Genomic DNA, 58,399 nt, shown 5'->3' with positions numbered 1-58,399 from the left:
CTGATACCCGGCCAGGCCCCGGGCGGCCCCGCGGACACTCGACCCGGGTGGTCTGGCCCCTCAGGCACTGGACTCGGACGGCCTGGCCCCGCGCCCCGAGCCCCGCAGCCTCGCCGCCCGACCCCCGCGCCCCCGACCTGCGCGCGCAGCTCGGGAGGGGGCGCCGCGGCGGAGGCGGGGCGGGCGGTTGGTGCGGCCGGGCCGCGGGGCGGGGCCGCGGGCAGGGGCGGGGCCACGCCGGGGAGGGGCTGCCGTTGTGGGCGGGCGGCGCAGGCGCGCTGCGGCCGGCGGTTTCCGCGCTCCCGCCCGCCCGGCCGGCCTGGCCCTGCCGGCCCGCCCACGCGCCCCACGCCGTTGGCGCCGGCATGTCGGGCCCCGGGCAGCGGGAGCCGCCGCAGGCGGGCGGGCCGGCGGGCCCCGAGGGCGCGGACGCGGCGCCGGGCGAGGCGGGGCTGAGCGTCGCGACCACCGACCTGAGCCTCGTGGAGATGACCGAGGTCGAGTACACGCAGCTGCAGCAAATCCTCTACTCGCACATGGAGGCGGTGACGGCCGACGGCGAGCTCGAGACGCGCCTCAACTCGGCCTTCCTGGCGGCGGCGGCGCCGGGCGCGGCGGCGGGCGGCTTCGCGGCGGCGGGGGGCGCGGCGGCGGCGGGCGCGCAGCCCGTGTACCCGGTGCTGTGCCCGCCTGCGCTGGCCGATGGCGGCTTCGCGGGCGCCAACCAGTGCCTGGGCCACATCGACTTCCAGGAGCTGCGCATGATGCTGCTGAGCGAGGCGGGCGCGCCCCCCGCCGCCGAGAAGACGCCGGGCGCAGACGGCCCGGGCTCCGGCGCACCCCGGCCCAAGGCGCCCGACGGCGCCGGCAAGGAGAACGTGGAGGGCGCTCCCGAGGCGCGGGCCAAATCGGCAGTGCGCGTCCGCCTGGAGGACCGCTTCAACAGCATCCCCGCCGAGCCCCCGCCAGCCCCGCGCGGCGCGGATCCCCCCGAGACCGGCATGGCGCTCAACAAGTGGGTGCATCCCCCAGGGAGCGGGCCCGGCTGGGTCAGGGTGTAGCCCAGGGTCCTCTGCAGAGACCACCAGCCTGGGTTCGGGTGTAACTAGGGTCCTCTGCAGAGAGGCACCAGCCTGGGTCCGGGTGTAAACCAGGGTCCTGTGCAGAGGCCAGCGGCCTCACTGCAGCTTGCATCTTAACAGGGAGCAGACCTCAGTGGGTCTGGAGACTGAGCTGAAAGTTTGTGTGCTCTGCGCAAGCATAGCAAGCAGATGTTAAGTACACACCCTGCAGCATTACCTTTGTGGTGTGCACTCTGCGTCTGCATGTGGAAGAGAGATGAGATAAGTGCACACGTGTTCTTGAGGAACAAAGGTTTTGCCCCCAAATCACCCACCTAAATGTCAGGAGAGACCTCTGCTTCTCCCTCTGTTGACTCAGGTTGAGGCTGACCTCTCCTTGCACAGATGCATCCCCTGGGAGGAAAGACGTCATGTTGTGAGGCTTTGAGTGTAAAATGCAGCTTCATCCTTCAGCCAGACTGCCAGCCCATAAGTGATCTCGCAGCAACAACTCTCGGAGAGGAGTAGCCTGTCTGCTAGGGTGTCTCCTCAGCTTTCTGTCTGTCCCCACCCTGTAGTTTTCCCCATTTTGCCCATAGTCGTCAGATTTTGGAGGATGGCCAAAAAAACAGAGATTGGTGTCAGAAGTGTGATGGGAAGGGAGGTGTAACTAAAAGATGACACACAGCCACACCTTCCAGTGTGAGGAAGAAAGTTTGAACTTGTCCCCTACAACACTAGCTGATAATTGTTTTGTAGAGATTTCCATGATGGGGGGCATTCATGGTAACAGATTCGAGTTCCTATCTAGAAAATCAAATGTTAACCATTAGAGTGTGATAGTTAGTGATTGTGGTGTTTCAGGAAACTTACCTGCCACATACTCTTCATGTGTTTCTGGGTTTCTTTTGTCTTGGCAGTTTGGTAACTCTTATTCGCCATCCATCTGAATTAATGAATGTTCCTCTTCATCAGCAACAAAACAAATGTACAACATTAGTGAAAAATAAAACTGCTGCAGCAACTACTGCTCTGCAATTTACATACCCTCTGTTTACTGCAAATAGTTGCTCTACTAGTGGAAATTCTAATCTTTCACAAACACAGGTAGGGAAAATGATTTGCGAAGCTTTGCTCTTTTGTATTAAATGGATAAATTGTATTTTAGTTAGGTCCCAAGGATTTTTTTTTTCTTTCATTGAGCTCAATAACTTTTTAAAATCGAGAGTATTTATGTGGTTCGGGGATATTTAAAAATCCTTAGTGCACCTAAACTTCTTCAAGTTCATGTGAATAGCTTTGACGTTACTTCTATTAAAGTGCATTTTATTTGTGCGTAGAAAGGAGATTGTCACCTGTTGATAAAGTTCCTGTTGCTTCATATTTTTCCAGAGTTCTAGTAACTCGTGTTCTGTACTTGAAGCTACCAAGCATCAGGATATTGGATTGCCGAGAGCATTTTCTTTCTGTTATCAGCAAGAAATTGAATCCACTAAACAGACTTTGGGTAGTAGAAACAAAGCTTTGCCTGAGCAAGTTTGGATTAAAGTAGGAGGTAAGCGATAAAACAGAAGCTGGCAGGTGCTTTCTCCTCCTGCCTGATGTCTTTGCCCCTTTTTTTTTTTGGCCATGGGTTGGGGAGGGGAGAGAGGTGGTTTATAAACAAATGAAACGATCTGGGAAGTCTGCTTGCATCTTAGGAATCCTTCCGTCCCTCTGCCCAGTCACCTCACTTTGAACATCCTTGCGAATTTTGAACATCACATTTATACTTGGCCTGGAGACGTTGAGTTTAGGGGCTGCTTTTTCTTAACAGTAACCTCCTTAAACAGAAAAATGATAGACTTAGGTACATTTTCGTTACCTTCAAGTTACTGACAGCACTTTTAGGGGTTTTTTTTTTTCTCTTATTTCATACTTCATGAGTGAGGCAGGAGTCTGAAATCCGCTCAGAGCTTTAGGGGACGATCTGCAGATGGGCAAAGGATTGAATTGGGAGCAAGAGGCCATAAGGTGATACAGAAAGTTTTAGAAATAAAGAAACTTCTGAAGGCAAACTTTGCTTACCCCTGACGTTAACCTTCAATCCGTTTTTCCTGGAAAACATTCTTTTTCGAGTTATCCAACAATAACACAGCTTACACTCAGCTTTTCAAGAGCTGATAAAGACAGGGTAGGGATGGAGCTCTCCTTCTTTCTCCCACGCCAGTGATTAATTTTCCCTTGTTCTTATGACATTGCTCGTGAAAGTATACGTTAACATTTATAAGGTATAAAGGTTAATATTAAAATAGTCCCTGTACTGACTACTCAGCTGAAGAACCAAAATATTACCAATACTTGTGAATTCCTCTCTATGTCTTTTGAAAAGTTATCACCATTCTGAAATTTGTGTTAGGTGATTCTTCCGCTGTAGAGGGTTTGGCTTTGTACGGTACCTCGGGAATGCACATCACCACAGGTACTAATTAGACGCCTGCTGTACTTTAATAGAAATTGGACATATTTCTGTAGCACAGGTCAAAGCTGTGATGTGATTACTCCTTTTGTTGGGGGAATCTCACTTGTAAGGTGAGGGCATGTCTAATCCTAAACCACTTAGGTTTTGTCCTCTTCTTAGCATTGCAGTTAGAATATCAATTGTCATATTAGAATAATTGCATATCAAGAAAATCTTTTGGAAAAAATGTTTCTAGGTTGTTTTTTTTTTCCCCATTCTGAATATCAGAAAAATCAAACAACTTCTTGGTTTTTTTATTCATAGATGACAGTTAAAAGGTCTGTTGATTTAAAAGGGGGACTTTTGACAAGCTGTATTGATTACATAATACCTGGGGTGTTTTAATTTAGTTTATGTTCAGCTTTATAGTTTGAAACCTAGGGCCTTGTGCCAACCGTTCCTATGGAATTTTGGAGTGCTTCCTGTTCAGTTCTGTGTGCTCCTTACCCATTCATGTTTATATCTTGGATCGAAAATACCAAAAAATATATTCAGCATTCACGAGGGTAAGTTTAGAAGAACAAAAAAATTAAAATACCACTTTTTCCTTCTTTTGCAAAGAAGAAGCGCTATGTAAACAAGCAATAAATAAGAAGAGTCGGAGTAGGATGCGTCAGTTGGACACAAGCATGGAACGAAGAGCCCTTGGAGAGCTCCAGAATGTGGGTGAAGCCCCCACGGCAGCGCAGGGCGCTTGGCAGTCGGTGGAGGCGTCCCAGGTCGCCCTCAGGGAGCAGACCCAGAGCGGGCCCCAGGGGGGCAGGTCCCAGCGCAGGGAGAGGCACAACCGCATGGAAAGAGATAGAAGGTAATGCGTGGAGTCGGTGGTATACAGTTGTCTTAGACGCCAAGCTGATGACAGTCAGTGGTGGTAACAGGCACCTTTTTGTAGAAAGCAGTGGTGTAGCCATTTCTGTGTTCAAGGGAGGGAAAGCTGGCAAGAGTCAATGGTCACCTTGATTTGCTAGGTGGATGGGGGTACCCAAGACCACCCCCAGGTTTGATGATTCATTAGGAGGACTCATGGCTTTGACCTATTTTGGACAAAGAACCCAGCAAAGTCAGCAGAGGCGCGTGGGGAGAGGTCTAGGGGCCCCAGGCGGCAGCTCCCCAGAACACTTCCCAGTGGAACCACTCAGGATGCCTGTCACCCCCCAGCACTGATGACATGTTCCCGGACGGCAAAGCTCCTTAGAGACTCGGGGCCCTGAATCCTACTGGGGGCAGGTCGTGGGGGGGGGGGGCATTCCTTACCTGGCATGCGGCCAAATCCCAGACGCCCAGAAGGAAAGCTGGTGTTTAGCATAAGCCAGTGACCAATGGTGGGGGGAACCCCCTCGAAATCTAAGTTCCCAGGTGCTGGCCAGGGCAGCCTTCCTGGGAGGGAGTCCGCCTGCACGCTGGGTTACTCAGTTTTGCTTGGTCCTTTTAAGGATATTGAAGAAGGAGGAAGTTACAGCTTATGTAAGCTGTTCTATCTGTGGATTTTATTTGTGCTGTTCTGTGTAGAAGCAAAAGATGGTTAATTTTTCTGTTGCAGCTGGGTACGGGATGATTCCCTAACATATAATTAATTAACTTAGTCATTTATTGAGTACTTTGTACCAGTTTCTGTTTTAGGCTCAGGAAATAGAGCATTGAGCAAGACAAATATTCATCTCTGAACCTACAGTGTTGAGCAGTGGAAATTTATTTATTTAAAGGGATATATTAAAGCTAGGCAGCTAGATACCTTTCCTAAGGATGTGTCTGCACACACACGCCAAGTGAAGGGCATCACTGAGCTCACCGTGAATTATAACGGGCATTGTTTATATTTATTTAATAAACATTTACTGAATACCTACCATCTGAAAAAAAGCCTTATACGTACTATGTGTTGACGGTAAAAGTTTTCATTCTTACTCTGCCATTTCCTAGTTTAACAACCTCCTACACATTCTTTACCTCTCCATCTGAGTCTCTCGTCTATAAAATGGGGATATTACCTACTGTGTAGATGGGACGCAAGAATTAAACAAGCTGAAATGCAGCGTCTGGCCCGGTGCCTGCACTTACAGAGCATCTAGTGAATTCCTGCTCTTGTTACCTTACAAAGTTTGCTCTAAAGTTCTGAGTGTACAGGTGGGGAAATAGAAACAAGGACTGTATTATCTGAATGTAATACGTAAAAGTTAAAAATGGTCTAAGGCTCCAGTTGTGATGTAAGTCATCCCTAAAAAGACCGGGTTTGGGGATATTAACAGGCTGGTAGTCTGTGGTCCTTTATGAACTGGGGCCCCTTGGAGAATCAAAGCTGTGAATCCTAGCTTCTGTGACTTCCTTGGCACCTGGAGGGCAGGTGAGTGAAAGAATGTCCTGCCCAGAAGAAACACACACACAATTTTGCTTCCAATTTCAGGGGGTTTGGGTCCATCCTTGGTCTAGAGACTTGGACCTGGTCCTTGCTCCTGGCCCAGGAGAAGTAAACGGGAAAGTTTCCAGGGAGCGCAACTGGGCTTAGTGGGCCGCTGAGGGGGGGCTGGCCGCTGTAGAGGGGAGCCCCGAGGTGGGGGGCTGCCCTTCGTACGCTCTCAGTGGCCAGGCCGCGAGCTGATTCTTCAAGACACACAGACACCTGCTTTATTCCTATGTTCTGCTTCAGCTTCTCTATGTGATTACTTTGGGTTTTGACTGTAGGCGCAGAATCCGCATTTGTTGTGATGAGTTGAATCTTTTAGTCCCGTTCTGCAACGCCGAGACCGATAAGGCAACGACTCTGCAGTGGACCACAGCGTTCCTGAAATATATTCAGGAAAGACATGGAGATTCTCTTAAAAAGGTTAGTATCTAGGCCAGGAGATTTCCAGAATCCTGTAAAGGTATCAGTGTTGTTTTTTATCCTTTTTCCTCTAAGGTGTCCCAAACTGTCCTTTGTTTCGTGGAACCAAATGTCAGATGCTGAGTCTGGTGTGAATAATGCCCCGCTCCTCACTTAGCAAGGTGCTAACTGCAGCCTGGATGTGTGGTCAGCCAGCAATTAGGCACCCGCCTGTGCAGTGGATTGTTTGGGGGCTTAAAGGGGTTTCAGAGACCTGCCTGTAGGATATGATTTTTTTTTTCCCCCCTCAGAAGATGTTGTGAAAGGGATAAAGCACAAATAGAAAAAAAAAGAGGCAATTAAATGTCAAATAAACAGTCTGGACTTCAAACACGTTCAGAAGGCAGAGAAGAGAAACGCTGCGGCCTGGGGGATCAGGGGCGACTTGGGGGCTCGGGCATCTCAGTTCCTTAGTACAGCCAGCTCGACCTTGACCCTGTCTGTTTGGGCCGAGGGGCCATTGATTCCCTGCAGGCCAGCTGGGCTCCCGGTGGGAGCGGATGCTGGTTGAGTGAGGGTCCCACCTGCCCCCTTCTTGGGGGTTCAGATGAGAGAACATCCCCTGCATTGGCTTCTGTGCTCTGCCTTGGGGGGACCTTGGGTCCAGGTACCGGCCTCAGAACTCGGGGGATCAGGGCGCGTGGGATGAGGCCTTAGCGAAGAGCACCCTGGCTTTGCTGCTGGCCCCGGCTGTCGTGTGGTCGCTGCCGTTGACAGCAGCACGAGCCTGATTAGAGAACCGAGCTGAGGTTGGCACTATAAACGTGGAACCTTTTTAAAAAGAACCTTCCGTATCTAGATCCTGAGGGAGCGGCTGGCCGAGCGCCCCACGCTGCCTGGAATGAGGCCCCTTGGGCTGAGTGTAAGAGTTTGTCTTCTCCGTTTCCCTTTTCTGTGCCCATGTGCATTTCCACCTTGTGTGTTTCGTAATTTCATCAAGTTCCTTATTTTCATTGTATATTTAATTGCCTTTTAAAGCAATACCTGTGTCAAGTTTGTGCTGCTTGGATCATTTATGGTTATTTATAATGTGGTTACTCTTTAACATTAGTTTTTAGTGATAGACTTGGTCTATTGTAATAAAATAAAGCTTTTATATTTTAAAAAATGATTTAGTGGTTGGCTCTGTGTACCTAATAGTGGTGAATTATTATTTATATGATTCATTCAAATATGATGAAGGTGTTTACAATAAAAAAACTTAACTGTCACTATCTATACTCAAAGATTAAATAGGTTTAAAAGCTTATGGACATTAATTTTTATGTGTATTAGGCTTTCTGAATATTTCTGAAATTTAGTTACATTGAATTTGTAGATCGTTTCTGGGTCGGATTACAAGACCCATCAAGAAACAGGCTGAAGTGATGTCAGTAGCAATTTGGGGGGGAATTAGAATGTAGGTAGCTTAAACCCTTGTGTCCTTCCTGTTTCCGTAGTGACTTTCCCCCTCTTACTTGCATGAACATTTTTGTTCTTAAAGATGTGATACACAAAAGTCTTCAGTGATTTTCCTAAATTATTTCAGTACACATCTCATCCCACAGGTCTGTTCCGACTGTAACCAGGCTTCTGTCCCAGACACTGGGGGCACCTTGAATAAGACAGAGACCCCGTGGGCTGGAGGGAAGCGGCTAACAGGTCGAGGGTGAATGGACCACCTCCATCCCGGTGTGGGGTCTGGTTGACATACTGCAAAGAGACTCCAGGAGGAGAGGTTGGGGGTGGGCAGGAGTGGAGACACAGACCCTGGTCAGAGGCCGCAGCCCCTGCTGAGACTGGCCAGGGCCCGCGGTGCTGGATGTAGGGCTGCTGGGCAGAGGAATTGGGGACCACGGTGGGGCGTCTGGCTGGAGCAGCTGGGCGGGCGGCGCTGTTTGCTGAGACGGGAAGACGTGTGGAGAAGCAGGATGGGGTGGGGCGGAATCCACGTTCTGTGTCCGACGGGCTAGGTTTTCAGTGCCCAGGAGGCATCAGGTGGAGAAGTTGAGAAGGTAAACGAGTCTGCAAGCAGGTGGTTCCCTTTGTTTTATTTTTCTAATGAGCACGGAGTTCACTGAACACCTGTCCTCCCCTCACCTAGTCTGAGCCATCAACATTTACCGTGTTTAACAACGCACATGCACAGCACAATTTCAGACAATGACAGATGTCATGACCCTTCACCTCTAAATATTTACGCCTGCGTCTCCCACGTAACGCCAGTGCCGTTTTCACACCTCACAAGGTCGATAGTCATTCTCTTATACCATCTACTACCCAGTCCGTATTCCCATGTCCCCCAGATGTTCTAAAGGTGACTTTTATGGCTGCGTTCTTTTCCAAACCAGCACCCAGCCATGCTTCTGCGTTGCATTCAGTGACGTTTTTCTGTCTCTAAGCTATAGCAGTCCTCCCTACCCCACAGTTTCTATTACGGCACTGAGATTTTGAAGAGATCGGGCCAGACAGGTGCTTGTAGAACGCTGGATTTAGATGATTCGTTGTATTTATTTATGGTAATTAAAAATTTTTATATAATTTTAAACTTGCAGAAAAATTCCAAGACGAGTGCTAAGAGCTCCTTGTGTGCCCACCCAGAACCCTCAGTTGTTCACATTTTGCCCCATTTGTTCTGTCTCACACAGTCTAAACCATTTGATGGTAAACTGTGGGCACCATACCCCTTGATACCCAAACACTTCACCCAAACACTTCAGTCTGTGATTTTAAAGAATATTACATTATCTTACATAACCAGAATACAATGGCCAAAATCAGGACACTTAACCTTGGTGTAATACTCTTATCTAATTCAAATTTTGCCTCTTGTCCCAATAACATCCTCTACACCATTTTCCCCGGTCCAGCACCAATCCAGGATCACTGGTGACACAGTTGTTGTGAGGTGACATTTTGGGGTCGTGACCTTGAACCCTAGCCAGGCTCTGGGGCTGTGGGGCAGTCTCTCTGTGCTTCCCTCTCCTCTGTCCTGTCACCATCACAGTCATTGGGCAGGACGGTGGCGCTGCCCCCCTGCTTTGTCTTCCCTCCTCCACCTGAAGTTGGGCTGGGGGCCGCCCCGCACCCACTTTTCCTTGCACACCAGCCCCAGTTATTAGGTGCAGCTGTACTGTTACTTCTCCCTTTCCTGTGCAGTAGGAACTCTGTCCTTTTAATTTTAAATTTATTTTATTGACGTATAGTTGATTTACAATGTTGTGTTAATTTCTGCTGTAGAGCCAAGTGACTCAGTTGTACATAAATATATATATATATATATATATATATATATATATATATATATATACACACACAGGTATATATCTACATACATTCTTTTTCATATTCTTTTCCATTATGGTTTATCACAGGATATTGAATATAGTTCCCCGTGCTATACAGGGAACTGTAACCTTGTATAGGGTTAGGACCTTGTTGTCTATCCATCCTATATATGGTAGTTTGCATCTGCTAATCCCAAGCTACCACTCCATCAATCCCCCACCCCCTTGGCAACCACCAGTCTGTTCTCTATGTCTGTGAGTCTGTTTCTGTTTTGTAGATAAGACTGTTCTTTTTAAGAACAGCATTTTATCTATTTCTCACATTTATTTATCACATTCTGATCAGTGAAGATGGCAGTTTTTAAAAACTTGTTGAGACTTCCATTGTGACTTCTTTTGTGATCAATTTTTAAAAATTCTGTGTTTATTTGGAAAGGACGTGCGTTCTCTGGCGAATTCTGTATGTTTATTAGGTTGAGGTTATGAATTGTGGTTCAGGCCTTTCCTGTCCTCTCGTGTCTGTCAGACCTGTTGTTCTGAGAGCCCCCGTGGCATCTCCCACCGCGACTGGCCTTGTCCCGTCTCTGTGGGGCTCAGCGTGGCTGAGTGTCGGGGGCACACCCTCCCACCTGGGCCCCGAGGTTTGTCACCCCTCTTGGTTTCATTAACCCTTTGCCTTTAATTCTCTCGTCTCTCTGTACAGATGACACCAGTTTTCTTCCTCTTCCTTACTTCCTGGTATAATTTATTGACATGTAATTGGAACGATCTTTCTTTTTCCTACTAAAAATAGTTTTTATTATTGGCCTTCTTCTATTTACAAATCTAATGTGAATATCCAACTTTGACTAGATGTCATCTCAAGGTGTCTGATGAGTTGTAAAAATCCCTTAAAACTCAGCTATTTCACTTAAGTTTCATTGAAATAGACGCTAATTGAGAGAGCAGAGTAACAATTACTAGCTTACCTTTGACGCAGTCAAGGGTGGGAGATGTTCACTTGTCTCCCTCTTTCACGGTCACCCCAAGTGCCCATGAACTGAGTCCCAGGGACCTTGTGAGAGTCTAGATTGAGCTACACCTTAACCCCACTGCTGGCAGAACTATTCAAAATAAAGACGGGTGCCCAGGGCTATCCTCCTCATTTTATGATGATTGTTTAGAAAATCTCTTGAAGTACTTTCTTACATCTGAGAGATGATTATTTTCTTCCTTCTGACTTCTATTTAGTTATTCTCAAAGGTAAATTCTACCTTCTCAAATATAGGCAAATATTTTGTAGTTGGGCTTTGGGTGTCAGAATATAGAAACCAATATATCAAACCATGGTTCATCTTACATTGCATTAAGACCCGTTGAAAATCTTTTAAATTTTGGGAAGGAAATTAGAATGTATTTATGTGCAGATATAGCTTCTGAGCATAGGCAGTTGTTGCAAATGGCAGATGGCCTCGGTTGGGATGCCACTTAGCGTGTGTACAGGTGGAGTGCTCCAGCCATTCCAGATGACTCAGAAGTCAGAGCAGTGGCAGCAGAGAGAGCGCTTATACTTCCCTTCCTGGACACAAATTAAATATAAACCTATTATAGTCCAGCAACAAGGAGACAGCACAATTCAAAAATGGGCAAAGGACTTGAATAGACATTTCTCCACAGAAGATAAGCAAATGGCCAATAAGCACATGAAAAGATGCTCAACATCACTAATGATCAGGGAAATGCAAATCAAGAGCACTTTAATGGATGTGAGATACCATTTCACACCCATTAGCTGTGGCTATTACAAAACAAAATAACAAGTGTTGGTGAGGATGTGGAGAAATTGCAACCCTTGGGATTGCTGGTGGGAATGTAAAATGGTGCAGCTGGTGGTTCCTCAAAAAGTTAAACGTAGAATTACCATATGATCCAAAAGAATAGAAATTACCCAAAAGAATAGAAAGCAGGGACTTAAACAGATATTTGTATACCAGTGTTCATAGCCGCATTATTCACAGTCACCGAAAGGTAGAAACAATCCAAGTGATGGAAACAGTCCAATCAACAGACGAATGGATAAGCAGAATGTCTGTAGAGCCAATGGATTACTATTCAGCCATGAAAAGGAATGAAGTTCTGACACATGCCTCACAATATGGATGGACCTCCAAAACAGGATGCTGACCGGGTAAAGGCAGACACAAAAAGACAAATACTGTATGATTCCACTTACATGAAGTACCTAGAGTCATCAGATTCATAAAGTCAAAAAGTAGAATGGCGGGTGCCAGAGACTAGGGGAGGCAGATGGAGGGAGGGTACATGTTTAACAGGGACAGAGTTTCAGTTTGGGGAGATGAGAAAGTGCCGGAAATAGATAGTGGTGATGTTTACACAACATTGTGACTGTACTTAAGCCACTGAATTGTACACTTACAAATGGTAAAAAATGGCAAATTTTATGTTATATATATTTTACCACAATAAAAATATATAAACTTAGACTTAATTGTGTAAGAATGCTATGCTTTAAAAAAAAAAAACTTACAGAAATGTATACATGCACAAAAACGGAGAGACTAAAACAATGAACTTCCGTGTCCAATAACTCAGCTTCAGGCATAACTTTGTTTCACCTATACATCCCCATCCTCCCACCGTCACTGAATTATTTTAAAGCATTTCCAGATGTCATATCATTTTCATTCACAAATGTATCTCTAAAAAGAAAAGGGCTGTTTAAAAGCACAACCACATCATCATCATCTTCCTTAATCTCCATCCCTGTCCAGATTTCTCTGCTTGGCTCACAACTATCTTTTTACTGTTGACTTACTTAAATCAGTATCCAAACACTGCATTGGGTTCATAGCTCTTAAATATCTTTTAATCTGTTATGGCTCCCCTTTCCTATTTTCCTTGCTGTTTTTTTATTGATGAGGCTGAATGTTACTGAACCAAATTTGGGTCCACTTGCCTGCGCACAGTAAAGCCAATTTGCTGACACCGATTGCGGTGAAAAGTGCAGCGTTTGTTGCAGGTGCCAAACAAGGAGTCTGGGCAGCTAATGCTCAAAAGACCTGAACTTCTTGTTTGGCACCTGCAATAAATGCTGCACTTTCTTTCACCACAACCCAGTGTCAGTAGATTGACCTTACTGTGCGTGGGTGAGTGGACCCAAATTCAGTTCAGTAACAATTTTTGGTGACCCAGATGGGATTTCCAGCCCATCTGGGGTGCCAAAAATTGTTACCGAACTGAACTTGGGTCTGCTTGCCCATGCACAGTATTACATGTCATGATTAGTTATACTCTGTGACAACTTCAGCAGAGAATTTTTTTCCATATAATGTTTTTTGTGTAATTTAATATACTAAATAATCTTCATTAGTTTAATATTTCTCTCTGAGATGCCTCAGGAGCCCTTTGGAAAACTCAAAGTCAGCTAGAGAAGGAAACTTACAACTTGTTGTCAAAAGCAGCTCAATATTCCAGGAAAACTTTGCTCTCTTAACAGAGAGAGAAAACCACTTCCAGTCTGCACCAGCTTACTTTTAATAGCAAAGTTCATTTACTTAATTAAATTCAATCTAATATGAGCCAATCTTGACCCCATGCAAAACTCTTTCCTTAAGATTCCTTTTCTACAAACCTTTCATCACTTTCTGTATCTATATTAGTTTGTCCCTTATTTTTTCCCCATCCAGAAACAACCAGCTCTGGAACAAAATTATTCTCCCTTTTTTCCCTTAACAAAGATATTTCCATTCTTTATACCTTCTCTCACTGACAATGTATATCCTACTTTCTTTACACTTACATTACATTACACTTACATTTACTGAAATGCTTCCCTTATTACTTTTAGTAGTTTAATTACATATGTATTACAATTTTTAACCCTTAAAAACTTTAATCTCTACTGAAAACCAAGAAGCAAGTAATTGAACTTTTCTTTATATCAACATGTTTTGATTGGCAAACTTACGAACACACCTCTAAAAACATACGTTTTCCTATAGCACAGTTTTTCTCTTTAATGTGGTACAAGACGTGTGTCTAATAAACCCAAACATCTTTAGTTGTTTTTCTCTCTCATAAGAAGACAGGAGGTGAATTTAGACTTGTCTAGTGATCAGTGTTAATGCTCAAAAATCTGAACTCCTTGTTTGGTGCCTGCAATAAACGTTGCACTATCCTTCACCACAACCTGGTGTCAGTAGAGTGTCTTTACTGTGTGTGGGTGAGTGGACCCGATTTGGTTTGGTGACAGTTTTTGTGACTGAGATGGATCTTGTTCAGCAGCTGCCTGAGCACCTTCGTCTCAGGGGCAGCCCCAAGACCTTGCTACCAACCAGCCATCCTTGGCCCACAGCGCTTTTGATTTTTGTGGTAAAAGAAACAAGGCACTCGCATTGGCAGGTTGAGATGTCTTTGGTAAGTAATGGAGCTCACGTGTGGTGACACCAGAGTATTCTTCCCTATCACATTGACTTCTATAGCAGAATATTGGTTGGGATTTTCCCTTTTGGACTAAGGCTTGGTAATTTGGCTTTTTTTAAAAAAAATAAATTTATTTATTTATTTTTGGCTGCATTGGGTCTTCGTTGCTGCATGTGGCTTTCTCTAGTTGTGGCGAGTGAGGGCTACTCTTCTTTGCAGTGCGCGAGCTTCTCATTGCAGCGGCTTCTCTTGTTGCGGAGTTCGGGCTCTAGGCGCGTGGGCTTCAGTAGTTGTGGCTCGAGGGCTCTAGAGCGCAGGCTCAGTAGTTGTGGCACATGGGCTTAGCTGCTCCGCGGCCTGTGGGATCTTCCCAGACCAGGGCTCGAACCCGTGTCCCTTGTATTGGCAGGCAGATTCTTAACCATTGCACCACCAGGGAAGCCTGGTCATTTGGCTTTGTCTCTGATGGGGCATTGGTTGGGAATTTCCCTTTTTGGGACTAGGGAACTTCGACCCTGAGAGACTGTTTTCCATTGCATTGGTTTGTTTGTTGGCTTGATATTTGACAACACCGGCCATGAATAATTAAGAAATGAGTGATCAGAGCTCTGTTCCGTCTTGTAGTCTAGGGTGTATTTTACCAAACTGGTATATGTTCAGCTATGCTCCTATAAAAAGAAAAATGTTTTTTCTAACACCACATGGCCACAACTTTCTTCAGACTCTGGAGAAAATTGGTTAAGATGAAACTCTTTTGAAATTCCAAACCTGGTTGTTTTTTGCCTATGCAGTTAGAGAAAGCTGGCTTAAATATTTTCTCAGAATTCTGACCCTCAGAGAACAAAAATATTACTAGGAGAAAGCTTGAAGCCATAACTCTTATCATGTCTTTGAAATGCAAACACAACCCACATTGCCTGAGACTTCAGCCTGGGTTAATTAGTAGAACTTCAAATCAAAAGGAAAAAAGGGGAAAGAGCCTTTTAAAACTCAAGTAGGTAAATTTAACTTGTTCCAACTGTTATAAAGTTTTACATTTGCTGGGTGAGTTGCCATGACACGTGAGGTCATGATTTCCTATCTTTTCATTTGCATTTTGTTTGTTATTAAAACAGGAACCCTCATTTGGGAACTTGAGGGAATTGTTGGACTTCACTCTTTGTTTTTGTCCTGCGGGAATTAGATTTTGTTTTGTGTGTGTGTGTGTGTGTGTGTGTGTGTGTGTGTTTGTGTGCATTTGTCTTGTGTGTAAGTGTGCTGGTATGGGAACTCAAGCTTATTTCCTGAATGCAGCCCCTTGGGGTGCATTCTCTAGAACTGGACCACTTTCAGTCACAAACAAATAAAGTGTAAAAAAATGATTTTCCTTTGTAACATGGCCTGGCCATAATACTCCATAGATTCAGGAAAGAAGTTGCCTGTTAATGGATCCTTAAATTATGCTACTATTATGCAGTTAGGGCTGTTTTACAATAGAGGGGGAAAATGGGATAAAATTTATAAACTAATAAGTTTTGTATTGAAATATAAGCTATGAGATCTCTGGATGGATGGATGGATGGACGTCTGTATATAATATTGTCGTAAGTGATAGAGATAAATGGGATAAAAGCTTTCAGGTGAGCTCTTTAGGAATAATCGTGTATTAGTTTTTCCAGATTTTTGGTAACTTGAAACTTTAGTTTTGCTAAATTAAGTTATATGATGGAAATTCATTAAAGGTCTAAGTCATTTTTCATTAAGATAAAATACTGGAACATTGATTGCTAGAGAAGTCCGAGTTTACCTTCTCTTGTCTTCTTATGAGAGAGAAAAAAACTAAAGATGTTTGGGCTTATTAGATACATGTCTTGTACCACATTAAAGAGAAAAATTGTATTATAGGAAAATGTATGCTTTTAGAGGTTATAGAATGTGTTCATAAGTTTGCCAATCAAAACATGCTGATATAAAGAACAGTTCAATTACTTGCTTCTTGGTTTTCAGTAGAGATTAAAGTTTTTAAGGATTAAAAATTGTAATACATATGTAATTAAGTTACTAAAAGTAATAAGGGAAGAATTTCAGTGTGTAAAGAAAGTGGGATAGGTGCTTCCCCAGCGGTCCAGTGGTTAAGACTCCGCACTTCCACTGCAGGGGGCAAGAGTTTGATCCCTGGTCAGGGAACTAAGATCCCGCATGTCATGTGGTGTAGCCAAAAAAGAATAGAAATATCTTTGTTAAGGGAAAAAAGGGAGAATATTTTGTCCCAGAGCTGGTTGTTTCTGGATAGAGAAAAAATAAGGGACAAACTAATATGGATACAGAAAGTGATGGGAGGTTTGTGGAAAAGGAACCTTAAGGAAAGAGTTTTGCATGGGGTCAAGATGGGCTCATATTAGATTGAATTTAATTAACTAAATGAACTTCGCTATTAAAAGTAAGCTGGTGCAAGACTGGATATGGTTTTCTGTCTCTGTTAAGAAAGCAAAGTTTTCCTGGAATATTGAGCTGCTTTTGACAACAGGTTGTAAGTTTCCCTCTCTAGCTGACTTTGAGTTTTCTGAAGGGCTCCTGAGGCATCTCAGAGAGAAATATTAAACTAATGAAGATTATTTAGTATATTAAATTACACGAAATTTCCATTATATGGAAAAAAATTCTCTGCTGAAGTTGTCACAGAGTATAACTAATCATGACATGTAATGCTGCACGTGGGCGAGCGGACCCAAGCTGGGTTCAGTAACGTGAATGCTGCGTCCTGCAGGACGTCCCACCTTCTGCATCTTGCAGACCCATGTCATTTGTTTCCTGGAGGCCGATGAGCTTTGGGTTGTCTGCTCGCACCTGCCTTCTCTTTTTGTGAGCTTGAGACTGACTCAACCATTAAAATTGAGGCCTTTTACAAAGTGTTTAGAGGCATAGTGGCATGAACTTGACCCACGGCCAGCAGGGTGCCGGGGAGTTAGCTCTTGGTCTGGCCCCGTTGCCACGCCTAACACTGAGCATTCAGTGGGGCGGGGGCGGGGGACAGCAAATGCCCGTGGCGGGAGGGGTGTGTCACGGTACAGAGTGTCTGTGTGGGGTGGTAGAAAGTTCTGGAAATGGATGGTGGTGATGGGTGCACAAGAGTGTGAACGTACTTAATGCCACTGAAGTGCAAACTTACAAATGGTTAAAATGGTAAAGTTTATGTCTGTGTTACCACAATGAAAATAACAAAAAAATATGTCTGCTTTTAAAAAAAATATCAGAAGGGTTTACAATATGGTCAGGCATTTTGAGAATCTATTGGAAAACTAAATAAAAATACATGTAAAGATAACTATTTGAAACAAATGTTTGAATCCTCATTTTTATCATCTGTATCCCCTTACAGGATGTGACATACGTTTGTGAGTGACACCTTAACTATATATTTTGAAGTAGTTTAGCTCTTAATTTCAACCTTTTGTGTTTTTGAAGATAGCAGTCTTCATGTCTGTGCATATGGTACATTAATGGTCATTTCTCAACTTTAGGAATTTGAGAGTGTATTTTGCGGTAAAACTGGCAGAAGGCTAAAGTTGACCAGACCAGACTCCTTGGTGACGGGTCCCACACAGGAGAGTACAGAGTAGCCCAGCTGTGGAGATCAAGTGACTGGATGTGAACACTGATGCCTGGGAAGTAAACGCCTGTTCCTTCGTGACCCATAAACATTTCCTAGGACCCTGGAACTCAGCTCTGATAGTCTAACTCTAAAGGGACCTGATTCAGCTGATGGGACTCCAGTGGGGACTTTGAAAGCACATTTTGTAAAACTATTTATCTAAAACAAAATGCTTACCCATTAATGTCCTCTTAGACCATTTGTGGATGAAGACATCTTGACAATTAGTAAGTAATTTTTCAATTATCTGTCTGATTCCATCATGTTTTCTTAACATGATAACTTAAAAAATTAACATCCTTTGTAATTTCTTTAGTCTTAGAAGGTACATTGCTTTTTACTTATTTTATTTACATTTTAAATATGCCCCCTTAGCAACCAGAACAAGTTAAATTGTTCTTAACTGTAAGTAGTTTGGACATTTTATTTCATTTGTTTATCGCTTCCCCTTGTAATGATTTCTAGCTGCATAGAACTGTATTGCAAAATGCAGTCCTATTTTAAACCTTTTTGCTAGAAATTTTCCAGAGATCTCCTTTAAAGGTACTTTTGTCCATAAATGAAATATTGTCACGGTAGATTGCTTCAATGCCCTCATTTTCATATTGACAGTCATTACTTTCTGTGTAATAAACTGTAGTGTTTGGAACTGAGTTTTTCAAATGAGTGGCTTTATTTATTACAATAGATAATACCAATAGACTTTAGTGCAATACAGTCACTTTCAATAAATACTGTCAATGGGAGATAGTTAAACGTTTATACACAAAGGAGGCAGGCAAATCAGACGAGACCTTTGTATGGAAGGGATACTGTACATTAAATTCTTTATTTTTTTTGTAATACTGTGGCCAGTCATTAATCTGAAGATTTCATATATCATTTTACTGAAACGATATCTTAGCCTTTACACAAATGCCATGTAAACAAGTTGCTGAATATTTTTTTCTCTCGTGAAATTGTACAAAACTTTCTATATGTACACCCTAGATCCCTCTGAAATGTTGGGTTGACGATTTTATTACATAGGCCTGTGTCTGAGGTATGATGTTACAGCCGAATGGACCACTGTAAATACACGTGGAGACAGAACACTCTGACAGCAGCTCGATGGAGGATGCTCTCGGGGGCCAAGCGTCCAGTCGCTGCCGCTGAGGACAAGGAGGGGCAGGCCTCGCTGGGCGGCACGGCGGCGCCCAACCGTTGGTGCCAGGACGCTGCTGGTCCCCGCGGGGTCCTGGCACAGCTGGCTGCCTCAGTCGGCGTCACTTTCTCACCCGCTTCCTGAAGTTGTGTTTTAGGAGCTCCTGGGACCTGATTTGTCCCCGCCCACTCCCATCACGGCTCCTTGGCAGGCGGAGGTGTCGCAAATGCCGGGGGTCCCCTGAGCGCCAACAGCACCGGGAAGGCCAGGATCGCCAGGGAGCCCAGGCTCTCCGTGGGCCCCGTCGCGGCCGTCTTTGCTAACACCGGGCACGCCTTGTGGTCCTTGAGACAGACCAGGAAGGTGAGTGGAGACACAGAGAGAGGACATCAGTGGTGTGTCCGTTCAGCCAACCCAAGTCTTGTGTTTCTGTAGCTCATTTCTTAACTCCGGGAGGGGCCCAGGGGAGGCGCGCTCAGGCCGGAGGACAGCGGGGGCAGAGGCCAGGGCGCGGGAGTCTGGGTTCCATCCTCAGCAGGGCAGCTCGGACTTGAGAAGAGTCCGCTGGCGCCATGCGAGGCACGGGTCTGGGGTGAGCGAGGGGGATGCTGACGGTGATGGTGGTTACCATGGGGATGGACTAGGTGTGAGACAGAAAGCGCCCCCCCCCCAGGTGGTGGGCACCTGGGCAGGTGGACGGCAGAGGAGGTCAGCAGAGGAGAAACCAGGAGCTGGGGGTGCGGGGAGGGGTGGAGTGAGCAAGGAGCTGGGCCGACAGGTGTGTGTTTGCTCCCGGGACGTGTGTGCAGATGCGGTGGCCCCGGGACAGCCCCCGAGAAGGCTCGGGATGGAACGCGGCTGGGGCTGCCCTCCTCCCTCTCGGCAAAGTATTTATATTCAACATGAAAAGTGTCAACATCCAGGGTACATGTGGGTCACTTAAGAGGAAATTCTGTTAGAATTTAACGGAAATAGATACTCGATGGCTTTAGTTGAATAGAATTTAACTGAAACTCCTGAACTAAAACAGACACAGGGCGATCTGATTAAAGGGTCGTTAAAACAGTCCCTAACCTGGCCTCTACGGGTGCCTTGTCAGGAGAAAAGTTATCCCCTCAGAAGAGGTGCCCGTGTAACGTTAGTGACAGCGGCCTCATACCTTGGAGCCCTTGGTCTCCGTCAGGCCCGTCCAGGCCCTCGCCAGCTGAGCCTTTGTCTCCTCTGTCCCCCTGGTTTCCTGTCAAGGGCAAGTGACATATGCATTTGCTTAGAAGCCCTGATTCAGGTTCAAAGACAGACTTCTGCTGCGGCGAATGTGTGATCCTGCCTTTTTACGAGTAGGGTGCCTGCTTCCTAAGCTTTTTACTGAATCAAAACACATTTAGAAAAGGACACACAGCAAAGTGTCGGGATGGATGGATTTGAGAGAATGCGCCCCCCACGTGACTCGCCAGCCTCAGAGCAGCGCTTCTGGACTTCCGGTTTGTTCACAGTATTTATGCCTGTTCAGCAGCTGAGTGCTTACCCTGTATTCCTATGTTCAACATGATTTTTGACAAATTATCTAAGGTGTTTTAAAATGTCCCCTGAATTGTGTTCTCCACTCCTCCGCCTCCAACTGGTTGTGGTCTCCGGGAGGTGAGCTGAGGCCCCGCTACGAGGGCCCGCTTGTCGGCCTGTGCTTTGTGTGATGCTGGCTGCAGACAGCTTATCCTGAGTGATATTCTCGGAAAACTGAGCCTCTTGTCAACATAGTGATGCTCAGGGAGCCAAGCAGCATTGTTGGGCGCGCTCTGTCCTGCCTGATGGTAAAAGCAGTGGCACGAGTTTTCTTTCCGTTGGTGTTTGTCCCTCTTCCCATCGCAGAGGGCAGCACACCTTCTACAAAGGATCAGGAGGCCCAGGGCCGGGCAGTCGGGGCCTCCCGTGGGGCCTGGGCTTTCCCGGCCTCCAGAGCAGGTCCCTGATCTGTTGTGTCCCGGGGGGAGATGGAAGCCCAGCAGTGACAGTGGCTTCTGCCTGAAGAACTACAGTATATATTCTCGTTTAATTCAAACAATAACCTTCGGTCGTCCCCACCCCGAGGCAGGCGCCCCAGGGAACACGCTGACCCCGCGCCGTGTGGCGGCCTCCCCTGAATTCTGCTGTGCTGTTTTTCTGAGAACCCATAAAGTGATCAATGCTATTTTTGAATTTTATTTTCAAAAGTCTTAAAGGCACTCAGATCCCTATTTGGAGAAAACCTTGTTTGGTCTTTGAGGACAACCATCCCTCCCGCAGACTGTACTGGCACAGACGGCCCAGGGACGGTCAGAACTCAGACACGTCTCCAAGACAACAGGGAGATGTCTGATGGTAAGCTTGGAACGGGGTGAGAAGGTGCATTTGACACGTGTGCCCTCTAGTGTTGAAACTATTCAATCTCCCAGCGTCTTAACAGTAATGAAATGATACCTCTAATTCTGGAAGCATTTTCACCTGCTGAGGTATTTTAACTTAACCTCACAGAGGATAAAAGGAACTCACAGAAGTTAAGTTTCCCTTGGAAACTTTTTTCTTAAGCTGTTTTTCAGAAACAGAAAATTATTTGGTCAATAAGTTTGGAACAAATTGCAATCACGAACTTTAAATCCTGAATTGGGGCCGTGAGGCTAGCTGCCTGGGGGCAGGCCGGCTGCAGTGGCAAACGGTTAGAATTTAAAATGAACTAAGTGTTAAAGGCCTTGTTGGAAAAGGTTAGTGGCCAGCAGCTCCCTGTCTGGGCACCAAGCATCCCTACGATGGCATCCCTGCGTGGGATCAAGATTTTCACCTCGTTTCAACTCATTCCTAGTTCTTTACAGTCCTTAAAATGGATTTTTGATTTCTAATTTTTGCCTTTTGCCACAGAAATGGTCGCACATGCCAGTTTTCATTAAGGGAAGTGCTGTTGCTTACAAATGGGGCTCCTTTTCGTTCATTCCTCACATTCTTCTCAACCGTCCTCCCCCAAATGTTATTCTAATGGTATTTGAGAAAACCATCACATTTTGAAAAACGTTATCACACCCGCGGGCTTAATAAGGAATTAACCGAGCTGGGCCTGAAAGCATGAAGGGCTGTATCCGAGGCGGCTTCTAGCAATGGCTCAACCTCCCAGGGCTTTTCTAGATGAGCCCGTGGACCCAGAGGGAGGGGAGGGGAGGGGAGGGGAGGGGGCGCCCCCAGGCAGCTCAGACGTGTGTGTCAGACACGGATCGGCAAGGCCGGAAGGACCCTGGCTGAAGGCCAGATGACTTTGGGCCCATTTCCCCTCTGGGTCTCTTCCCCCACCCTGTCTCCCCAGGGGAGCCTCTCTGCGTGGCGGGGGCAGATTTCATGGCTGGGGGCTCCGGCGTGTGGCCGCGTGGTGGGTGCACTGCACTCACCTCTGGGTCCGGGGTCTCCCAGCTCTCCGGTGGGACCGCGGTATCCAGGGGGCCCTCGAGCCCCGGGGTGACCGATGGAGCCTGGGGGCCCCGGGGGGCCGGGGGGGCCGGCGGGACCCGGCCGACCGATGGACCCCGGTGCTAAGGGCTTCCTCAAGTGCGCGGCTAGCTGTGCGATTTGCTCTTTTGGAAAACAAAGATCAGACATCTGTTCTGTTCATCAGAAGTGTGTTACGTAAAGTGCGAATATACTGCCTTTCAAAGGAAGTTTGTTCATTGATTGAAAAGGGCTTTAACTGCTTTGGGTACGTGATAAATGTGGTCATGGTCCTCGGTGACCCCAAGAGTGAATCACAGCCCTAGAAGGGAGCTCATGAACCGGAGAGGCTGAAAGATGCCCACTTGGTCTGTCAGAGCTGGAAGGGCGCGATTGTCTGACCCTCGTGGCCACTTCATTCAGCAGACATTTAGCCCATCCCCCGTGCACCAGGCACCGCGGTGAGCCCTGCGGGGAGGGGGCCCCCTCTGGTGCAGACCCCAAGGACCGCGGGCGGTGGGCCGGCCGGCAGGTGGCGGAGGGTGAGGCTGGGCGGGGCTGGGGCTGGGGCTGGGGGTGGGAGAGGCTGCAGCCCCAGGGGCGGAGCCGCGGGCGGGATGGGACAGGGCAGAGGGCACTCACCGCTGACCATCCCCCCACACAGCTCCCTGACGTGCTGCTCGCTGGCCTCTTTCCCCTGAAATTCACCCCGAAATCCATCATCGTATTGGGGGGCACGCTGGCATCTCCTTGAGGCACCCCCACTGTCACACTCTGCAAAGTAACCTTGATCATCTAGAAGAGACTTGATCTAAATCCAGGAAAAGCCCGACACCAATGAGCACTGGCTCCAGAGAGGAGACACATACCGGGACTCCGGGTTTCCCAGTGATGCCAGGCACGCCGCGCACGCCCTGGAGGCCCATGGGGCCAGGGTGGCCTGGGACGCCGTCTACGCCGCTGGTGCCGTTGGGGCCCTGGATGCCCTTGGGACCCAGCTCCCCTCGACTGCCGGACTAGAGGGAAACAGCAGGAAGGGGGGGTGGGTCAGGGCATGGGCTTCTCCCTCTGGGAGAAGAAGAAGGGCCGGCAGTTTCCTGACTTCTGACCAGAGCAGGCCTCTGTGATCTGCACGGCCGTCAGTGCCCCGGGGCTGGCCTGGGGGCCCCGAGGAGCCAACCTCTGCCCGGCACTCACCTCTCCTTTGGGTCCGACAGGGCCACTGGGACCCTGCAAAAGAGCAGAAGGGAAGTTGTGCATTCTAATTACTTGCGTGTTGTTAGTTGGTGGGAATTATTTCCCCAGGAACCAGTCTAGCGGTTATTAGTTGGGGACGGAAGAGCAAAGCAAGTTGCTATTTGATGGCATCACAATAGCCACAGTGGTTACTCCTTTTTATTCTAGGTTTCTTTTTATATTGCTGAGATTGTATTATAGCTACTGATGTTTTTAAACTTGTTTTCCCTAAAGAGTGTTATTAGCTGCATAGTACTTTTTCTCATCCATGTTTACTTTATTCCCATTCTTTATTTTTTATTTTTTTTAACATCTTTATTGGAGTATAATTGCTTTACAATGGTGTGTTAGTTTCTGCTTTATAACAAAGTGAATCAGTTATATATATACATATATCCCCATATCCCCTCCCTCTTGCGTCTTTATTGTTACACATTTGGCGGAGCTGAGGGTCTCTGGGCCTAAGGCTCCCCTTTCTCCAGCTGTGACCTCAGGAAGCTGCCTGGCAGGGCGTGGACGGGGATTGGGCCCCAGCCAGAGGCAGACGGCCCGGGACCGCCCATCCATCCATGCCGCCGCCCTCCGCTCAGGCCGCAGCTGGCGGCCCCCCTCGAAGCCGGAGGGAGGTGGAGGGGCCAGGCTTTGCAGCTCAGACAGCCTGAGTGGTAAGTCGCTGAGAGCACGGCGTGAGGGGCACTGCCCGCCTCGCAGGCAGAGGTGGAGCAGGTCGGGGGGCTATTCCCAGGGTCCCGTGTGTCAAGGTCATCTAGGAACTCACCAAGATGAACAACACTCGCGCACACAACTGAGATCACCTCGGCTCAAGCTGGGAAAAGTTGGCTCTGGGCTACAAGGTTGTGCTGGAGACGAGGGTCCCTGGGGCTGAGCTGTTTCCGTCTCCTCCAGACTCAGAGAAGGGCTCGGTCCCACAACTGGAGACCCTCACCACGTGGGAGCCACGGAGATCTTTATCCCCAAACCCCCCGACTGTTCCGTTTCAGTCACCGCCCGAGGTGTGACTCTGTCGATGACCTCCATCAGGGTTTTATTCTAAACTCAACCCGAGTTTTCCCTCTGTGGAAGCAGAGTTTTCTGTAGCTCAGTCTCAACTCTGGCTAATTCATGCTGGAGGCGCAGATGGAGCACGGGAGGGGGTAGAAAACCCCACAGCTGGGCCTGGGGCCGCCTTCTGCCTTAGGGGCCGGTCAGCAGCCAGGACCTCAGCTGCGCCTCGGTCCTCAGCTCGGCCCACCCCAGCCTGGACCTGCAGATGCTGCCCTTCCCCAACCCCCGACCCCGAACGTGGCGAGTTCTGTTGTCAAAAGTGAGGCCGACTTAGTCATGCTCACCAGTTCTCCTTTATCCCCAGGAAGGCCATCGGCGCCCGCGGTGCCCTGAAACGACACGGCTCAAAGTTGCAGAACTGTCTACGCCGCCATCCTCCAACCTTGGTGGGAGCCGGTGCCCGAGACCCAGGGCCAGGCCGAGGCGCCAAGCAGACAGTAAGCAGAGCCTCAGGTGGGTTTAGACTCTTCTAGATCCTCCAGAGCTGCGGCCCCCCCTTGCCCCTGGGCCCTCCAGAGAGAAGGTGCTGCCTGGAGAACAAACACTTTTCTAATCTGCTCCTGGAACCCAGATGGCCAGCAGGGAACACGCCCCACTCTGAGGGTCCCAGAGGAGCCACCCAGGCCACAGGCGGCCCCCGTTGCACCCAGGAGCCAACTGGCCCCGGGTCCGGCTGGGAGCCCAGAGTTGTCAGCCTTGGTGGGGGGGGGGGGCGGCGGGAGAGGGAGGGAGATGAGAGAGATGAGGAGGATGCCCCCCAGCCCTGAAGACAGCGGGCAGCCCACAGCCGACCTGACCACCGGTCGCTCACCTGGTCGCCCTTTGGGCCTGCAGCTCCTCCCGGGCCCTGGGCAGAGAAAGGCTGAGCGTTAAAGAAACCACAGGGATCCCTGGGCGACCCGCACCCGCTGTGGAGCCAGGACGAGTGGGGGGCACCCGGGCTGCTGTGGAAACAGCCTCCTTCCCAGACGTTCGGCATCCTGGCCCCTAAGTGTGCTGGGATCCTCCTGTAGAGCCCTCATCTTTTTAGGGGCTCGTAGCCTCGCCCCACATGGGGTGCGCGATTGTTCCACGGGCCCTGCTGCCGGACGGCAAGGCCTCTGGGCTCGGCATCACCGGAAAAAGTTTGGCTCGTGTGGCATTTTCACTCACACGATCCCAGGGTAACTTCCCGACGCGAGCTGCCGAGTCAGGGCCCAAAGCTTGTATTGATCATCTTCCCAGGGGACTGCGGGATTAGGGGCGTGTCTGGGAACTGCCAGAATCACCCCGAAAATGTTAAAATAAAAACTGTCCATTTGCTCAGATAGCAGCATGAGGAAGAACCCGCCCAAAGGGTCCAGAGAGTGAAACTTCCCTGTGACCTCAAAGTGCAGGCGAGGGTGACCGGGGGGCGATACAGTAACCGGCCCCTGGCCCCCACGGGGACGGGCGCAGTGCCAGGGCCTCTCTCTCTACCTCTTGGAGGCCCTGGTGCCCTTGGCATGTCCCTGACCCCTGGCATTTCTGGCCTGAAAGCTGAGGAAGGGCCCACTGTCCCAGCCCCAGGCCGTGGTTTCTGTGGCCCACCAGGCCCGGGATGAAGGGGCGCCAGAGATGGCAGCTCCTGGGTCCTGTCACTGCCAGCCAGCGGGCGGGCGGACGGCCAAGGAAGGCACCTGAGGTTCCCCTGGGACCTGGTGTAGCGCGGCCAGGCCGGAGCCCGGACACAGCCCACAACCTCCGGTCACCCAGACTGGGGCCCTCTGTGTCCCAAATATCATGGGACAATAGGGACACCCACAGTGCCCGACTACTGCGCACCTACGGTGTGAGGTGCCTCTGGGGGCCTCTGACGTGGCGCCTGTGTGTCCCGTGGGACTGTGGGTGGGGTGCCACTTACCCGGTCGCCCACGCCGCCTCGGAGGCCTTGGGGGCCGGGCAGGCCGGGGTCTCCCATGCTGCCCTTCCGGCCCTACAGACAAGGACCCAGCGCGTCAGCACCCACAGGGAGCCCAGTGGAGACCCCTCCCCAGCCCGGCTGGCCCACCTGGGCTCCCTGGGCGCAAACCTCACCCACCTGGTAACCGCGGACACCAGGGGCTCCGGGGGGGCCTTGCGGGCCCAGAGCCCCCTGAAAGACAGACAGACAGTGTGAGTGCAGCTCCGCCTCCCCCGCGGGGGCTGGGCAGACACGGGAGCTGGTCCCCAGCCACCTGGCCCAGTTGCTGGGGAAAGAGGTGGGAGGGATCCTGGGGGGCAGCTGGGGGTCGCAGAGGTCAGGCATGCCCTCGGGCCCCGTGCGTCAGCCGGACTTGGCGGGGGGCACCGATGCCAATGTCTTCATTATCTTGGTCTGTGGTGGGGCTGGGGGGGTGCTGCTTCCACCACACCTCCCAGGCCCAAGGCGGGGTGCTCCCTCGGCCGGCTGGGTGCTGGGACTTTGCTTCCTCGGCACAGAGGTCTCAAGGACAGGACAGCTCGAGCCTGGCCACCACCATGTCCCAGCTTTCACAGGCTCAGCCCATTCATGCATCCACAACGCCACCGCAGCCCACACAGAAAAGGGGACCACTCGGCTGCGGCCCCGTGCCCACCCCCACCCCAGACTCCAGTCCCCCGACTCACCGCTGAGCCCCTGTGGCCAGCCTCGCCACGCTCCCCGGACACACCAGCGTCTCCCTGCACTCGGGGAGGGGGACAGAGGGTGTTAGCAGGGTCCGCACACACTTGGGTTGGGGGTGAGGGCTGCAGATACTCACGGGGACACCGGGCTCTCCTGAGGGGCCAGCCTCACCCAGCTCTCCAGCTCTGCCCTGCAGGGGAAGGGTGAGCCGTGCGTGAGCTCTGCCCACATCCCTCCGCCCAGGATCCAGGCTGCGGCCTACCCCCTTCCCCATTTCCCCCCTTCCCTACTTCCTTTCCCCTCCCCTCCCCTCCCCCTCCCTCCCCTCCCCTCCCCTCCCCTCCCCCTCCCTCCCCTCCCCTCCCCTCCCCAGAAGAAAGAAGCCACATACCAGTTCTCCTTTCTCACCCTTGGACCCTGCTCGTCCAGGGAGACCCTGCAGGTCAGAGGTCAGAGGTCAGCATACAAGGCCAGAGGCAGAGCACCCCCCGAGGGTGAGGGGCTCCTGCAGCCTCCCCGGCCCTGATGCACAGCCCCCTGCAGGCGCCCCCACTCAGGAACCCACGGGAGATGACCACTGGCATTGTCCCTGGGGCCATGGCAGGAGCCCCGTGCACTCACCGGCAGCCCATTGGGACCCTTCTCTCCTGGGGCACCGTTGCGACCAGCTTCTCCCTGTGGGAGTTTGGTGGGACATGGGGTGCTGAGGCCCTGGAGGCTGAACTCCCTGCAGACCCCTCCTCCCCTGCAGACCGCTAGCCAGTACCAACCTTCTCGCCATCAAGTCCCAGCACACCGTCCCGGCCATCCTTGCCCGGCATGCCCTGGGGACAGCGGATGGTGTGAGGCCCAGTGGGCAATCAGCCTGGTCACCCTCCAGACCACGCCCACCAGGCCCCTCCCTTCCCCAGCCGCCTGCACTAGGTCTGCCCTCCTGGGCTCAGGGGGCAGGTAATAACCTGTGCTGCTCTCCAATCGTGCAGATGAGGGCGGTGAGGATGCACCCAGACCACACGCTGCCCCCCTGCGTCCCTCATCCACCCAGACTCTTCACGCGCCCCAGGGAAGTTCTGCTGTGCCCACTTTACGGACGGGGAAACTGAGGCTTGGGAGCCAGGATTTGGGCTCAGGCCTGCTGAATCCCACAGGCTTGACTAATTTTGGAATCTCAGACACAGCCATGTGCTGGGAAGGTGGCAGGAGAACAGCTGGAGTCCCTCCCTCCCCTCCTTCAGCCTCCCACTGCCGGGCTGTGCTACCCCAGGGGGCCTCCCAGGGGCCCATCCTCTAGGGCCAGGATGGGGAGGGAGCCAGGAGGAAGTGGGGGTCTGGGCTGAGCACGGGCACATAGCAGGGATGAGGGGGCACAGGTGTGGAGGGCCAGTGCTCAGGACCCTCAGAATGCCCCCCACCTGTGCCACCCTTTCCCCCACCTGCCCTCACGTGCCCCTGGAATGCACATGAGCTCAGCCTGAGACCCTCTACCTCTGTGTGGTCTAGACGGCAAAAGATTCTGTGGCCTCCGGCCAAACGCAAGTGTGCGGGCCCTTCACCCACAATTAGGCATTTCCAGAAGGCGACAGCAGAGTGAAACAAGGGAGGGCCAGTGGCCCGGGCAGCTGGCCCAAGTATAGCCCAGGGCCGTGGGAGGAGAATGACTCTCCGGGGAAGCAGGTGCAAAGGGCAGGGAGCAAGGGGCCGGCAGAGCCCCCTCCGCCCCTAGGCTGGCATCCATGGGCACTCACCGGCTCTCCAACCAGCCCGGACATGCCAGGGACGCCTTTAGGACCAGGCCTGCCCTGAAAGACACGCAAGGGACCGCAGTCAGGCCCGCGGGGTCTGCTCCTCCCACATACCTCACTAGGTCCAGGGGAGGGGGGCGGGGGAGGTAGGCCCGGGAGCCTTAGACGTGCCGTGCACACCACTTCCTAGACTCCGGGTATTGAGCTTGGGCCAGGCGACAGCTGTGTAGGCCAGGCCCGACCCCCAGGGGAAAAGGCCCGTCACCCCGGGCGCTATCTTAGGATCCTGTGGACGCTGCGGCATCACACGGCCGCCTTCTGGGCCTCCGGCCGCTGGGCTCAGGCCGGGGGAAGACGGGATTGGTTCGGAGACGGTCACTTCATTTCGCGAGATGCTTAATTATCTCTCGGCTTCACTTATGTTCTGCTTAACCCGAGAGTCGTTTTCTGTGTTACTGCATCTCACAGCTGGGCATCCTTGGCCCAAGGTCGGGCCCCACTGCCCAGGGCCTCTTGACAGATGTTAGTGGCCAGGATTCGCGCTCAGAAGTGTGGTCCTCTGGACCCTGCCCTGCTGCTCTGGAGAGGAGGTGGTGAGGTGACAGTAGCTTCAAGGAGTCACGGGGGCAACAAGGCCGGGGGACTCCTGGGGGAGCCGCCTGGGCAGGGGGAGGGCTGGGACCCCCAGGCCCAGCTTGGCACTGTCCCGGGGCTCCCCACTACCCGCAGGAGAGGGCAGCTGCCCCTCGCCTCCCTGGACTTACCGTCCATCCCCCCCACCCCCCGCCCCCTGCCCCGTGGATCAGGTTCTCCCAAGGAAGGACCCAGAGAACACAGGTTCTCTCACTTACGAGATCGCCCTTGGGGCCGCGCAACCCCTCTGGGCCCCTCTCGCCTCTGTCACCCTGCAATGACAAGGGGGCACAGGGAGAGAGTTAACTCAAGAAGGTGGGAGAGCAGGAAGACAATGCTGAGGGTCACAGAGGCCCGAGGGACACTCACCACACCTCACTTCATGTCTGGAAAGAGAGAGAACGCAAATCTCCCACGAAGGACAGGCTGACTCTGGACTCGCCCCCTCCCCCCAGGTGTGTCCACTGGTACCTGCCCAGGTGTGCCACATGTGATTCCCCCCAGGTGTGCCCACGGGATGGGCAGCCCAGTGGGGCTGGGGGAGGCGTCTGAGTGAGCAAGAGAGAAGAGAGCCTGGGCCTGCACGGGACCACCCCCACCCCCAGACACACGTACCACTTTCCCAGGGGCTCCTGGGATCCCGGGGGGCCCTCGGAACCCGATGGGACCCTGTGGAGGAGAAGGGGCACCTGAGCCTCTCCTCTGAGGCCTGGGCAGCATCCCCCAGAGCACGGGCTCTACCTGGAGGGGCCCGCCTGGAGCCCCCCGCCCAAGCCCCCCAGCAGGCCCCTCCCCCGTCAGCCCCCCAGTGGTCCCCAAGCCCCTCCCCCTCCCCCACTTGCCAAGGCCTCCCCTGCTGGCCCCTGCTTGCCTCTCCCAGTCCCTTTGGCCCTAAGCCACAAAAGCCTTCACAGGCCCCGGTTTTGGGAACCATCCAGTGAGTGGAGGCCCAGAGGGCCGCGGTCACACAGGCCACCTGTGGCCACTGGTGAGGACCTGTGCTCAAGGGGCCCATCTAACGTCTGGAGGTGGCCCCCCAGCCCCCCTCAAGGGCCAGGCGGCGGGGGGCTAGTGGACTTACCCGGTCCCCAGGGGGTCCAAGTGGCCCTGGAAATCCTCGTAGGCCCCGTGCACCCTGCAGGGAGAGAGCTGGAGCTGCAGGGCCTGGGCCGGCAGCCCCCCGGACCGCACACCTCCCAGGAGCCGCTGAAGGGCTCTGGTATATTCCACACCTCCCAGGAGCCGCTGAAGGGTCTGGTATATTCCCCAAAACCCTGCCTCAGGACCCACACCCGGTTCCCGTCCTGGGAGTTGGTGGACTGTCCCCACCCCACATCCTCACCTGTCCAACACCTCCCCTTACTCACCTGCAGCCCCACGGTGCCTGGGATGCCAGGGGGCCCAGGGGGGCCGGGGTCACCCTGCAGGAGAGGTGGATGGCGTCAGCCCTGAGCTCTCCCCGCACCTCTCCGAGGCCACTGCCCCACCCCGCCAGCAGAGCCCTTGCCGTGCGGGGCGTCACCCCACTTCACAGCTGAGCTCCCAAGGCCCAGAGAGGTCACACCGTGTCCTCCCCCGACACCTCCTCCTGGCGGCGGCCAGCACCTCTGCGGCTCACGCGGCAGGCTGGCTGCTCGCACCGCGCTGGAGGGCACCCAGCCTCGCCCGCAGCCTGTGCAGGAGGATGCAGATGCCCTCCAGGGCAGTGGCCAGGGGGGAGGGTGGCAGGGACTACGGGGGGCCACTTTGGGCTGAGGCCCACCTTCTCCAGCCCGCAGCGGGCCTGCCCAAGCTCAGGGAGCTTCCGTGTGAGGCCAGGTGTTGGGGGTTCTGTCCAGAGACCCTGCCCCAAATCACCCGGCTCTAAGAGCCAGGCACCCCCAGCCCTGCCAGAGTCCCAGCCCCCGTGCCCCCAAGCGCCTGTGCCTCCCCGCCACCCCCCGGGGCGCCACCCAGCCGCCAGCCGCCAGCCGCCTTCACCTTCTCGCCATCCTTGCCGACTTCTCCTTGCTCCCCTTTGTGGCCGGTGGGTCCCTGAAAGACAGCGGCGGGTGGACGGTAGCAGACCCCACAAGCAGCCCTGAGCCAATTAAGGCCTGCCTGGCCCACCAGCCCAGCTGGGGAAACAGAGGCCCGGTTGGGAGAAGCAGGGCTGGGCCAGGGAAGGGGGTTGGGGGCCTGAGGCCAGCTTTCCCCCACGCCCTCTCTCAGTGCCCCCCCAGTCCCCAGCGGGTCACTGGGGTGAAGGGGGACAGGGACAGAGCAAGGTCCCCCAGCAGGGCAGGGGCCAGCCCCCCTTGCTTCCCGCAACAATCCTGCAACCAGGGCAGGCTTTCTGGACGCCCACCTCCCCCCGGACCTCCGCCCACATGGGGGCCCCGCCGCCTCCTACGGGGTGTGAAGGTAAGCTGGGGTCTGAGTCAACCCTCAGTGGCCGCTCACCTTGAACCCTGGCATTCCTGGGGGCCCCGGGGGGCCTGGCGGGCAGATGGCCGGGCACTGTTGGGGAACAGAATGGTCAGACCCCTCCGAGTAAAACAGGGGCAGCGCTGAGGTCAGAACCCAGGGGCCCGGAAATGGGCCATTTGGGGCGGGTGAAGGGGAGCTCGGGCCACACGGGGGCCTCCTGGGGAGCCCAGACAGGGCCTCATTCAGGGCCACCGTGGGGCGCGGTGAGGGGCTGCAGAGCCAGACCACGGCCGCCGGCCCCTCACGGCCGCCGGCCCCTCACGGCCGCCTCCTCATAGCCGGCTCCGATGTCTCAGCCCCAGTGCAGGTTCAAAGCAGCTATTCAGCCTGGTGGCTGCTGGCTTCACAAAGGGGCCTTCATCACGCGCCCGGCTCTGCAGCCAGCTCTGCTCGGGGGTCCCCTCGGTGCCAGAGGCGCCTCAGGGAGGGACACGTGGTCCTCGGGCACAGGCCGGATGCCCCGCGCCTGGGGGCTCGGCGAACGCAGGGGCGGCATGGGGGTGTCTGGATCATTCCACAGCTGCTCTGGCACAGAGCCAGTGACATCCACCTCCCCCAGCTGTCCTCCTCTTTCCAGAAGACCCCCAAACCCTCCCTCAGGAACACCGACCGTCAAGCACTCAGGACACGGGTGGGGGAGAGAAGGGCAGCAGGGGCCCCAGTGGGCAAGCGGGCTGGGCCAGGCTCTCCCTTTAATAACTTCCAGCCGCTCCTCCGAGGAGGCCGGGTGCTGGCCCGGCCCACGAACAGCTGTGCAAGCGAAGCCCTCGAACCCCAGGCCTCCAAAGCCACTGTTTTTCTTCTGACAAGAGAGACAAAGCTCAACAACCAAAAGTGGGTCCCAGACTCTGGTCTGGAAGCTTCTGTGATGGGGAAACCTTCTGTCTGCGCCCCCAGGGCAGCCAAGCTCGCAGTTGACCGCACCCGGAGCCTGTCGGTGCCAAGGAGTGGGATGGGTCCACACGTGATTTTGCTTAAATTAAGTTCAATTCGTGCTGCTGCGCATGCCAGGGCTAGACCGGTGAGGGCGGGGAGGGGCAGCTCAGGGGGGGCCGTACCCAGAGCTGGTGCCGCCGGCACTGAACCCGTCCCTAGGGGCCCCCGTCCCTGCCTTCCTGTGCTCTCCAGACGGGCCCCTCCCACCAAGACAGGCACCCCGACAAAGGGCTTCACAAAGGCTACACGTGCCCACCTGAAGGTCAGTAGCGCCTTCGGGAAGGACCCCTGGGCGACCCTGGAACAGAGAGACGCCAGCTTTGACATGGCCCCCCCCTTCCCTCCCCCCGCCCACTCAAGACCTCCAGGGGACTCAGGGGCCCTTCATCCCCCCCTGGCCAGTGCCAGGTACTGCTGGTCCCCCCCCCGCAGGGCATGTGACAATGACAGAAACCACCTGCCCTTGGGGCGGGGTGGCCACCAGGCCTGAGCCTCACTAGCCCTGGGTCAGCTGACGCACACTGCTCCAGCCTGGACTTGGCCCATGTCTGGGGTGTGGCCAGGACTCTCCACGTGGACATGGGTGCTGGGGCGGGGGGCACGGGGGGCCTGAGGACGGGCACCCTGGTGACAGGGGAGGCAAGCCCACCAAGCAGTTATCATGCCTGGGGCTCCTCCTGAGAGGCTCTAGAACCCCGCCCAGTACTCACAGCGGGGCCGGGAGGTCCCGGGGGGCCAGGGAGGCCTGGAAGTCCAGAGGGTCCCTGTGGGGGGATTATGGCTTAGACGGAGCAGGACCAGCCCCCACCTGAGGTGAGGGGACCAGCGACTTCCAGAGAGGGGCCTCCTACTCCGAAGATGCCCCTATGGGGGTGCTCCCAGAGCTGCCCACCTGCCCCACCCCAGCCTTGTGCGTCCTGAGGTCTGCTCTGCCCTGTCCTGGACGTCAGCCACGAAGGCCCACCGAGAGAGGGCGAGGGGGAGGGAGAGAGGAGGGGCACAGGGAGGCGGTGAAGGGGGAGGGAAAAGGGAAGGAAAGCGGGGAGGCCCCCCCATGGTTGCATTTGGGGAGTCCTGGCAGCCACTCACCGGGGGGCCCCGGAGGCCGATTCCACCTGGGACACCGCTCACCCCTGCCTCTCCCTGGGGGAGGTAAGAAGTGAGAGACGGGGGTCTGCACCCAAGGAGCTCTGAGGATCCCCAGGGGAGTCCAGACCGGGCTCCCATATCCCTACACAGGGCCAGCCTGCCCTCTCTTAAAGCATGGGGACTCTGTGTGAGGGGTCAGCTCGCTGTTCCCCCTGCCCAGAAGCACCCCCCCGCCGCCCCCAGCCCTGGTTTGGGACCTGGTAGCCATGTTGGCTCGGGGTGTGGCAGGCATGCTCGGGGGGTGGGGGTGGGGCACGAGGGTTATCAGTACTCACGGGGGATCCAGGGAGGCCTTTGCCCTGCAATGCCAAGCATGGGGTCAGAACTTGCTGGGGACGGGAGGAGGTTGCCCACCACCCACCCCATCCCCCTGAGCTGGTCAGGTGAGTTGCTGGGGATGAGAGGGCACAGCCCAGATAGCACCTAGGACCCCAGCCCAGGGACCAGCCCCCAGGAGAAGCTGCAGAGGGGCAGCAGACGTGGCATTTTGGGGCCCTTCAAACTCCCACCAGGAGGAGAAGACAGTACTCACCCCCAGCCCAGGTGGCCCTGGGGGTCCCAGACTTCCCTGCAGAAGGAAAGGGGGCGTCAGGGGTGGGCTGGGCCCAGGCACCGTTGCCTCTGTTTGCAAATCTGTTCCCTTCCCTCCCAAGTCCATCTCCCCTGAGGAGGGGTTTCTTGTCTTATAGGAGACCGACAGTGGGTGGGGGGACCTCTGATGTCCCAGGGGCCTGGGACTGGTCCTTTACCAACAGTCCTGCTGAGGAAAAGCCATGAAAGGTCCCTTCCTGGCAGCACTACTGCAGGCAGGACGGGCCACCAGGAAGGCACATGCCAGGTGTGACCTGAGCCACGTGGAATAGCTTGATGCCCGGCTCCTCCAGGAAGCCCTCCGGCCTCCTTTGTCCACAGTAGGGCACCCCAAACCTCCAGCAGCTGGCCTGCCTGTCCACCCAGCACCCTCCTGGGCCTCCTGCTGCCTTGCATCCCAAGGATGAGGTCCTTTTTTGGGAGGCCCCTCCCCTCCTGTGCGCCAGGCTCCCTGCAGAAAGCCTGGAGCTAGTCCCCCTCCTCCCTTCCCCCCCTTTCCCCCACTCCCCCAACGTCCTTGGAAACGTCAAAGGACCTGCCGGCTGCAGGCAGCGACTCTCTTCCTTGTTTCCCACTCAGAACACTCCTACAGCCCAGTTCCCAAAGGCAGGGCTGCGTCCTGGTTCCCTCCCCCCCCATCACAGCCCCCCTGCCCTCTGCACCCCAGGGCTGGGGGACAGTCACTTCTCGAAGGGGGGACAGAGAGGGAGTGTTGGTCTCAGCTTTGCACCTGGAGCCACGAGAGGAGTTGGTTGGTCAGAAAGGGGGTTTTAGTGAACAGTGGTCAGACTCGGGGGACAGGCTGGGTGACCGTGGGCCCCTAGGGTGGGCGCAGAGAGGGGGCAGCGGCTCACCAGAGGAGGAGGAAGGCATGTGGGGCCGGTCACGACCCAGCCATACCAGCCCCCCCAGCACGGTCTGAGGGCTGGGACAGCTCTGACCAGAGGGGGCGGGGGGGGCACTCATCACCCTGTGTCCTCATGCCCTCCAGCCCCCCTTCCACCCCACGGCAGGGGCGGGGCCCAGCCAGTGCAGTCACAGCAGCTGCCCTCAGAACCCACAGCCTGTGGACAGGTGGTGCTCAGTCTGGCTGCCCCTGGCTGGGACCTCGCCCCTGAGCTGAAGCCACTGGACGCGGTGCCTGCCTTACCCGTTCTCCGGGGGCGCCCTTGGGTCCAGGGGGTCCATCCTGCCCGGTCAGACCCTGGGGAAGGAGGTGGAAGGAGGGCTGGAGGGGTCACGTGGGAAGGACGTGCCCTCTCAGGGGGAAGAAGCAGGCATGGGCCCCGCCCTAACTAAAGCCAGTCAAGAGGGATCAGAAAGACCCTCGGGTCAGGCACCTTCCCCTCTGGCCCCACCCACCGCCCACCTGGTGGGAAGCCCGCGGCTGGAGCACCTGCTGGGGTGGGCAAGCCCAGCGGGCAGGAGAGTTCCCCTCTGACATCCCCTCCCGTGCGTGCAAAGCCCCCGGTCCTGGGGCCAGGCCTTGAGCTCCTGAGGAGCCCCTGACGCAGGCACCCTGGGGCTCGGAGGGGTCTGGATAATGGGCCTTTGTTCCCAGAGAAGCCAGAGCTGGCGGGACTTTCACCTCTCCTGTGCGCTGCCGCTGTCGTCTGGCAGACAGGGCCAGACGCTAACGGGTATGGGATGGAGGCCAAGGGACCCTGCCGGGGGACATCCGGAGACACTCTTGGGCCTGGCTTTCCTGCTTGAGCTGGCCCAGTAGGAAAACAGCAATTAAATCTGACTCCTGGGCGCTGGGATGGAACGCCTCCAGGCTGGGAGGGGAGTGGGGGGCTCGTGGGAGGAGAAGGAGGGGCCGGCACACTCACATCCACACCAGGCAGTCCCGGCAGCCCGGCCTCTCCTGGTTTCCCTGGCTTCCCCGGGGCCCCTTTCGGTCCCTGTGGGGAGAAAGGGCAGAGGCGTGAGGGAAGCTCCAGCCAGAGCCTTGGCCTTCACCAAGAAGAAAAGTGTCCTCCAGCGGGGCACAACCTAGCAGCCCTAGATGGGCCCCTCTCCACCAGAGCCCCAGCCCTCCCTGCTGCCCTGCCCACCCCTTGCTGGCCCCAGGAGGGCTTCCACCTCCAGCTGCCCCTCTACCCTTCTTCGGTCACATCTGCAGCACACTCATCCAGACGCTTTGGCCTCCCCAGCTAAGGGCCAGCGGGCCCCTTTGTGGGCCCCTCTATGGGCCCCTCTGTGAGCCCAGAACCCTCAATTCCAGGGCCTGAAGAGCTCCAGGCCGGCTCACTTGTGGGACCTCTGACGGGCTGGATGTGCAGGTCTGTATGGACCTCTTCCCTGACCTGCCGGGGCACTTACCCAAGCAAGCTTCAAAGCCAGACCCTGCCCGGAGACTCACTGAGTCCCACCCACTCCCCTCCCACCTCTTCCCGCTCTGCCCCTGCTCCAAGGCCGCCCTTTGGCAACCCAGGGCCCAGCATGGTGGGAAGGGGTGTCAATGACCCCCCTGCTCTAGGCCCACCTGTCCCCTCCAGACTAGAAGGAGGCCGCCTCCCCCCATCCCCCCCATCCCCCCCCCCCACACACCGCAGCCAGGACACTCACCAAGGGCCCGGGCAGACCTGGAGGACCAACTTCTCCCTGCAGAGAGGGAGATGCCCACATGTGACCAAGTGTCCTCTGGAAGCTCCGCCCAGGGGAGCAGAGCTGGGCCCCAGAGGAGGCCCCAGGAGGCAGGATGGAGCCCCTCACCCCATCATCCACACCTGTAGGCACCTCCCCTCTAGGGCCAGGTGCAGAGGCAGGTGGTGGGGAGAGGGGTGAGCTGGACAGACTGGGGATTTGAGCCCACTTTGAGGGCACAGGGACACCCCAGAAACGGTGGGAGGCGTCATGAAGCCCCACCCCTCCGCCTGCCTGAGAAACTCCAGAAACCCGGTTGGAGGTGGCAGCCTCCAGACACACAGAGGCCCGGGAAGGCACCCCAGCACCCTCTCCACCCTGATGACCACTGGCTCTGAAATCTTCTACCCGGGGCTTTCAGGCCAGGTTTTAAGTGGAAACGTCCCCAGAGGGGACAACTGGGGAGCCCTGGGGCACCAAGTGCCCAGCCCCACCAGGAGGGGAGGCCACCTGGGTCCAGGGCCCATTACAGCCACACTGAGCGACGGCCCTGTGGGTGGGATGGTGGGAGGGAGACTCAGGACCATCAAGGGCCAGGCAGGGCCCTGGGGACTCAGAAGGAGGCAGGTTCTACCCGGGGAACAGTACTGGTGAGGAGAGGCCTGGAGGGCCCTGACTCTCACGGACATGGCTGAGTCAGGGGCTCTCAGCCCGTCGGGTCCTGGGGGCAGGCTTCAGGGTCTCATCTGCCTCCCACACGGCTTAGGCCACGCTTAGGCTGGGGCGCCCTTGGAGGATGCCACTTCTGGGGCAGAGCCAGCCCCCCAGCGCCCTCCAAGGCTGGCTCCAGCCTCTAGTAGCCGCCAACGAGACCCACCCAGGGGACAGTCTTTACCCCCAGAAAAGAGGAGTGCAGGCCCCTCCGGGGACCCAGAGACACACACCCAGTGCCCACACTTCCAGCCCAAAGAGCACCACGGAGCCCCCCCGCCTGTCCTGGGGAGGCAATCCCCGGGGGGTCTGCCCCAAAAAGGAACAAGGATCGTCTTTGTCCCGTTTCACATCCCACCGGGGTGCTGGCTCATCGCCCCAGCCCTGGGAGGTGCAGTTAGTTTTCTCTCCATCAGGCCTGGGGCTCAGGGAGGTTGGGGCGGGAGCGAGAACCCTGCAGAAGCGCCCCGGCCATCCCTGCCCCCACACTCACATCAATGCCGTCCTTGCCTGGCTTCCCAGGTGGCCCTCGGGGGCCGGGGGGGCCTCGAGGTCCCACTTTCTGAAATGGAGAAATGTCATCAGGCAGCTGCACCCCCACCCTCTCCCACTGGCTGGGGGGGGGGGTCCCCCTGGTTGGCCCTGGGGTCAGCCTGACAGAGCATCCCCTCCTGCCAGTCTGGAGAAGAGCTAGGGCCCGTCCAGGGGCCCGCACCCCGGCTCCCCTCAGACCCTCGGGCCTTGGCAGTACCCCCCGCCTCCTCGCCTGGGCAGGAGGGGCTGCGTCGGGGCTGAGCCCCGCAAGGAACAAAGGCCACATTGTGTCCCTCTGGTGGAGACGCAGCGCTGGCACCGGACCCTGCCTGGTGAGGAGGGGCAGCCCCTGCGTGCATCTCCGAGGTGTCCCGGCGTCCGTGGAGGCTAGCCGGGCGACGGCGAGGAAGCTATGGGGCGACAAGACTGTGCCCGCCGTCCCCAGGGGCCCCGGGCTTCCCGGCTCCCTCGCTGACCCCGGGGCCAGGCGGGGAGCTTATTCCCTGGCTGTGCAGCTCAACGCCGACCTCAGAGCCACGGACCCCCACCCCGGCCGCCTTCCAAGGCGAACCCAGTGCACCGGGGTCCCGCGCTCACCTGCGCCTCGGTCACGGTCACGGTGGCGGCCAGCAGCTGCCCAAGCAGGAGCAGGGCCAGGGCGGGGGCTCCGGCCATGGCTGCACACACGCTCTGAGCGGAGCCGGCGGGGTGGCAGTGGCCTGAGCTCGGCTCGGCGGGCGGGGCTGGTGGTGGGCTGGACGCCAGTTCCCGCCCCACTGGCCCTCACACAAGCCCCCCATTCAGCTGGGCCCACCTGGGTGGGCGGGGGCTTCTGCGCTGCCCTGCGCCTCCCTGCCGAGCCAGTCAGGGGAAAAAAAGAAACCCAGTGGCATTTTTTTGGCCAGCCTCTGAGTTAAAATTATCCTGGGACTGGTGAGTTTCACACATACACCTTTTAGCAAGAAAGAAAGAGGCTCTTTTCTCCCCTTGGTCCTCAACCAGGGTGTGGAGAGGGAGGGTCCCATGTTGAAGGGCTCCTTTGGAGAAGGGGCAGTCCTAGTCCTGTCAGCGGGATGGGTGAGTCCCATACTCCTCCGCAGGGTCCTGAGAGGGACCCAGGCTGCCCAAGGCCCAGGAAGACCCCCAGAGAGGGTGAGCACGCCTGTGCCAGGGGTCAGACAGGGCCCACCACGGCCCCGGTTCCCACTCCAGGGCCCTGCCGTGGGCAGAATAGACTCCAGGGCCATGCCTGCTAGGCTGCAACGCCGCCCCCAGGGCCCTCTCCCCAAACTTTAACTGTACTGAGTGGTCCATCCATGTGAACCAGCACAGGCAAAGGCCGGACTCTCACCCGGCACACCCCCACCAAGAGCCAAGTGGGGGTCCTGCAGAGAGGAAGGAAGGCCCACCGTGATCCTGAGGCCCGAGCAAAAGCGTGATGAACAGGAGCCCTGAGGCTGGTGTTGGCTGTTCCCGTTTCTCACAAGCCTTGGCAGCTCAGGGGTTGCCAGTTTGGCACGCTCTGCTTCACCCCGGGAGCACATGGGGACAGCAGGGTACAGGGCAGCACCTGGGGCCAGGAGGACACAATGACCCCCCCCCCCCCAGGGGACACTCAAACATCCAGGTCACCTACAGAGCTCACTGAATGCTCAGAATCCCAGCCCTGCCTCAGGTGTCTGAGTCTTTAGAATTCCCTGGGAAATGCTGCTTTAGGATGAGCTTCATTTCTGCAGGTGAGAACTCAGGACTTTTGAGATGACGGGAATTAGCCCAGGAGGGAGCCTGCAGCAAGGCAAACTGAAACAGTTAAAAACCTCCCTTCCCTGTCGGGTTCAGCTGTGGGCTGCTCATCAGGCTTGGCCGCACCCTCCAAAGGGAGGGTGAATTCTATCAGGAAGGGCCAAGAGAATCTCCAAAGTTCCAGCCTTCCAGCCAACTCAGAGTCATCTTAGGACATCCTCAGAGATGCAGGGTGGGGCTGGGTGTGAGGCAAGCAGCTTCACCCCACCCCTACCTCCAAGGCACCTCCTGCCCGGCGCCCTCTCCTTCCTGCGCTCGCCTGCCTGACGGCGCCAGAGGGCTCCTGCTGGACCAGACTCAGAGGAAGCCTGGCTGGGAAGTCAGGGGAGAACTAGTGCCTGGAATCCCACTCCCCGTGCCTTACAAACCCACTCCCAGCTCTGTGCAGACCCTCCCACCTGCTGCCAGGAAATACCCTCCCCCTGGAGAGCAGCCCCTGCCTCGAAGCCCAGATAGCCACAGTGGCCTGGGGAAGGCCACAGGGCTGGCCACATCCACCTGTCAGAGTCCGGTGTCACTGCCCACCTGTTTCGGGCCATCACTCTCCCCGAAGCTTGCGGGTCAGGTGGGCCCGAGCTGCCTGCCCTCCCGTCCCCAGGCCCCACTGCTGGGCACAGACATCCGCCCCCCAAGGGTTGCTCCAGTGGGGTCCACTTCTCACTTCACACTCCAAGCTTCTCCATCTGAACCTGAGCCCCATAACGGCCTGGACGAGGACCTGATGACACTATGCCCCACACCCACCCCAGCGAGTGGCTTCCAGTTTGTCCATCCCCCTCCCCACAGGAGCTGTGGGGAGCATGAAAACGGGACCCAGGTCCCAGCCCCTAACTCCCTCCCCCTCCCCCCAGGGTGACCTCCATCACTTCCGAGTCTCCTCATCCTTGGTGCTGATGTGGAAAGGGAGGCAGCGGTCCTGGCACGGGGGGCAAAGCCAGGTTCAGGGCCAGCATGCCCTGCGGGGTGGGGGCTGCCGAGGGAGGGAGGCACTCCGTTCCCACGCCGGGTCGGAGGGCCGATGGGGTGAGGGGCGGCTGTGGCTGCCAGCGAGGGGACAGAGGGGACAGAGGGGACAGAGGGGACAGAGGGGACAGAGCCGCAGAGCGCACCCCTGGGCCTGCTCCCCGAGGCACATCACGGAGCCCCGAATCAGGGCGCACTGCACACTGCTCCCACGTTCCTGGACCGGTGACAAAAGGCAGCCGAGGGACCAGCTGTCCAGCCCCAGAGGCTCTGGGAGGCTGTGGGGTCAGGGTGCCCAGGAGGCCTGCACCGCCGCTGCACCCCAGGCACTCCCACGGGCAAAGCGGTGCCACAGCCGGGCCACGTGCACCCAGAGGGTGCCCAGCCAGCATCACTCATGAGACCAGCCCCTCCCCTGCCCCGGCCACCCACAGGGCCACCGTCGACGCCCAAACACTCAAAGTCAAATGAGTTTATTCAGAAAAGGCCTCTGCGCCAGACTAAGAAAATGATCCCCCCTCCCACCCGCCAGGCCATGAGGAGCCAAGTTACAGAGGTGGGGGGCGGGCAGCGGCACAGAGGACGAAAGAGGCGGGAAGTGAGGTCGAGGAAAGAAGGGTGCTGAAGCCCTGGCCTCCCCCAAGGGCGGGACCTGCCCTGCCAGCAGTTGCAGTAGCGGCTGCAGTGACCAGCAGGGAGAGGCCCGCAGAGCTGGGCGCTGAGAACAGCTGGCGACACGGCTCCCAGGCCTGCGGCAGGGCAGGGCAGGGCCCCGGGCGTCCCCTTCCCTAAGGCTCTCCGGGCTGGACAGAGGGCCCTGCCTCCGTGGGCTCTGCCCTCTCAGCCCTCTCATCCACCTCGGGTCCTGCAGTGGCTGGGCTCCCGGGGGCACCCCGCTCCGGCCCTGCCTGGCCATCTGCTTCTTCTTTGACCCCATTTTCACCCTCTTCAGCCACTGGGCACCCTGAAGGGGCAGGGGGCTGGGTGGTGGCCAGCGCCAGGGTGCCATCACCTGCTGCCACCCCAGCGCCGTCCCTGGCACCCTGGTCCGTCTTCCTTCGCTTCCTCACCTCATCAGCCACCTTGGCCTCCAGGGGCTGGGGGCAGGGCTGCTCGGCCTCCTCCGGGGCTTGGCTGCCCACTTCCTGGGTCTCCGCCCCGAGGCTGCCCTGGCTGAGGGCACAGCCCTCCAAGTTCAGGGCGATCTTCTCCACCTCCGAGGCGCTCGGGCCCGGCTCCCCTGGGGCCCGCTCCCGCAGATTCGCCTCCAACTTCCTCTTCTTGCTCTCCTTGGGGTTTGGAGACTCTGGCCCCTGCTCCTCGCCCGCCTCATCTCCCTGGTCCTTCTCCAAGGCTCCGGTGTCCTGGGGCTCTGTGCCGGGAGGCTGGGGACCCTGGGCCACCGGGTCCCCCTCCTCATGCCTCCATGGCCCGCAGGTCTGCCCCTGGGCTCCGGCCTCAAGGAGGGGGTCCCCAGGGCTCTCCTCCCCGTCGGCCTGCCTTGGGCGGGCCGGCCGGGGCGAGCAGGGAGGAGAGCACGGCCTGAACTTCTGCAGCTTGTCGTGGGGCCCCCAGACGAACCTGTAGCGGGGCCGGAAGTGCTCCCAGGCGAAGTACAGCAGCTCACGGCGCTGGTGTCGGCACCGCACAGTGAACACAAAGTAATCCAGGGCGCTGTGCCGGACGCCCGGCAGCTGCCGGCGCACCAGCGTCTCCTCCAGGAAGAAGCGGGCCAGGGGCGCCTGGTAGTGCTCCAGGCCCAGCTCCCCCAGAGACTTGAGGATGCGGGTGATGCGGAGGTTGTTGTGGCTGTGCCTGGAGGGGACAGGGGGCGCTGGCAGGGCTACGCGGGGGTGGGCGGCGCTCAGCCAAAGCCCACCCTTCCCCCCACCCCAAGGGCCTGATGTCCACCAGCAGAGACACTGCGGCCCACAGGCCCGTCCCCGTCCCCACCTGCTCCCCCTGCAGGGCCCTGGTCCCTGAGAAGACGGCCTGTGAGCCTGGATCATGTAGGTGAGGGACTGGGATGCATCCTCTAGAAGGGTGACTGTCCCCTTGGTCCCATGGAACACCCACCCCCACCTCAGCTGGAAGAGGACCAGGTGGGGACCCTGCAGAGGCGGGGGCCTCAGTTACCCACGGGCAAGCGTGGTTGTACCATCAGCAGAGTCGCGCTCTGTGCCTCCCCCAAGCCCAGCGTTTCCCAAGGCGGGAGAGGGGGGCGTGCCTGCCACTCCCAGCGGGTGCAAGGCTCAGGGACGCTGTGAAGGTGATGCAGCCCCCCTGACAACCTGACCCATGCCCACGTGGGCAGGAGGGCACAGCCAAGAAGCCTGTGGACTCGCGCGGCTTTCTTTAGCTCTCACACCCCTATCAGGCGGGGTCCACCCGCGCTCTGCAAGCAAGGAGGAGGCCCAGAGCCTCCGGCACCGGCCCTGCAGGCCTCCTCCCCAGAGGTGCTCCTCCCCACCTGAGACCGGCCGTGCGGACCCCCGAGCTGCTGGGCCCGGGCTGAGGGGCGTCCTCACCAGTTGAGGTTCTGGAAGCGCTTCTGGTAGTTCTGTGCTCGGCACACCCGGCCCGTGTCTCGGTCCTTGAGCTGGATTCCGAAGAAGCCCAGCATGAGCTCGTAGGCCTGGACCAACCGCTTCCTGACCTCTGTGGAGCTTTTAAACGCCTGGAAAACGCCCCCGGAGAGCAGCAGGGAGCTCAGGGTGGCGCCAATGCAGTTGTGGGGCCGCACGCCTCCCTCGGTCCCCGATTCATCCGGGGGCTTCGGCTCAGCCCCTTAGGGTGAAGCGCCAGGGTGCAGAAGTCCAGGGATACTCTCTTCATGCAGAGCTGCCGCAAGGTCTCTCCGAGGCCTGAGGTGCTGCCGTGGCCCCAAGAGGAACTCCCTGACCTGAGAGGGGACCTCAGGGACTCCAGGGCTGGACACGGGGCAGCAAGCACCCACCCTGTCTCCTCGGTGCACCTGCTTGGCCTCTCTCGCGGGCTCCTTGGTTCCTGGAGCCCCCTCCCGACCATCCAGGGCAGCCCCAATCCAGCCCAAACCAGGGCTGCCCAAGGCAGAGCCCGGTCACTCTGCCTCTGCTCGTGGCCCCTGCCCTGGACCCCTGGATGTGAGCAATCCTCACAGGCGGATTTCTCTGGAAGCCTGCAAGGAGCACTGGGGGCAGAGGCGAGGACCACTTGGGAGGGAAGATAATTACACGGCTGGGGGGGAGGGGCTCCTCTAGCTCCTGTACCCCCAGCAGCTCCTGAAGGGGAACGCGAACCCCTGTGGCCAGCCAGGCCCCTCCCCTGGCCTTTAGAGCTCACCTGGACCTCTTGGAGCGTGAGGGGCTTGGCGTGACAGTTCACTCCTGGCTCCCGCAGGGGAAACAGCCTGTGAAGGAAGAGATGGCATAGGCCCCGTCAGTGGAGACGCGGGCCACCAGCCACTTGGCACGCGTTGGCTGGGTAGCCTGGGGCGGCTCTCCGCTTGCCTCCGGGGGCTGGCTGGACCACACGTGCCACGGGTTCTCAGTCAGTAAAGCCAAGGGGCAAGGGTGGGAGAGCTCCAGGGAGGGTGCCCAGGATGAGGGCCCAGGACAGACCCACCTACAGAAGTCCCAGCCCGCCCACTCGGCAGCAAGGGCACCTGCCAGCCACCCCCCAGGAAGCCCTCCATTCCTTTTCATTTTCACGTTCTTCTGTTCCTCCCGTCATTAACGCTGTGGAATTATTCCCCGGGAAACCCTGTGCCCCAGGTTGGCTCCCTGCGAGCTGTCCTTAAAGGACACTGCGTTTGTGGGGCAGCATCCAGGGGCGCCTCAAGGCACCGTTAGAACCCGCCCCCGCGGCAGAGGGGCTCCGCGGACAGGCTCGTGGGGCCTCCAGCCAGCTGGTTTGCTGCTTTTCCTGTCCCCCAAGACCGGTGTCAGCTCCCAGGGGCAGAGGCTGTTTACAGCTGGAGAACCCAGAAGAACCCAGACTGCAGGACCCGGTCTCCCCTTAGCTGGTCCCGCCCGCAGTGCCAGGCACTGGGCGCTGAGGGCAGTGCACCTGCTCAGTAAGCGCTGTGCCTGGGAGAGGCGGAGCCAGGCTCCAGCCTGGGCGGGGCCTCAAGCCGCTCCTCCGGAGCCCCGCCCCACAACCTCGGCCCCGCCCTGCCCACTCACCACTGGATGTAGGAGTGATTGTCCTCCAGGAGGTCGTACTCTTCCTTCCAGTTCTGAAGAATGTCCTCAATGAAACAGCCTGGGAGCCCCACGGGGACAAGTCAGCCAGGGCTCCCGAGAGCCCCTCCCCCCACCGCCCGCTGCCCCTTTCGTGAGGACCTCGGGGCCTGGCAGCTTCAGGTTGTGCACAGCTCGTGTGATTTTAACCCCACATTGGCCGACTGCCACTCTGCCACCTGGAAAGCGGACCCTTATTGCTGATGGAGGGCAGACCTGAGTGGGCAGGCCCCATCGGGGAAGGACAAGTGGTCCCAAACCTGCACCTGTCTTTGCAGAAGGGGGGGCCTCGCCATACCCCACAAAGCACAGGCTGCTGGCCAGAATTCTGCCCTCAAACAGAACCTGCAGCCAAGCCCCACCCTGCAGCCCGGTCTCCCGCAGGGCAGCCCCCGTTTCTGCAAAGGGCCAGGAGGGGAACACTTGGGGCTGTGCGGCCACCGGCCTGTGCCGTGGCAGGAAAGCCACCACAGACAACACGTACGTGCAAGGCCATGGGTGGGTTCCAAGGAAACCTCACTACGGACACTGAAATCTGAATCTCATATGATTTTCACATGTAACAAAATGTTATTATATCTTAAATCTTCCCCAACCATTTAAAAACGTAAAAACTGTTCTTTCCTGTTAGCTTACACATGCTGCCTTCCCACTATAGAGGGAGAGTCGGGTAGTCGGACAGAGACGGTGCGGCCTGCAAAGCCACCAACGTTCATTGCCTGGCCCTTCGGAGCATGTTCGCCAGTGGATCCAGGCCAAGAGTTGGGGCCCTGGCAGCCCCTCAGCAGCTTCCAGGGGGCACCGTGGGGCTATCTGAAAGCCACGTGTCCAGACCAGGTCCCAGCAGACCAGACAGGCAGAGGGGAGAAGGGAGCCCCCCGAGGCTGGAGCTGCCAGCAGCCGAGCAGGTACACACCGTTAGGCAGGAACCGAATCTCGTTTTTGTAGAAACTCAGGTTGGGCATGTCACCATTGCCATCTCCTTCCACCAAATCCTGAGGAGCCAGAGAAAGGTGCCAGTCAGGACATCACCAAAACAGGCTGCCTCCAAGGGCCCCTCACACTAAAGCATTCCTGGGATGGGTGGGTGGGAGGGAGGGGGTGTCTGCTCTTGGCCCGTGAACCTCCAGACATCCTGAAGGCTGGTGAAGACCCCAAGTGCCAAGTCTGGGCCCCCCACCCCACAGGTGAGGACCAGCCTCCACACTTGGGGGACAGCAGCCACCTCTGACCACCAGCAACGACCTTCCCCTCACCAACGTGGGCCAGGGCTGGGAGGTCCCCTTCATCTGCACCCCAAAGACAGCCCAGGGATTGCCTGAGACTCTTGGGTGCAGGCAGCCGGGGCTGAGGGAAAGGAGGCTGTGAGATGGGCTAGCGGTGCTGGGCCTCCTGTGGACGAGCTGCCAGCTGGCGCCGTCACGTGTTTTAAAGGTAACGGCACTGAGATGGGAGTTAGGGCGCCGTGCTGTCACCCCATGATTAGGCGAAGGAACAGCAGGCCCAGCTGGGGTGTCCGGCAGGACGTGGGACATTGTCTGAGAAGGGCTGATGGGACACTGTCCAGCTGGCCTCCTCCGGGAGGAGGATTTGGTCCTGGGTGGGCTGCAGGGGGCAAGGGCGCTGCAGGCAGCTACCTACCGGGTAGTGGTGCCGGTACCTGCGTGTGTCCCGCACTGCTCGCCAGTTTCGGGACCCTGTCACCTTGAGCTGGAAAGAGAGGAGACTGGATGAGACCCCCCCAAGGAGACCCTCCCCACTCCTCAAGGCAGCCAGCAAGCAGGGCCCACCCCATGGAGCCCCCATCCTGGTGACGGCAGCAAGGACCTGGGCTAGCTGTCAGCAAAATCAGAGGGGGTCGGAGTAGCTGGAGTGAGGCTGGCCCCCTGCTGCTCGCTCCAGCCCTCAGGAACCCCAGGCCAATGTGCATTCTTGGGGTGGAGCCCCCCTAACTCTAGCTTCACTTTCTCCTCCCATGTTTGCTGGCTACCCTGCTTGGATCACACCCCAGGACCTTGCCCTGGGAACCCCGCCTTTCCCAGCACTTCCTCCTTGCACTGTGCTCTAAGTTGTCACCTAAGGGGCTGTGTCCCTAAGGGTAGTGGCCTTGCCAGGAGGGGCCCCAGATGCTTCCCCTGGTGGGCTTCTTAGCCAGATGCCAGTTTGGCCAATGGACAGCAGATGAAACTGAAACTCAGCAGAAGCTGGCCCCGCCCCTCCATCAGTTTCCATTTGTCTGCCTCCCTGGGTCATCTCAAGAGAATGGGTCCTGACCGATGCTGGTCACGTGCACAGCTCAGAGCAGGGCCAGCCCCACAGATGCACAAATGACAGAGCCCAGGACGAAGCACCAAAAAGCCATGCTGGGACCCAGTGTGGGGCAGCCAGGGAGGACCATGGGGGCCCCTGCGGGAGAGGGGATAGGGACTTTGTAGAGGGACAGAAGCCATAGCAGGAAGGAGACAGGAAAGAGGTCAGAGGATTGTGGGCATCTCACAGGGAGGTCAAGGTGCCAGAGCACTGCTTTAGGAGCGTGGCCCATGGAACTATGGTGGTGACAGTGTCCTCTCACCTAAGCTGCACCATGCCCAGTGGGCATCTGCCTGCGGAAAGAGCCAGATTCCTGCCCTGTGACTCCTGTGACCCTGACCACTACCCAGCCTATCTCCCTGAAACACTAGAGAAGTGCCGAGGCCGCCGGCCTTCCAGCCAGGCCCAGGAGCCCCTTGGGGTCCCTCTCGCTGACTGACCACTCCAAGACACAGAGAGAAACCTGAAAAACCAGAGCTCTCATCTGCTACAGGGAGAATCCATCCCCGACACCACACAGGCTGGAATTCAAGACTCCCTAGACATGGTGCCAGGACGCCCTCATCCCAAAGTGAGGGGGACACATGGTGACAGCTACCACTTGGGGCCTTCCCTCTTACCCGGAACCCCAGCTGCACCCACTCCGGGAATGTGACACCCGGCAAGCGCTAGCAAGTAACCGCTGGTAATGATGAGTAACCATGGTTATGACAAGTAACCAGTGGTGACAACGAGTAACCGGTGGGCACAGCCGGCCACCCTGGCGCAGGCACGCCACACACATGTAGCCTCCAAGGCCACCTCCAAGACGACGTGAGGTCAGCCCCAGCCAGAGTGGGTGGGTGCCGCGCTGAGGATCAGTGGGGGTGGGGCAGGCTGGGGGCTCTGGAGCCTGAGGGAAGCTGGAGTCCTGGACAGCGGGGCAGGGTGAGGTGCCCCCTGAGGGGCGCCAGGGTGCAGGAGGGAGCTCCAGGAGGCCGAGAGGAGCAGTGGAGGGGGCCAGCACTGAGGGCTGGGGCCTCTTCAGAGGACAGAGCCAGGGCCTGAGGCTGGGGCAGGACAGAGAGGAGTCCAGGATGTGCGAGGCCACCCCCTTGAGGAGGTGTCCTTACGCAGATCTGGTCCTGGGGACACGGGTCTGAGGGTGGCCCTGGATTCCCTGCAAGGTGCCCTGGTGCGGGGGCGGGGGGTGCGGGGGAGGGGGTCGGGCGGATCTCAGGGTGTCCTGGGGATCACGATGGGGGAGGAGGAGGACAGGGCCGGGAAGAGGGCAACCGCTGGAGATGGGGAGCCGGGCCCCAAGCCGGGTCTCCGGGAGGGGCCTCCACACCCGGCCCCGGGGTCGGGGGGTAACGATTTTCCAGGAGCCGGGCCTTGCCCCCTATTCCAACGCGGCCTCCCCAGGGGCGCCGGGTACCCAGCGCGCGGGGGCGGCACCTGGAACGCGCTGGGCCGCGGGTCCGCCTCGGCCTCCACGTCCCCCGGAGCGCCGGCCTCGCCATCCTCGTCGGCCCCGGCCCTCGGGCCCTCGCCGTCCTCCTCCTCGTCCTCCTCCCAGGTCGAGTCGCAGTCCGGGTCCTCCATACTCCGGCGGCGGCGGGACCCGCTCCGGCGGAAGCGAAAGTGATAGAGGGAGGAAGCGCGGGGGCGTGCCGGGGGGCGTGCCGGGGGCGTGCCGGGGGGCGGGCCCGGGGCTGCCGACTCCGTCCGCCCCGCCCGCAGGAGGCCCATCCCCAGGAGGCCCCCTGAAGGATGTCCCCCTGGAGGAGGCCCATCACCCCGAGAAAGCCCCTCCGGAGGACGCTCGCCCCCTTACCCCGTGAGGCTGCCCGCCACCCATGCCCACCTTGGTGGTTTCTCCCTGGAGAGGCCCCCTGGAGGATGCTCCACGAGGACACCCGCTCAGGATCCGCCCAGAATATCCCTTTCCCCTGGGAAAATGTCCCCCAAAAAGATGTTTCCCTGGAGGATGCTTGCCTTCCCAACCCACCAACCTGAAAAGTCTCTCTTCCACTGTCCGGGAATGTTCCCCTCCACCCTGAGATCCCCACCCTGGAGATCTTTTCCTTGGAGGATGCTTACCTCCTAGAAGTCCAGAACCATCCCCTGGAAGAAGCCCCGCCCCCATGCCCTCCTCAGAAGAATGTAGCCCAGGATGCCCTCTCCTCTGAGGATGTTTCCAGAGGGTCCCTGTCCCCCAGAGCACCCCCCAGAATGTCCCTTCCCCTCCAGAACATTCCCCTTGGAGGATACCTCTCTCCACCATCGTGCCCTCTCAGGATGACCTGAGGCAGGATGTCCCCCGAAGGGTGGCCCCCCTGGCAGTTGTCCACAGCATGTCCCCCACCCCGTACGAGTGTGTGGAGGATGTCCCCCCGCAAGGATGCCCCCAGGAGGACACCCCCTGGAAGTTGTCCCCCAGGTGTCCCCCCAGGATGCCCTCCAGGTGGCGGCTGGGGCAGCAGTCTCATCAGATTTCCTTTGGGGACTGAACTGCTTTCAAGCCCCCTCAGATGGTTGGTAGAAGCCATCTTCCTGGGCAGTAGGGCAGAGATCCCTGTGTCCCCTCCAAAGGTTCACAACTGGGCAGTTTTCTTCTTCAAGGCCAGCGGGAAAGTCTCTCCCCAGTAGAGAGTCCCATAGTGCAGTGTCCTCATGGGTCTGCCCTCTTGTCCCCTTTGCTGCATTATAATGGTTATAAGAAAGCACAGGGGCTGCCTGCACTTACGAGGGGGCACCAGGCAAAGACCCAAACACCTGGAGGCAGAAATGACCGGGGATCATCCTCAGGGCTGTTCAACACAGACTGAGGCCCAGCCCAGCCCCTGGGGATGCTGACCTCGCCCAGCCCTGCAAGTCAGCTAGCAGGCCTCAGGGGACGTGACAGTCTTCAAGCTGTGCAGCTGGGGACGACCCAGAGCTGAACAGAACCTGCCAATCTTGGCCGTGGGCACAGCTAAAGACCTTTTTTGGTGCTGGTGCCAATTTCTTGCAGGCTCACCAATCTGTTACCTCTCTGGGTACCGTCTTGCCTGTACGACTTTCTAAAAGGACAGTGGTGACTCCACCAAAGGTATGGAGCTCTGGGCATTTCTGCAAATCATCTGCCGCCGATGGCCTGGGCAGGTGTCCCGAGGAGCAGGCGATAGAAGAGCTGCCAGGCATCGGGTGGGGCTGGCCCACCACAGGCTGCGGCCACGGGCCTGGCCTTCTTAGCTGACTTGCAGCTGGCCTCGGAGACCCTGGCTGTGACTTCCAGCCTCTGATGGGGGCACTGATGGGTGCTGGGGTGCCCTCCAGGGCTGGGCAGCTCTGAGAGCACGTGGGCGGGCAGGCTCCCCACCTCTGCCCCAGAGAACAGACAAGCATGCAGCGGAGACAGGGCCGTGGCCCCAGCCTGCGGCGCTCAGAGCACAGCCTTCCCACGGCTGCCTGCTGCCACGCAAGGCTTGTTCTCAGATGCTGCCCAGCTTCCGCTTTACAAGTGCCAGTCACACCCAACTGCACCTGGGCTCCATCTAGATTCCCCTCCCCGTGGCAGGAGGTTACCTCCGAGGGTGTGATCTTCTGCTGGAGACTTACCCCACGGGGGCCCCCCATGCAGCAGGTCTGACTGTGGGGTGCAAGCTTCTGCCCCAGCTTCCCGCACAGGGCAGTCGGGCTGGAAGGCCAGGGCTGCTCAGGGTCGGCAGACCCGATCCAGGACACTCAACCTGACACAAGACACTGCCGGACAGCGTCGGCCCTGCCAGGGAAGTGGGTGCCGGCCTCCGACCCCGCGCCAGGTGACCTCAGCCCATGGAGCTCCTGGCCTGGCCTCGTGGGTTCAGCCAGTTCTGACCTCCTGCTCCTGATGGTGGGGGATGGGTGGCATTCAATGTCCTTGTGGTTTGTCAAGATGAGGGCGAGCACCTTCGCCGTCACTCGGGAGGCCCGGCTGCGCCTCTCAACACAAGCTCGGCTGGAATTCTCACCATCACGTTCGTTTGTTCTTGGGAAGGAGGCACCAGCTCCGGCTGCTTTGCTCTCTTGACATTCTGCATTTGAAGGGTTGCTTACATGCAACAAAGTAGCCACTCTGGAACCTGTTGTTACTAGGTTGTATATTCATTGTATCAAGTGATCCAGTACATTAAAGTTAGCTTCAGTTATAAATCTTGAAAAGATACAACTTCCTATTGTAGGAGAAGTTAACTTACTTTGGTATCAAAACCACACAACTCCAGGTTGCTTTTTTGTGTTTTAATGTCCCTCAGTCAAACACAAGTGTACCTCGGTCAGCCCGGGGCCCAGGCTGTGGCGGGTCAGCCCCACGTCCTGCCTCCCTCCACATGCTCATTTGGTCTGTTTGCGAGTTACTTGAGAATACAAAAATAACCGCTACAAATTCTCTGTATCGGCATATAAAAACTGAGCAAAAAGTATCTCAGTAGTCTGTTACCGTAAAACAAAACATCTCAGAAAAAATACAACACAGGTTTAACTTCTGCAGTATTGTTTTTCATATAAAACACTAGTAAAATAGGCTTCTTAAAAATTAAATAGTGAAATACCAACCAAATTATATACATCGTTACAGTACAAGTGAATGAGGCAAAATACCCAGTTCTCAGTCTCTCGGGTGGTGGAGGGGCCGGCGCCGGCGGCCTGACGCTCTCCTGAGGCCGCAGTCAGGTGAGAGCGGTAGACAGAAGGACAGATGGACAAATGGGAAGACCGGGGCTCCTCAGAGCAGAGAGGGGGGTCGGTGTGTTATTGCTGGCTGTGCCCCGCTCTCTGCCCATGCAGCCTGGTCCGCAGGCCCGTGCCAACGCTTAGCCACTGGCACAGCTCGGCCGTCGTCACGAAGCCACGAGTGTCCAGAGCGGACGTGGCCGGGGCTCACACCTCTCGGGTCTCAGCATCTGAAGGGGTCCTGTTCCGGTCGTCAGGGGCCATCTGAGCCCAGGCGCTCTGAGTGGCACCGCGGGAGCCTCTGGCACCTGAGGGCAGGCAGCAGGCCCGGTGGCATATGACCCGCCGACCGCCTGGTGACCACGGTGCCCACCTGCTGTGAGCGTCTACGTCCGGCGCCGCTTGGCCGCGCTGGGGCTGGAGGGGTTGCTGTTGGCGGTCAGGACTTTGTCGGTGACCCGGCTGCGCTTCCGCTTGTCCGGCCCCTCTTTGGACCCCAAGTCTGAGTTGCTCTTGTCTTTGTCTTTGCTGGACTTTTCTGTTGCTTTCCCCAAGCTTCCTGAAGATGAAAAAACTGGGAGACAAAATCATTTGGCTGAAAACAGAATATCCAAAATTTTATTTCATCTTCCTGTTCAGTTTAAGAAATCTACACCTACATACATGACACTGACCCCCAAAAGGCTCCTCCCGAACTGGGGGTGCCCATGTGGCCTGCCCCTTGGGGGAGCGAGGCCCAGCCGTGCCCGTCTTTGCTCCTCAGGGTTCGCCCTGCACTGAGACGGCCGCCACCCGTTCTACTTCAGTCGGACACCCTCCTGCACCCCGTGACCACTGACCGGGCCCGGGGCCAGGCTGCCCCGTGCCCCCCTCCCCGCCCCGTGCTGGCCCCGTGCGTGACCTCCCAGCGTGGGAGGCTCTGCCTGAGCAGACGGAAGCGGCCTTCTCAGCTGCTGAGCCAGGTGCCAGGCCCTGGCTGCCCGCGACAGGGAGGCCTTGCCAAGCTGGGGTGCTGTGCCCCTAGGGCCCCAGGAGGGGCGGGCGAGCTCCATACTTACCATCATCGGCCACATTGTGGGGGTCCACGTCTTCCTTCATTTCCTCGTTCGTTTCCTCCTCAATGACCACTTTTCCTGGGGGGAGACGGCCGACGGTGACCTAGAGCCTGGGGCGGTGGGCGCCGCAGCCCCACCCGACCTGCAGCAGCTCAGGCCAGGGGCTCCTCCTGACTCAGGAGGCGCGTATGTCCTTCAGGAAGTCCTCCCCCCGTCCCGGGGGCCCCCAGACCTCCCCCTCCAAGAGGGCCCAGCATCACCCGCCAGTGACGCTCACTCCCCGAGGCTCGTTACCTTCACCCTGACACCACCGCCCTCGGCCTTTCCTAGTTCCCAAATCTGCTCTCGCCCGAGTCTCACCTTCTCGGACTTCTTGAATGATTTCGTCTGGAAGGACGAAGTTCCTCTCTGGATTTGGGAATGGGAGAATCTCAGACTCGTGCTGATGGCAAACAGGGCATTTTGGGTTTTTTTAAGAAACAAAGAAGAAAATGTGATTTTAAAAGTCACGTTCAAAAGAAAATGTGACTAAAGATATGTAAGAGACAACTCAGGAGCGACCAATGAACACACGTGACTGTCTTGGGGGCTGCAGTGGGCAGACGCAGGGCTGAGACCTTTCTTCTTTCTCCTGTGCAGTCTACGAGGGGCTGGCTTGTCACAGAGACCCAGACGAGGCAAAACTACAGTGCGAGCCACAGGCAGGCATCACGATGGGAAGAATAAGGGTTTAGCGTCACCTGAGATGATGCCGGGGCAGCTCCGCCGGCTGGCACGCCTTGGCACGCCTCCGGGGGCAGAATCAGGCAGCGCTGTCATGCCGGCCTGGCCCGGCTGCACGGGCTCCCCTCCAGGAGAGCGCCTTCAGGGCCTGCGGCAGCCGTGAGGAAAGGCCATGGTGCCTGGGTCCCATCTCCGGGGGGAAGGAGCCAGGGAGGCAGGGAGAGCCACCCCCGTAGAAACCAGGTAAGCAAAGCAAAATGGAGGGAAGTCACACACATGCCAGAGGGACAGAGACCCCGGAAACACGGACCGCCGGACGAGGAGAAAGGTGAGCTGGTGGGAAGGGTCTCTAGGTCGGGAGGGGCTTCAGGAGACAGGGCCTCCAGTCCCCAACCTGGGAGCTGTGCTGACAAGCCAGGTGGTCAGCATGTAAACGTGCCACAACCAACATCCGGGAGCTTCGCAAACCCCGAGGGCGCCTGGGCTCACGGTCACCTTGTGGGGTGCGGTCCACAGACTCATATTTACAAGGCCCCAGGTGACCGAGGCATCAGCTCCATGGCGGTGCTGGGGTCTAAGAAAGTGAGGAGAGAGGGGCCACCTGTCCTGGGCTGAGACCCCTGGGTGGCCCCCCACAGTGTCACGCGGGCCCTGTGCTGGGCGTCACAGCCACGGGACCTTGGAGCCAGTGCCTGCGCCCAAGAGCCAACTGTCTCCTACTGCACCAGGGCCCCCCAGGACAGGGGCCCTGCCACACTCATCTCTGTGTCTAGCTCCTGGCCGCCAGCCTGGAGTCGGGGTGCAGGAAGTTCCTGGGGGTCAGGTGACCCCCAACATGACAAGCATGGGAGCCCTGTCAAGCCTCTGGACGCAGGAATTCTCGGGGAGCGGGGCCCCAGCTGGTGGGCACGGCCCCTCTGCAGGGCCTGCTTTAGTTTAGCGGCTTGTCCTCGAGTTTCCAGGGTCAGATCCAGGGCCCAGCTGTCAGTTCCCCTTTCTATGGGAGATTGACGAGGCGCAAACGGCTTGCCCAAGACCAACAGGGAGGGAGCGGCAGCGCGGTTTATGGACACAAGAAGGCCCGCTCTCCACCTCACAGATGCGCAGCAGGTCTCAGCTGGGCGGCCGGGGCAGCCCCAAGTCCCGAGGAGAGGCAGAGCCTTGCCTAACCCCAGCACGGTCTCCCACCCTGCTGATCACCTGACATCCCCACTCCCACTCATTCTCCAGACACCCCGGCCTCCTCTGCGTCCCCTGACGCACCAATGCCTGCTGCCACAGGGCCTTGACGCCTGCCATTCTTCTTCCGGGAATGCCCACCTGTCTTTTCTGCCATCCTGGTTACCTAGCTAACCTTTTCCCCCTCAGACACGGCCAGCTGGGGGTTCCATGAGGCCTGGGCCCCTGCCTGCCTGGTTCTCACAGAAACCACCATATTCATCTTAATAGGACTCAGACCCGGTCACCTCTCTGCCTAGAGCACTCGGAGACTTTCCACAAGACTGACAACGGCCTAAAAGCCCCTCCCATGAGCTTCAGCTCCCTAGTTATCTCCTGGCGAGATCTTAACCGACCACCCCCCAACCCCCCACCTAAGGTAGCTTCCAGGCAATAACTAGCTACCGTCGTTAGGCTTGTGTTTTTCGTAAAACTACTGAGAGCCATCTTGTTCAACAACTGGTCCCCTGTGGGACATCCCAGACATCAAGGTCCCTGAGGCCAGGGCCCGGCAAGGACCCAGGGAGAAGGCATGGAGGGGCGCCCTGCCCCCAGCTCTGCCTGGGGGAGGGAGGGGCTTTGGCCCTGGGAGGGCTGGGGAGGGTGGGGGCCTGCTCACCAGTGCCTGCATGTCATACATGGTGCTCAGGTGGTCCCAGATGACCTTGGAGGGGACCTGCCGCCCGATGTTCTGGCTGAATTTGTCTCGGATACAGATCATGTGGAAGTGCCGGTTCACACCTGCAGAAGGAAGGGGTCAGCTTGTGGGGAGGGGCGGGCCAGCAGGTAGGGTGGGGAGGAGAGGTGGGGGGCAAGGGGGCGAGAGGGGCAGTGGTTGGAGGGGGTGGGGGTTAGGGGAGCAGGGGTGGGGGGTAGGGGGGAGAGGAAAGGGCAGGGGTCAGCGGGGAAGGAGCAAAGAGGGGCCGGGGTAGCTGGGCGCAGGGGCGCGCAGAGTCGGGCGGGGTTAAGGTATAGAAGGGGCAGCGGGGGCATGAGCGGGGGCTGCGGGAGGGGGCGGCGTGCAGGGGAGGGCAGGGGTGGGGTGCGCAGGTGGGGGCAGGGTCGGCGGGGGTGCAGGCACAGGAGGCCCCGCCCCGTCCGCCCCGCGCGCGCCCCCGGCCGTTGCCCGCCGCCCCGCCCCCACGCGGGTGCGCGGCCTCGGCGCGGCGCTCCGCTCACCGACGGGCTTGTGGCCCAGCATGGCGTGGAAAAGGCACACCTCCACCTCGGGGCTCCACACCACAGTCTCCTCGGCAGGGCTGGTGGCCGCCTCCCCCGGCCCCTTGTCGCCCGCCGCGCCGCCGCCGCCCACCTCAGCCTCCCCCATGGCCCGGCCGCCCAGCGACGAGCCCCCGGCGGGAGCTGGCGCGGCCACGGGCTCCGCGCAGGCGCACTCCACGGGGCGGGCGCGCGCTCGGTGGGTTCGCTCTCGGGCTCGCGCGCGGCGCCTGCGCAGGCGCAGCTGAGGGCTGGATCGCGGCGCCCCCTGGCGGCCCGGTCCCGCGGCGGAGCGCCGTCAGAGTGCGGATCACTGGAAGGAGTGGGTTTGGGGAGAGGGATGGAAACGCCCTAAATTAGGTTGTGGCGATATCTGCACAGCTCGGGGTAAACCCCGCTGAACTGTACGCTTTAAATGGAGAAATTTCAAGTTACACCTCAGTAAAGCACCTAAGAAGAAAAGCAGCAGGAAACCTACAATGCCTGCGAGTGTGGGCTCCAAGAGCTTCCACTGCCCCTGGCCTGAGCGCCGCAGAGGGGCTCCTGCGCACCGGGGCAGGGGCATCCGGGCCCATCCTCCCCGACCCTGGCCTCTAGAGTGGTCGGCAGGTGAGCCCTGGGAGGTGAACCCTGGCCGCGGAGGGGCAGGGCCTGGGACTGGGCGGAGTCTGGTCCGAGGGCGGGGCCAAGCGGGGCGTCGGCCTGGGGGCAGTCCCGTGACAAGCTCAAAGCAGCACCCAATCAAGGCTGCCGGCTCCGCCCCGCCCCATCCCCGCCCACCTCGGGCTTCTCCCCGCCCCCTCCCCACCAGGTCACGTCCACCGCGGTGCCCGGGGAGGGTGCTCTAGGCGAGGAACGCTCTTCGCCTGACGCTGAGTGGAGACTCTTCGTCGGGCTTCCGGGTCCCCTTCCGGCTCTGCGGCCTGCCAGCCGTGTAAGCCGGCAAGGCGCTGAGCCTCTCCAGGCCGCAGTGTCCTCCTCCGTGCAAAGGGGGCGACGACGGCGCCTTCCCCCGGGGTGCTGATGGGGGCTGGTTTCTGCTTGGGCGACCCGGGCACACGCTCGGGCTTCTTAGCAAACATTTGGAGCCACTCTGGCCAGCCTCACCCCCTGGGACAGCCCGGGGACTCAGAGCCTGAGTCTTGGCTTCCCATCCGTGAAGGGCGCTGCTGGCGATGCCGGCCCCCGCAAAGTGGGGAGACGTGGCCCATAGAGGATTCCACAATGGCCCAGGGCCACCAGCCGTCCTGGGAGCCACGATGTGGCTGGACGTTGTGATTCTAGCTGGGCCTGTGCTCCTCTCCTCTCTCTGACGCACAGGTGGGGCTCCCCTCAGGGGGTTGCTGCGAGGTGGGAATGAAGCAGGGCCCAAAGCCACTTAACACGGGCTCTGTCACACAGGAAGTGCTAACAGACAGTGGCCCTCACCGTTTATCTCCCTACTGTTCCGCGACTCGTCGTGTCCCTGCTCCTCCACCACATTCGCCCTCTTTTCATCCCCTGCCCCATCCCTGCCTTCTTCAATCTGGAGTGCCTCCTCCCCCAGGAACCGCCCCCCCGCCCCCCCGACTGCCTTGGCTGGTTTGTGCCCCTCTCCTGCAGTCTCTTCGGCCCTGCCTGGAGTCAG

At 57.3% G+C, this 58,399-nt stretch overlaps 4 protein-coding genes across 6 annotated transcripts; 1 reads left to right on the top strand and 3 right to left on the bottom strand.

The window, feature by feature from the left end:
- Nucleotides 1-293: 293 nt before the first annotated feature.
- TCFL5 (transcription factor like 5) lies at nt 294-18,349 on the top strand. The gene is given in 7 exon segments (XM_007198651.3): nt 294-1,015; nt 1,982-2,168; nt 2,454-2,616; nt 4,123-4,369; nt 6,241-6,382; nt 17,610-17,698; nt 17,700-18,349. Coding segments are annotated over 7 exon segments (1,509 nt in total). The 5' UTR covers nt 294-365; the 3' UTR covers nt 17,731-18,349.
- A 41-nt stretch (nt 18,350-18,390) lies between these two features.
- Nucleotides 18,391-39,304, bottom strand: COL9A3 (collagen type IX alpha 3 chain). Its single transcript, XM_057530032.1, has 32 exons — nt 39,186-39,304; nt 38,548-38,616; nt 37,326-37,361; nt 36,587-36,658; nt 35,905-35,958; nt 34,696-34,731; nt 34,439-34,462; nt 34,104-34,157; nt 33,725-33,778; nt 33,271-33,312; nt 32,052-32,108; nt 31,590-31,643; nt 30,977-31,030; nt 30,691-30,744; nt 30,225-30,278; nt 29,828-29,881; nt 28,980-29,033; nt 28,005-28,058; nt 27,856-27,909; nt 27,626-27,670; nt 27,371-27,424; nt 27,237-27,290; nt 26,689-26,742; nt 26,512-26,583; nt 25,441-25,476; nt 24,914-24,958; nt 23,526-23,558; nt 23,198-23,344; nt 22,971-23,025; nt 22,292-22,474; nt 20,044-20,121; nt 18,391-19,228 (listed from the first exon to the last, which is right to left on the bottom strand). The coding sequence occupies exons 1-32, from the start codon at nt 39,261-39,263 to the stop codon at nt 19,038-19,040; spliced, it is 2,055 nt and encodes a 684-aa protein (XP_057386015.1). The 5' UTR covers nt 39,264-39,304; the 3' UTR covers nt 18,391-19,037.
- A 2,507-nt stretch (nt 39,305-41,811) lies between these two features.
- Nucleotides 41,812-49,507, bottom strand: OGFR (opioid growth factor receptor). 3 transcript variants are annotated; one of them, XM_057530138.1, is made up of 8 exons: nt 49,322-49,507; nt 47,216-47,284; nt 46,491-46,569; nt 45,518-45,596; nt 44,676-44,742; nt 43,883-44,031; nt 42,425-43,169; nt 41,812-42,318 (listed from the first exon to the last, which is right to left on the bottom strand). In XM_057530138.1, the coding sequence occupies exons 1-8, from the start codon at nt 49,466-49,468 to the stop codon at nt 41,818-41,820; spliced, it is 1,836 nt and encodes a 611-aa protein (XP_057386121.1). In that variant the 5' UTR covers nt 49,469-49,507; the 3' UTR covers nt 41,812-41,817. The 3 variants fall into 3 exon arrangements, with proteins under 3 accessions (XP_057386121.1, XP_057386123.1, XP_057386122.1); XM_057530140.1 differs by having other exon boundaries at nt 43,883-43,953; XM_057530139.1 differs by having other exon boundaries at nt 47,216-47,278.
- Nucleotides 49,508-52,026: 2,519 nt separating this feature from the next.
- Nucleotides 52,027-56,943, bottom strand: MRGBP (MRG domain binding protein). The gene is made up of 5 exons (XM_057528311.1): nt 56,734-56,943; nt 56,174-56,295; nt 53,974-54,055; nt 53,617-53,691; nt 52,027-53,132 (listed from the first exon to the last, which is right to left on the bottom strand). Exons 1-5 carry the CDS (start codon nt 56,879-56,881, stop codon nt 52,945-52,947), a joined length of 615 nt encoding a protein of 204 aa, XP_057384294.1. The 5' UTR covers nt 56,882-56,943; the 3' UTR covers nt 52,027-52,944.
- Between the last annotated feature and the right edge of the window lie 1,456 nt (nt 56,944-58,399).

The sequence above is a fragment of the Balaenoptera acutorostrata genome, chromosome 15 (genome assembly GCF_949987535.1).
Source record: "Balaenoptera acutorostrata chromosome 15, mBalAcu1.1, whole genome shotgun sequence".
Lineage (NCBI taxonomy): Eukaryota > Metazoa > Chordata > Mammalia > Artiodactyla > Balaenopteridae > Balaenoptera > Balaenoptera acutorostrata.
This window is presented reverse-complemented; position numbering and strand designations above follow the sequence as displayed.

What these genes read in the sequence shown, in the direction of transcription:
- COL9A3 (XM_057530032.1), bottom strand. Translation starts at nt 39,263, where the DNA reads ATGGCCGGAGCCCCCGCCCTGGCCCTGCTCCTGCTTGGGCAGCTGCTG. An exon ending in TCGGCCTCCGGGGCCCCCCG is followed by an intron (nt 33,779 to 34,103) that starts GTGAGTGGCTGC and finishes ATCCCCCCACAG; the next exon opens with GGACCCTCTGGACTTCCAGG. An exon ending in CTGGGAAACCCGGAGTCCCG is followed by an intron (nt 23,026 to 23,197) that starts GTATGTGTCTCC and finishes GGTGAATTTCAG; the next exon opens with GGGAAAGAGGCCAGCGAGCA.
- OGFR (XM_057530138.1), bottom strand. Translation starts at nt 49,468, where the DNA reads ATGGAGGACCCGGACTGCGACTCGACCTGGGAGGAGGACGAGGAGGAG. An exon ending in CGCGGCCCAGCGCGTTCCAG is followed by an intron (nt 47,285 to 49,321) that starts GTGCCGCCCCCG and finishes CTCTCTTTCCAG; the next exon opens with CTCAAGGTGACAGGGTCCCG. An exon ending in CGCTTCCAGAACCTCAACTG is followed by an intron (nt 43,170 to 43,882) that starts GTGAGGACGCCC and finishes TGTCCCCTCCAG; the next exon opens with GCACAGCCACAACAACCTCC.
- MRGBP (XM_057528311.1), bottom strand. Translation starts at nt 56,881, where the DNA reads ATGGGGGAGGCTGAGGTGGGCGGCGGCGGCGCGGCGGGCGACAAGGGG. An exon ending in TGTATGACATGCAGGCACTG is followed by an intron (nt 54,056 to 56,173) that starts GTGAGCAGGCCC and finishes GTTTGCCATCAG; the next exon opens with CACGAGTCTGAGATTCTCCC. An exon ending in CCACAATGTGGCCGATGATG is followed by an intron (nt 53,133 to 53,616) that starts GTAAGTATGGAG and finishes TTTGTCTCCCAG; the next exon opens with TTTTTTCATCTTCAGGAAGC.